Here is a 71,056-nt window from a genome sequence, read left to right on the forward strand (position 1 = left end):
ATTATGGGGCTCCACCCAGACTCACTGAATCAGAATCTCCAGGGTGGAGCCCAGCCATCTCTTGTACTAAGACCTCCAGGTGATTCTGATGCACACTCACGTTTGAGAAACGTTTGCTTTGCACCACAACTGTCTCTTTGGTGAATGGTCCAAAGTCGCCCTGCCCAGTGAGCCAGGGGTCTCCATCAAGAACCGAGGGCTCTTTCTAATACAGAAAACTGAGACTAAACCAAAAAAAAGAGAATATGGACCCCGGACCATAAAGATAAAAGCGAAGATCACAACTGTTGTCCTAAGACTATATAATCGTGACGCATACACTGTACTCTTGAGAGAAGATTGTCCTTCAACCCTGAAGAAAATATCTTAGTATCAATAAGCAGAGGCAGTATTATTATGCACCTCACATAGTAGACTAACAGAACTTAAGAATCCCAACTAGTGGAACGGCCAACAATATATACCCACCCAAAAGAGTTGAACATTCTTCAGAAACAGATCCATAATTTGGTGCGGAGAAGAGATAATAAGTACGGATAACTTACTATGCACCAGCCATTTACAAATGTGATGTCATCTAAGCTCAAACAATCCTTCCTGGTAGGTATAATCCTGCCACGTTATCTTTAAAGAACCTGGGGCTCAGAAAGCTTAAATAACTCGCCCGAGATTCACTCGGTTAATGAGTGGTGAAATCACTATTCAAATAAAGGTCTGGTTTTCGCCAAATTCGGAATTCTTTTGGCTGCTTCACTTTGTTATTGATTGTGCTACATCTGGGAGAAAACCTTTCAAAGCAACTCACACCCAACACCAATGTCTCGTCTGCAAACTTAAGGTTGGCTAGGTCCCCACTGAGGATCCTCTAAGCCCTCTTTGCTTCCACGTGCCCACTCCCACAACTCTCCACCTTGTGCCCCTGCCTCCCGTCCCAGGGGTCAGGGACTGCATCATGACCGTTTCTGTAACCCTCACAGTGATTCCTTCAATGATTCCTTAAAGTACTTTTAGACACTGATATTGGGGGAAGGCCCTGCTCCTTGGGGGATGCTGGCATTAAAAGGAACAATGTCCTCCCAGCGTGACCCCCGTGCCTCTGGCCACTGCCGGACAAATGAACCCATGATCTGAGCCAGAGTGAACATTCTTTGAGTTCCTGTGTGGTTGGCTTGTATCAGCCAAGTACCTCCTGTAAGCCACAGGGTGGTTGCTCAAGAGATATTGTTGACAGATTGATTTACTGACTAATTTATACGACATATTTATCCAATGACATAGGGATCTTGGAGGGAGTTCAGAGGAAAATAACCAATATGATTAAAGGATTGGAAAATGTGCTTTACAGGGAAAGGTTATAGGAACTGGGGTTATTTAACTTGGAGCTGAGAAGCTGCTGAGCGCTGCATGCACACACCATCTTGCTGGAAAGAAGCGACGGCTGGTCACGTCTAACCAAGTCTTTTCCCACCTGGGAACCAGGGCCCAGAGATCAGGGGTACCACGCGGCCAACCAGAGCAGGGCTGGGCATCGTCGTTGCTGGTAGCAACGATCTCTCCCCGACGCCAGGTCTCCCCAGCAGCACACGCACACATGCACAAACACAAGGACTCCCGTGCACATACACGCACGTGCAGGCTCACATATCCCCCCCCCGCCCCCCCCCCCCCTACACACACATGCATTTAAGCACCGAGGTGCTGAAAATAGCAACAAGCTCTTCTTTTCCCCCAAGGTTGGCCGAGGCAAGCAGGCCCGTCCCAGGTCTCCGTAACTGATAAGAGGAATTCGGGATGATGTCGACACATCTAAGAGGGCACACAGAGGACAACATGGGTGGCACTTCTCTGGAGGCTGCCCCAAGCGGGGGTGTTTGCACTGTCTGAGGGGCCCTTCTGGATGAAGGAAGGACCTGATGCCCTCCCAGGGCCCCCTCCACGGTCACACCGCAGAGAGACAGTGGCTTTTGCCCTTCCCCGTCGCCACGGAGCGGATTCCTGCTCTCTGGAGGGAGCCGTCAGCAGGGGCGTGGGGAAGGTGCAGACCCGAGGCACAGGGACAGTTCGTGGCAGTCATGCTGGGCTTGGCCCTCACTGGTCGAGAGCCCTCTGCCAATCACCCTACTCCCCTGGCCTTGGTCTCTTTGTTGGCACACCCAGGACAGGAGGATGGCACTTGCCTCGCCCAGGGATGAACGTGGAAAGAGCAACGAGGAGGAAAGTGGGTAGAGGCAGACCCGGGTCTGGCTTTGTGGCCTTTACGTAACTTGAGCTCTCTGCGCCTCCCTACCTTCTTCTGTGGAAGTGGGCGCAGTCATGCTAGCCTTGAGGTCAGAAAATTCAAAGAAGCAATGCCTGGGGACCCTGACCCACGCCTTCCACTCTCTCTGTCGCCCGGGCTCCTGATCCTCTGAGAAGCAAACGTGCCCTGACTCCCACATGGGGGTTCTCCCCCTGCAGGGGTTGAGGGGCAGCCGCGCTTCTCCAGGAGCCCGAGGAGGGTCCTCGGGAGGGATTTCTCCCTCTCTGGCTCCAGCGACTGCATTGTTCCCCCTCCAGGTCCAGGTGCAAGAACTAGACAGGCTATGATAGTAACATCCCGTAAATCAACATGCAGGAACCTGCATCTCAGCAGCGCCGTGTTTCAACATGACCTGCCAGCACACAGCCCAGCAGGCGGGGGAAGAGACCCAGCCTTGCGTCACACGAGCAGCCCACTCAGGACGTCTGTCCCGGAGACTCAGGCAGAAGCGCCTCCCTATTGGCTGTGACTTCCCAGACCCCAGATACTCTGCCCCTCGGGTGACCGACCCTATGGGACACCAACGGCTACCTACTCACCATCCTCCGGGGGGCACAAGGGCACGGCCGGCTCCCCTGAGTCCTCTGAGCCCCGGGGAAACGTCCAGCGGAGGGAAGTCAGGCCAGTGTGGGTGCCTCCCCTCTTCCGGCCCTGGTTCAGCCTCCTGGGGCCATGGGGCTGGTGGCCCTCCTCTGGACCATCCTCACGGCCGCTCTCCTTGACCCGAGAGCCCAGAGCCCCAGCCCCACAGAGCAGGCGTCCTGCCTACTCTGAGGCCAGACACCCGGCAGCTCTCCCCAGAAGAGAGCTGGATTATGACAAACCCAGAGAGGATTAGGGGGAAGCCATCTGCAGAGAGAATAATTAGCTTAGTGGGCTACACAGATTTATCCTGGCCCTCTGCCCAAGGGGGCCACACTCTTCAATACAGTTAAACGCAGCCCGTGGGTTTGCAGAGGAGCCCTCCACGCACCAGGGTGTACCAGGGTCTCCCACTCCCTGATTCCAGCTGCCCGCGTGGGCCACTAGCAGCCTGTGCTGGCAGGGGACACTGGGGTACCCCACGGAAACACCAGTGCTGAGTAGAGGACACTAGGGGACAAAGATAACTGGCTGCTTGCCATAACCCTGAATAAGGCAGAAAAGGAAATATGATGCTGTTGCATGAGACAGGAATTAGGTGCATGGAGGCCTGAAAGAACCAGCTGACAATTAAACCCATCCATCAGCTGTCTTCTCTACCAATGCTGAGTAACCAGTTTCCCCTGGGAGGACCGTCCTTACTAATTTAGACTAAATTGATCATTTTGGCTTTATGTTGGCAACGCTTTGGGGGAAGCCTGGAATTTTCAAATCCATTCTCTCTGAGGCCAGAAAATGATTCTTTCCTAGGATATCGTGTTTAGGTGGTGCAGGGTTGCCTATAGGCAGGGATGAACTATGTGATCTGAAGCCTGGGAGTTTCCTCACTGGAAGTTAATCAGGTTAATGAGCCACCTGTGGAAACTATTGGGCCTGAGAGTCCTGGGCCACCAAGAGGCAAAGACTTAGCCACTGTACGATCACCATCAATATGCCTAACAAATTCTGCAAACAGAATCATTCAAGGCTTGCTTCTGGCTGACGGATACAGCAATTCAGTCCAAACCACCACATATGAGTGGATGTGGGTTACAGGATGATGGAGATCACTCCCTGAGAAACAGAACCAGCAAGATACATATAGACATGCAGAAAGACACACAGAAAGAGGGTTATAAGGGAGGGTTGGCTCATGCACCTATGGAGGCTGAGAAGTCCCATGATCTGCTGTCTGCCAGCAGGAGAACTGATGGTATAGTTTCAGTCTAAGCCTGAAGACCTGAGAACGAGGAGAGCTGACAGAGTAAGTCTTGGTCTGAGACTGAAGACCCAAGAACCGGAAGCACCAATGTCCAAGATGGATGTCTCAGCTCAAACAGAGAGAACACATTCACCTTTCCTCCGCCAGTCTGTTGGGGCCCTCAGCAGACTGGACGGTGCCCACTGCATTGGTGAGGTCAATCTGCTGTCCTCAGTGTACCGATTCAAATGCTAATCTTTTCCAGAAACACCCTCAGAGACACACCCAGAAATGATGTTTTACCAGCTATCTGGGCATCTCTTACCCAGTCAAGGTGACACATAAAATTAGCCAACACACTGCACTTTCCCAAGTAATTTTAATAAGTTAAAACAAACACAAGAGTCATTGGCTGAGTTCCAGATTTTTCATGCAAAGTGCAGAATATGGGTGGCACAAAGAAATTTCAGGTGGTGTGTGTTGGCTCACGTTTATTGAACACCTGAGAAGTGTACAACATTCATTGGTATTCAATAACTGTCAATTCATCTGAACATATGAATAAACACATAAGGATAATCAAACCATTCACTGGCTTTTTTTTTCCCCCCAGAGGAATGTGGGAAATCATTGCAAGTAAAAGGAAAATATAATCTGTTCAATGTCCACATTTGGTTCACATACGTGAACCAAGTGACCTCTAAGTGGAGTGACCATATAGTTTATCAGCCAAACCAAGACACTTTGGGGATGGAAAGAGGAAATTATCAATTACTTTGGGACAACAGGAGTAAACAAAGACTGTCCCAGGCAATTTGGACCTAGGGCTACTATACCTAAAAGAACAACATTGTGTAAATATCTATGATTCCATGAGTTGTGTGGTCAAATAGATTTTGTCCTACAGAGAACCGATTTATATTCCTCAAAGCTGTAAAAAGGTAACTAGAACTTTTGTGCCTGACCCTCAGAAGCCTTTGTATCAATCAAAGCCTTGATATAGTCGTAAGGGATTCACGACTATATAGGTTTCTAAGATACTTACTATATTCCTACTGCCTCTTTAGCCACTATTTAAGGGGCAAAGAAATCTTAGATAAGCTCACATCAAATTGTAGAGACAAGAGATAAGCAAGCAAAAGCTAAACTATCAATCCCAGCGTTTGACAACAATTTGGCCCAAAGCAGAGCATGCCAAGTGAGTATTAGACACAGAAAGTGCTAGAAAGACTACCGTGATTGGAAAGGTTTCACAAAGGAGGATGCCATTCTTGAAACATACAAAAGAGAGGAAATTCTGATCCAGATAAAGCAGTATATGCATGCATGAATTCACGTGCTCCCCTCCAAGTTCATAGCCATGAGAGATAAAACGAAAAAAAAGGAAAACCAAAAAGGTATAGCTGGGCTACAGAAAAAAAAAAAAAGGACAAACATTTCTTTTGCCCCAAATTAGAAGAAAAACATGAAAGAGTGATTATGCCTGAAACCATAGGTTGGCTGGGCTCACCCACTCTTCCTAGGAAAACAGAGCTATAAAAGGTAATGCTGAGCCCCAGGGTCAGGGTATGACTTTATGACAGTGGATCTCAACTCATAAAACAGGGGCTGCCCCCAGGGGACATGTGGCAATGGTTAGAGACATTCTTGCTGTCACAACTGGAGGGGAGGTAGCTACTGGCATCTAGTGGGTTAGGCCAGGATGCTGCCAAACATCCTACAATGTACAGAATAGTCCCCCATGACAAAGAATTACCCAGCCCAAAATGTCAGTAGTGCTGGAGTTGAGAAGTGATTGGCCTAATAAGTGGAGAGGGGAGGGGCCTCCTTACTGGTGACTGGGTCTGGGATATCGCCAATGTCATTGTAGAACAAGAACTCTAAAAATGTCATGACTGGTTCCGACTGGAGACCAAGAAGCCCATGAAGACAGCCATAAAACTACTACATGGGGAGGGGCAGCAGCGAGAGAGGGAGAGAAAACAAAGCAAAAACAAACCTCCCACCCAAGGTAAACCTGCAAACCAAAATTTAAAAGCATAAGACAAATACAGTGTGAAGAAAGACACAGATGACAAAATCAGCAATTAGAACATGAATTCACTCCAGATGAAACTAATTCCATGAGACAGTCTGACAAAGACTTTAAAATAGACATTATCTGGGCTTCCCGGGTGGCGCAGTGCTTAAGAATCCACCTGCCAATGCAGGGGAGCCTTGGTCAAGGAAGACCCCACATGCCGTGGAGCAATTAAGCCTGTGCACCACAACTGCTGAGCCTGCGCTCTAGAGCCGGCATGCCACAGCTACTGAAGCCCGCGTGCCACAACTACTGAAGTCCATGCGCCTACAGCCCGTGCTCTGCAACAAGAGAAACCACCGCAATGAGAAGCCCGCGCACCGCAAGGAAGAGTAGCCCCTGCTCGCCGCAACTAGAGAAAGCCCACGTGCAGCAACAAAGAACCAACGCAGCCAAAAATAAATAAAATAAAATAAACAAATTTTTTTAAAAAGCTTAAAAAAAATAGGCATTATCTGGAGCTAAAGCAGTTGATGAGAGAGCTCCAAAGAAGACAGGCTTTGTAATTACTGTATAGCAGACACTGATCCTGAAAAGTTAACTAACTTTGCCAAGGTCATTTGGCTGGTATGCGGCAGAGCCAGAATTTGGATCCAGGCAGTTTGGCATCAGCCTCCCTGGGTCTCACCCCTGTGCTCTGCCTTCTGTAGAGAGAGCAGCATATGCCCAAGGAAGGAATGATCTTCTTACAGGAGCAGGAAAGAGAGTGAAGTGTCTAAAGGGAACGAGGAGGGAGGAGTGAAGAAGCAGCAGAGTCCAGCATTATGAGAACCAAGAAAAGCACGTTTCAGATGTGAAGGAACAGTAATCCAGTGAAGGCAGTCGAGACGTCAAGGAGAAGAAAGGTGGGGGGACGAGCAACCCTGGTTGCGGGCAGGCAGCGCAGAAAGCCTCGGCGAACCTCACGAGAGACACCGCGGGTGAGAACGAGGTGGGAAAATAGAGGCTGGGGCTACAGAGGGTTTCTATTAGGGAGTTTGCCAGTGAAAGGCAGGAAAGGAGATGGTGGCCAGAGGGGACAGCCTGAAGGCAGAAGGCACCAGCCAATGAAGGGGAAAGACCGAGGATGCAGGAGGGAGGGGACAGTGAGAGGAGGGGTCACCGCTCGCCAGTGGGACCTGGAACCGGCATGTGAATTCCGCTACAGACCATTCAGACACGCGGGAGACACCTCAGCGGGTTTCTGTGTCCCCAGAACTGGGACTGCTGCAGCCTCCTGACTGCCATTCCTCCTGTGTGCCCGTCCCCGTCATGCCAGCACCAGACCAAGCTCGGGGCTCTCTGGGCCACCCTCCTTCCCTCATGGGCATTGCACACGCTGCCTCACGTGGCCCTTGAGCTCATTCTTCTTTGCACAGAGGATGCTGCCCTGCCCCATGCATGGTGTTCTCTGAGATCGACAGCTCTGCATCACCCACCTTTTCGTGGAGTGAACCCTCCACTTCCTCGCTGTCACTGCAGCCCTGCTCTCCTAATGTCCTCAAGGGATGCCGTGTCACCCCCCTCACCCTCCCAGGGACGGGGCTGGTCTTCCACAAAACTGTGGCCTCCAGACCACATTTCTCACCATGGTGCAAAGTCCCTTGTCCCTTTGCGGGGCTCACCACCTGTCCTGTCTGGCCTCGTGCCCTGTCTTCCTCAGTCCCCTTAGGCACCTTTGGTGGAGACTCTCCCTTCCGTTCCAGTCTAGCCACCGTGCCCAGAGACTGGGTTGTCTGTGTGGCACCCAGCCCACAACCTGGCCTCAAATCCCCTTGACTCGATCCCCTGTGTCTACACCCCACCTCACCAGCTCACTGCCCAGGCCTAGTCCCTCATTCCAGGCTCAGCTCCGGAAGACTCAGTGCTGTGGGGTGAGGCTTGGCCCCGGCCACCTGGCTCTGGCTCTCCCTCTCTCCCTCCCACCGCCTCTGCTCTTCTCCACCCTCCGCAGACCTTAGCCACCCTCCCCGAGCCGGTCACCCCTTCCCACCTCCAGATTGCTTTGCACGCACCCAGCGTCCACGGGGCACGGCTTCAGCCACTCTCTTGTTGATCAGCCCAGCCACCTCCTTCCTCTTTTTTTCCACCTCCAGGGGCTGGAAGCTTCTGGAGGAATTCACTCTTTCCTATGGATGACTCCAGACCCAAATCACTGTCTCCACTGACCTCTGACCAGGGCAACAGGATCTGGGCTCTTCGTTCACAGGGTTAGCATTACTCCTCTTGCTGCCTGCCCCTCCCACCAGCATCTCAGCCTCTGCCCTCCCCCCCACCCCCACCCCCTGCCACAGTCTCCTCTCCAAAAGAGGCCCTCAGGGAAGCTTCAGACCCCGACTAGGCGCATTCACCCGGAGTGGTAAAGGCTTTGACTGAATTACATTTTCCTCAGTGTGGGCTCCAGGGATGCAGGGTTACCCTCGCCTCCATCACTGTCCTGCTCTCTACAGCCGTTCTCCCAGACTTCTGCTTATCCCACCAGCTGAACCCCCTCCCTGCCCCCTCCCCCTCGGTGATGACATCATCTGCGCCCCATTACTGTAACGTGAAAACCAGACTGGGGTCACTCTCTTCTCAGAGAAGACGTTAAACAAGCTCCAAGCCCATCTCACGTAGATGGGAAACTCAGCGCCTCTCCCCACATCTCTGGAGGGATTTGGGGGCTAGATCTTTCATCTCGTTGCGCCTGAGTCTCATTTACTGTGGCTGAATTCCCAATATTGCTGAGTGGCTTTTGAGTTGCTACCTGTCTCTATCCCAGGTTGATCTTGATTTTTCCACAGCCAGCTCGTCATGCATAATAGGTGTCTGTGGCCTTGGAAAAGGTAAGGAAAGGCAGTCGGGTTCCTCGCAGCCCAACAAGGGAGGCCATTCTGAAGTGGCTCTGACACACCCCTTGGTCCTCACTGCCCCCCATCACTGAGGACCTTCCTTGATGACCTCTCCCCAGACCCCAGCTTCCTCCATCGTGTCCTCTGCCCCAACCTCCTGGACTGCCCCCCAGATCCCTCACCTCTCCTGCCTCTGAGGTCCTGCCACTCCTTTTTTTTCCAGCCAATGTGCCCTCATCCCAGGCAGAAAGGTTTTGTTGCTGTGGCAGGAGGGATTGATTGCCCACTCTCTTCCTTGCCAACAGAACCCCACTCTTTGAGATTGAATATTGAGAGTCCAGCCACTTTCCATGCAGAGCCATCTAGCGATCATGTAGCCTCTGTCCTCAGCTCCAGTATTGCCCAGGGCCATCTTTCCACAACCAAAGAGGCTCATTAAAAGCTATTTTTAAAAAATCCCTCCCCAAGAGGTTACCCCTGGCTCTAAGACTAACTTCCACATTTCTCTTTCCCACATTGAAATTAGGGCTGTGTGGTGTGATGTGGTGTGAAATTAAGGTCTCAGCCTTCTGTCAGGACCCCACACGTCACCATTTTCTATCTCATCATCCCCCCACTTCCCCGGGCTTAGGAGAAGAAGGGCTCTCCCAACCTCCCCTGCCCAGCTAACCTACCAGACCCCTCCTCTCTCTGCACCGAGCTGCAGTTCCCTATTATTCCCACTCTGTCTCTGGCAGAGCCATTTCCTCCAGGAAGCTGTTCCCATCTGGACTGGGGTCCCCTCCTCTCTTCCCTCACAGCCCCCTGAGTGCCCTGTCATCCCATTGAGATGACACTGCTTGTGACTTGGTCTGCTCCTGCCTGAGACTGGGAGCATCTGAGGGCAAGGCGTGTGTCCATCCATTCAACAAATACATATGGAGTGTCTGCCACATGCCAGACACTGTTCTAGGCACAGGGTCCCCATGGTGAGCAGAGCAAAGACCCTGCTGTCATGGAGATTACGTTCTTGTGGGAGAAGACAAACACATAGTAACTGATACGTGCCAGGAGGTCATTAAGTGCTGTGAAGGAAAAAGCAGAACCAGAGGCTAGAGAGAGAAGGAGGGGCGGCCCTTGGAGAGGCAGAGTGAGGGGAAGCATCTCTGAGGATGTGACCTGTGGTCAAGGCTGGAGTGAAGTGAGCTGGCCAAGCAGGCATCTGGAGGAGAGCCTCTGGGACAGAGGCAAGAAAAAGTCTAAAGACCCTGAGAACGAGCGTGCCCCGAGGCTTAGAGGGTCCAGCAGTGCGGATAAAGCAAAGGAGAGTGAGTGCGATGGGCTGGGTGAGGGAGTCAGGGCCCGTGTCAGAGCAGACATTGGAGGCTGTCTCTGCATCATTTCACACTTTTAGCAGGGTGGCTACTCTCCTGTGCTCCATTAACATTCTTTGAGTGAATGAATGAACGAACGCTTAGAATCATGCTGAGGTCTACTAACATGCTGAGGTGTCCTGAAAATGACCTGTGTCCACTGTGTATCTGCCCATCCCTCTAGGGGTCCTTCCCCGGGAAACAAAATTCCCACCTGTCAAAGGGCTGCACACTCACAAAGGCTAAATCTGCCTTCCGAGAAGTGTCCACAGTAGGGTAGACTCTTGTTTCATCAGGATCATTTGTCCTCAGTGGGGCTCCTTTTATGTTAATGAGCAGACTTTCCGTCCTCCCCAGCCCTGGAAAAATCTCCCAAGATGACTGCCTGACTGTCCCTTTCTCAGGGCCCTGCCAGGAAGTCAGACGTGCAGCTCACACTGGTGACCAGGGGACATATCCTGCAACCTAAACGCCTCCACTTCCTGGTTCTGGCAAATCACTTTACTTCTGTGAACAAGAATACTTCACTGCCTGGTCCATCTCATGACCTGATTTGACCCAACTAGAGGTTCAGAAATTAGTCTCCATACACTGAGAGATTGAGTGTAGCCACACGTAACTCTAAGCATAAATAACAGTGGCTTAAACAAGATGGGGGTGGTTTTTCCTTTCACATCACAAAAAGTCCTGAGGTCAGTATTCAGCGGCTGGTGCAGCCGACCTTGGCTATCATCAGGGCCCCAGGATGGGATTCCCATTCATATGCTTGCAACATGACTGCTGGTGCTCCAGCAATCATCTCTGCATTCCCAACTGGAAGAAAGAAAGGGGCAAAGGGCAAAAGGGCTTTTCAAAGCCTGGAAAACATATGCAGGAGCTGCATCACATGGCCACTCCAATTTGCAAGGTAGGCAGGGAAATGTTTTTCAGCTGTGTACATTGCTGTCCCTGGGAAAATTGGGCCCCTATTGGTAAGGCTAGGGGAGAATAAATATCAGACAGACCACAAAGATTATCTGCCAGGATCCACCTCTTGAGCCACCCATCAACCATAAATACCCTTCTTCACATTCATATTCATGTCCACTAAGGGCAATGTCCTCCTTTCCATCATGTATAGATGTGGTCCCTGTGGCCCAAAGTTCTAAGAACTAAAAGTCAGAGTCTGCCCTAGCACAGAAGGTAACTGTCGTAAAAGCTCCCATCAAGTACAGAGAATAATGGGAAGCCCACAGCAGTCATTGGTCCATGGCAATTATGGGAAACTCTGGAACAGAACCAGTGAGGTCTCTTGGCCTTGGCCATGGTCTTTTGTCCTTGGTTAACCAGCCTAGCCAGTTGCTTCACCCTCTCCCTCTGGGAGAATCTCCCTTAAACATTTTCCCCATTGTTCTCCCCTCTGGAAGGCTCTTCCTCGTCCATTTTTCCCCCCAGCTGCATCTCAGAACAGTGTTTGGGAGGATAACTTTCCATAGAAATTCACAGCCCTCAAATCCCACCTCTTGTTTGGGTTTGGATGCTCAGGAATAGTTTTAGGGATTTAAGAATCATAGGATGTTGCAGGTCAGGTTGGGCTTCCGATGGCAAATATCTCTCTCAAAACTTAGTTGACTTCGGTTTTAATTGCTTCCAGTCGATTCCATGTGTAAGTAACCACATGGAACCAAAAATCCTATCAAAACATAATTTTTAGGGCTAAAGCTGCTTGCCTTTTTTTTTTTTTTTTTAAGATTTATTTTATTGATTGATTGATTGCTATGTTGGGTCTTCGTGTCTGTGGTAGGGCCCTCTCTAGTTGCGGCAAGCGGGGGCCACTCTTCATCGCGGTGCGCGGGCCTCTCACTATCGCGGCCTCTCTTGTTGCGGAGCACAGGCTCCAGACGCGCAGGCTCAGTAGTTGTGGCTCACGGGCCTAGTTGCTCCACGGCATGTGGGATCTTCCCGGACCAGGGCTCGAACCCGTGTCCCCTGCATTGGAAGGCAGATTCTCAACCACTGCGCCACCAGAGAAGCCCTGCTTGCCTTTTTTTAATTGGCCACTGTGTAATCCCTTAGCCCTTAAAATATGGCTACTGACTTGAGGTAATTTCTAACAATAAACTCCAGCTGGAAGGTTTAATCCTATCTTTACTACGAGATCACTGCCTTTGCCTGACCGGATAATAGTCTTATCCCACTGTGGCTGCCATTTTGAATTCGCCACTTATAAATTGTTCGGTTTGAAGTATAGAAGCAGTTGGGTACTTCTTTTTTTGATCCTGCAAGACTCTAAACTGCAGTGCTCTCATTTGTACACTCATGTTCATAGCAGCATTAGCCTCAAAAGCTAAAAGGTGGAAGCAAGCCATGTCCATTGATAGATGAATGCCAAATATGGTATATACATACACTGGAATATTATTCTGTCTTAAAAAGGAATGAAATTCTGACACAGGCCACAACATGGCTGAACCTTGAGGATATTATACTAAATGAAATAAGCCAGTCACAAAAGGACAGATACTACAGGATTCCAATGATTTATGAGGTACCTAGAGTAGTCAAAATCATAGAGACAGAAAGTAAAATGGGGGTTTCCAGGGGCTGGGGAGAGGAGAGGTGAGAATGGGAAGTTATTGTTTAACGGGTACATAGTTTCATTTGGGGAAAATGAAAAGTTCTGGAGATGGATGGTGGTGATGGTTGTAGAGAAATGTGAATGTACTTCACGCCACTGAACTGTACACTTAAACATGGTTAAAATGGTAAAATTTATGCTGTATGTATTTTGCCACAATTTAAACAAAATCATCTTAAATAAATACATGAACAAAAATGTGCAGTGCTCACAGCTAACACAGATTATAGATCACAGGCAGAAGGTATATTTCTTAGGAAAGCAGTATTTCCATCCATCTCTGCTTGCAGACTGTCTCGTTCTAATCTGAATTCACCTCTTTCCCTGAACTTTGCTGCCAGCATCTGAATTCTTCTTCCCAAATTCCCTGATGCTACAGCTTGGATGGCAGGTGGTATACATTCCAAGGTATAACAGGAAACAGTGTTAACAAATGTTTTCAAATGCATCACAAGATCCCCAGCTTTTAGTCTGTAAGATCTGATATATTAATATCTCCCCACCTACTTTATTCATTCAGTCTTGTTCAAATATTAGGTTCTGTTACTTATAGTACTGCACTCCTGGTACGATAGTCTGCAGTTAGGAATTGTGACAGCTGTGAGTACCAGAGACCCAGTTATGGTGGCTTAAACATAAAGGGCTTAATTTTGTTATCTAATGAATAGTCCAGAAGTAGGTAACCGATGATGTCGGTTCAGTGTGTCAAGGTCAAGACCTCTCTGATTCAATTGGCCTTTTAGTCATGGTCCAAGATGCTTCTGAGGTCTCAGCCATGACCTCCAAGTAGGAAGAAAGAAGGAGAAAAAAAAGGCAGAAAATGTGTGTTCCAGCTGGGTACCCAGCTCCTCCTAAAACCCTTCTCTGATGTTCCAGCTAGAAACTTCTGCTTATACCTTATTGGGAAAAACTTCATCATATGTCCAGTCCTAGCTGAATCAGAAGCTGAGTAATGTAGCTTTCAGCTGAATGCATTGTTGCCCCTTCCCCTGAAACACAAGGGTTCTGATAACAAGGCAAAGGGGAAGAATAAATATTGGCTAATGATCAGCATCTCGGAAACTCTACTGAAGAAACTCAAGTTCTCTCAATACCACAAGGCACCATCTCCCAGACAATCTGTCAACTGTTCTATTAGACTGCGTTCACCTTTTCCTTGGGCATTCTTAGTAGGTATAAAGTGGGTTTTTTAGGTAGTTTTGTTATTTTGTGTATTTACTCTAAATCTATATATGCTGTATATATGTGAACAAAAAGCTATGTGTGCCATGTAAGTCCCTGTAGGACAGTGTTATTAGTCAGGGGTCTCCAGAGAAACAGAACCAAGTTGATAGATAGATAGATAGATAGATAGATAGATAGATAGATAGATGATAGATGAGCGATAGATAGATAAAGAATAGGTAGATAGATAGATGATAGGTAGGTGGATAGATAATAGATTGATAGATGATTGATAGATAAATTGATAGATGATTGACAGATAATAGCTAAATAGATAATTAAGTAGATGGATGATAGATAGATAGATAGATAGATAGATAGACAGACAGATAGATATGAAGAGATTTGTTTTTAGGAATCGGCTTATGTGATTACCAGGGCTAGTAAGTCCAAAATCTGTAGGACAGGCTGGCAGCCTAGAAACTCAGGCAGGAGTGGACGATGCAGTCTTGAGGCACAATTTCTTCATTTTCAGCAAACTTTGGTTTTTCTCTTAAGACCTTCAACAACACTTAGATTAACGTTTGATTAAAGAACTGGGTACTGCAGCCCAGCCAAGTCAACACATAAAGCTCACCATCACAGGCAGGTAACATGATGTAGATGAAACGGCACTAATATGTGGTCAGAGGCTTGAGTTCCAACCCAGAGTCTGGTATCTAACTAGTGATGCCCCCTTTGCTCAAGGTCTCATTCCATTATCTGGAACGTTTAGGGTTTGGACAAAAATACCTCTGTGTTCCCTTCCAGATGGAGTATTTTTAGATAATGTGACCTTACCATGTACCTTCATATATTTCTAGCATCCAAACTCATGTCTTAATAGGGGTTCAATTCTGATGATGAAGATGATAAAAAATGTTGATGATGAGAATCAGCATCATGGGGTATGGAGATTCCTCCAAAAATTAAAAATGAAACTACCGTATGATCCAGCAATCTCACTTCTGGGTCTGTATCCAGAGGAAATGAAAACAGGATCTTGAAGAGATATCTGCACCGCTATGTTCATTGCAGCATTATTCACGACAGCCAAGATACGGAAACAAACTAAGTGTCCATCAATGGTATGTATATATTGATACAATAGAATATTATTCAGCCATTAGGAAGAAGAAAATCCTGCCATTTGACAACACGGATAGACCTTGAGGACGTTGTGCTGAGTGAGACAAGGCAGCCAGAGAAAGACAAATACTGCATAGTATTTACTTATATGTGGAATCTAAAAAGAAAGTCAAACTCATAGAAACAGAGAGTAGAAAAGTAGTTGCCAGGGACTGGGGAGTGGGAGAAATAGGGAGAGGTTGGTAAAAGGGTACAAACTTTCAGCTAAATGATGATCAAGGGGACTTCCCTGGTGGTCCAGTGGTTAAGACTGCTTCCAATGCAGTGGGGCATGGGTTTGATCCCCGGTTGGGGAACTAAGATTCCACATGCCATGTGGTGCAACCAAAAAAAAAAGATGATTAAGGTCTGAGAATCTAATGGTGACTATAAAAAAAAAAAACAAAACCAAAAACCAATGTCAATGATGATGATGATAAAGGATAAAAAGAAAAAATAATGGGGGCTTCCCTGGTGGCGCAGTGGGTTGAGAATCTGCCTGCCAATGCAGGGGACACGGGTTCGATCCCTGGTCTGGGAAGATCCCACATGCCGCGGAGCAACTGGGCCCGTGAGCCACAATTACTGAGCCTGCGCGTCTAGAGCCTGTGCTCTGCAACAAGAGAGGCCGCGATGTGAGAGGTCCGCGCACCGCGATGAAGAGTGGCCCCCGCTTGCCACAACTAGAGAAAGCCCTTGCACAGAAACGAAGACCCAACACAGCCATAAATAAATAAATAAAATTAAAAAAAAATAATAATAATGGCCAAATCTGTCCTGAATCATTCAAGGATATACAAAATCTCTCTGTTATCATGTATATTGTAGCCTGAAGCAAGCAGTTAAGTCAGCTCTACTTGGGTGTTAACTAGAGTCTCTGAAGCCTGAATGTCCTGGACTTATCTAGAAAACTCTTGAGTTCTGCAGTAGCAATTAGTATGGCCAATTGTTAAGACCGGGGTTTCAGCACTAGTTTTGTGATCTTGTGCAAGATACATAATCACTCTAGGCCTCAGTCTCCTCATAGGTCAACTGGGAACGATTATCATTATATTGATCTCATGGAATTCTTGCAAGCATTGAAAGAGATAATATATTTAAAGCTCCTGGAATATAACTCCCATTATTTACTAACTAAAAACACTCTTTAGCATTGTTCGGTAATTATATGAGGTTTTTGTTTTGTTTTGTTTCTATAACTAAACAGGCCTTTAAGATAGGTAAGCTGAGATACACATATTCAGTCCACAAATGGTAAATAGGAAAGGTCATCAAGTTCAAAGCCAAACTATGTGGCTTTTATATGGATCTCAAGGGAGATTTGAGAATGTCCCTTTTGATGAAAGAACATTGGGTGTGGCCAAAATGAGTCAAGTGCCTAGGAAAGTTCTGTCCATAGCCTGTTTCCATTCTGTCAGTATCACTTCATGATGTTTCCAATCATTCAACTGGCAAACATCTACTGAGTGCCGGCCACCATGCAGGCCATACACCAACCCCCGGGGCCCCAGGGGAGAAGAAGACATTGCCCACGCCTTCACGTGATAAGCAGGCTGGACGGGGAGGCAACTGTTCAGTAGAAAGGTGAAAAGCCACATCATAGGGTCATGACAAAGATAGTCACAGCCATTCAACAGGCCGTGGAGCATGCTGTGGCACACAGAGTGATGAGCAAAAGTCATCAATGAGAGGAAATGCCCTCACGTCTCACAACCTAGAGGAAACAGGCACCAAAACAAATCATCAGAGTGGTTAAGTGAACACTTACAACGTGCAAAGTGCTGCCGGTAACGCGTTCGGGGCTACCAGACTTGTCACAGGGACCCGGGAGAGGTTTCCCTGGGAAAGAGACGATTAAGCTGATACCCGAGGCACCAGAAGGATGTAGGCAGAGACAGAGTAGAGGAGCTTCCAGGAAGAGAAGCAGCATATGCAAAGTTCTGGAAGGAGGAGAAGAAAGAAAGACTCCGATCACAGAGGGCCTTGTAAGCCCCATGAAGTCTTCGGGGGCTACTCTACAAGCAACCATGGAGGGTTTTGAAGCAAGAAATTGACATAGTCCATTTTTAAGTATCTATGTATCTGTGTGTGCAGAGAGAGGGAACAATATAACCTATATAAAATAAAATTCAGAGATCTTAAGCAAGTCGGTTATACCAGAATAACCAACGCCCCAGACAAGATGCAGAACATTATGATCACCCTAGCAAGCTCCCCCTTGCCAATTTCCAGTCCATAAGCAGAGTTTTGTTTGTTTTTGTTTTCGTTTACTCTGGTGAGAGTGTGGAGGATAGTTGTTTGGGGTCTGGGTATGATAGTACCTAGGCAAGAAACGATGGAGGACTATCCTTGGGTCATAGTGATGGGGGTGGAGAGACGAGAAGGGACCCGAAAATATTTAGGAGGTAAAGTCGGTAGAACTTGGAGTGACTGGGAAGGAGGAGGAGGGGGAGGAGCAGGTAAGATGACTCGCAGGTTGCTGGTTTGGGCAGCTGGAGGAACACTGAATCAGCCTGGGGGAGAAGAGGGTCCAGAAGACTTTCTAGAAGTGCTGACACACAAGTGGAGCTTTGCAGAATCAGTAAGAGTTAACTAGGTGATCGGGGGTTAGAAGTGCATTTCAGGAAGGGGGCTGGTAAAGGAAAAGCTCAGGGACAATCCTGGGAATGAACACAAATTTGAGCACCTGGGTCTAGCCTCGCCTGAAGCACACGCTGAGACATTTTGGTTCTGTGAAACAATGGATTCTCACTTGGTCTAAGCCAGTTTGAGTTTCTGATGCAACAAAGAGAATTGTGACTTACAGACCACAAGGAGAACATTGAAAGGGATGGGAAAGGAAATGAGAACGGGCTCTAGGTCTGGGACATCAAGCCCCATCCCAGCTCTGGGACCCCAGACTTAGGAGAGAACTCAAGTAAGGGGCATCACCTGAGAGTCCAGGCATGGCGGCCATCCTGTAGGCCCTACCCCAGCATTGCAGGCTGTGCCAGCTCCTGCTGGGCAGGCCTGGACTTGGAGACTCACCCCCTTGGACCACTGCATGAAGACTCCCTCTGGCAACACACCCCAACACGCATCAGCCCCGGGGACCCCTGAAAACCTATCAAGCAGCATAGCTTCTCAATCATCCATTTCTGGGGAAAGACATCAGCATACCCCAAGCTGAGACAGAGGATAGTGAACACTTCCATTACCTAAATCTGGAAGAAATACATCGTTTCTATGGACAGACATCAATGTCATGCACTGTATAAAATCTCTCAAGAATATGTGGCCTGTGAACCTTGAGGGCATTATGTTAAGTGAAAGAAACTGGTCACACAAGGGCAAACACTGTATGTTCCACTTACATGAGGTCTTAGAGGACTCAGATTCATAGAGACGGGAAGCAGAATGGGATTGTCAGGGGCTGGGGGAGAGGAAAGGGAAAGGTAGTGTTTAATGGTGACAGAGTTTCAGTTTGGGGAGTTGGGAAACTTCTGGAGATGGATGGGGGTGATGGTTGCACAGAAATGTCAACGTACTTAATGTCACTGAACTTACACTTAAAAATGGTTTAAAAAAAAGTAAATTTTATGTTATGTATATTTTACCCCAATAAAAGAATTAAATTTTAAAAATAAGAAGAGAGTACATGGGATGACTCTTGAAGACGTTATGCTAAGCAAAATAAGCCAGTCATAGAGCACAAATACTGCGTGATTCTATTTATATGAGGTATCTGAAATAGTCAAATCATAGAATCAGAGCATAGGACGGTGGTTGTTAGGGGCTGACGGGAGGAGAGGCGGATGGGAAGTTGCTGATCAATGGGCATAAAGTATCAGGTGTGCAGGATGAATAAGTTCTAGAAATCTGCGGTATAGTAGACTGCCTGTAGCTCTATTGTACACTTAAAATGTTTTGAGGGTAGATCTCATGTTGTGTTCTCACCATTAGAATTTTTTAAAAGGATACGTGGCCTAGAAAGACAGGAGGTTGTGGACAGAACCCTGGATCATGGCAACATGTAAGGGACCAACGGAGGCAAGGAAGTCTTCACAGAAGGCAGAGAAGGAATGTGTGGAGAGGCATAAGATCATTCAGGAGAGAGTGGCTCGTTAGAAGCCAAGAAATAAACAATTGTTCAACAGAAGCATCAGCCAAGGATGGCAAGGACAGAAAGGGACAGTGGCATAGCAACTACACATTGCAAAGGGGCACACTTGGTCCATTCGTTCCCTCCATGAGATAAACAAGAGTGTAAATGTTGCTGAGGAGGGAATGGGTAAGTTTTCATGAGGAGCCCTAGGGATCCCCTCCCCCTCCCCTTGTCCCTAGTAATCTGCCGGAGTGGAACAAAGTGACCCTAACCCAGGTCTTCCCAGTGGCAGGAGAGGCAGCGAGGGCCCTGAAGTAATGTGACCACGAGGACAAGGAAGGTGGAGTCACGTGTCCGACGGGAATGATGGCTCTGAGTGGTTGAGGTGGCAGATGCTGGGACCTTCGTGAGCTCTCACTCACGGCCAGGACCCCCCTGGCCAGGCCCGACACCAAAGAGCCTGGGCAGGTACCAGTGGAGGCAACCCCAGGACCAGACAGCTCAGCCACCAACTCCCCCAGAGTCCCGGGCTTTCCCCCCTGAGGCTCCTGGGCACGGAGTTGGGGCTTATGGGCAGGGAGGCAGGGGGGGAGCAGGGCTCGCCCCTCAGGTCCCCAGCTGGGCTTCTGGGACAGAGGAGGGCAAGGCTAAGCAGGAGAGCGAGACCAGCTCCCCACAGATCTTGGCATGCGGGTGTTTGGCCACTGCACGGGGACACCCCCCAGAGCTGTTTTCTGCACCCAGCACAAAACAGGGATGCATGCAGCAGGAAGTCGTGATGCCACTGGCCAGTGCAGAAGTGGGTGGAAACCAGATCCTGGTGGGATGAGGAGTCGGTGAGGAGGTGAGGCTGGCAAAAGGAGGCCAGTCTTTCCACAGAGACAGATCCCTACTGTGGGAGGAAGCAGAGAAGCGGGGCTTGGGTTAGAAGGAGAGGGGTGGGACTTGGGTTGGTAAGGTGTGGAGCATGGGGGACCGTTTGTGTGTGTGTGTGTGTGTGTGTGTGTGTGTGTGTGTGTGTGTACAGGAAAGCCTGAGAAGGCTCACTGCCTGAAGGAGAACAGTTTGTGAGGGGGAGGCTGGAGATAGGAAAGGGTTCCAGGTCGCTGAGCAGGTGTGGAGAGCTGAGACCCAGAGCCAGCTGGAGAGCAGGGGCCAGAGGAAGGAGCCTGGGAGAGCCACCTCAAAGTGGGTCTTCGTGACCTCACAATGCAGGCACCCTCGGCCCAGCATTCCTGAAGCTCTGAGTCAGTCCTGGCTAGGTCTCCTAGCAACTGGATGTAGAGGCCATGGCACTCCTGACACCCCAGGGAGTGAAAAAAGTCTTCCAATTTCAGGTGAAGAGAACACGTGCCTTTTCAAAGGAAGTGTGCTCAGATTGCTCTAAGAGTGAGGTGTGTCCTCCGAGGGACCCCTGGACAGCTCTCCCATCCCAGCACGCCAGCTCTGAGGCCCGCCCGCCACGGGTGTGTGCACGGGGGATGCCAGGCCAAAGTCTTCCCAGCCCTTGGAGCTTGGGGCTATTTTCCGGGCCTGCAGTGACAGTCCCTGATGCAGCAGAGCCCTCGTGGAGGGACAGAGGAGGTGGGCATGGAGGCACTGTGCCCACCCGCACTCCAAGGAGGGCCCGGGAGGCCCCAGGGGCTGGTCACAGGGGTGCCACCTTCACCAGGAGCCCCAGGGCCCTGTGAGCCCTCTGGGATTGTACGCCAACGTGTGGAGGGAGTGTGTGTGTGATTGTGTGTGTGGTAGAGGGTGGGGTCTGTGTCTCTAGGGCAAAGAAGGGGGCAGATTTTGATGGTTTCTCAGAACCATTTCTGAGGCCAGAAGACATGAGCAAGGTGGGCACCTGCGGAGTGAAGAGAATCCAGCCTGCAGGGCCCGGGCCTCCGAGCTGTCCACAGAGGGGTGCCTGGGCTCTGCTGCAGACCTCAGGCAAGAAGACCCCAGGCCAGCTATGTGCACAGGTCAGCCTCTGACCGGCAGCCTCTGACCGGCAGCCTCAAACTGTTGGGGAAGCCCCCGGCCCGGGACCTGTGATTTCACCACCTTCCCTGGATCTTCCAGCCAGCTGTCCCATCAGGTGCCAACCTAGGGATCTAAAAGGGCTGCAGGGGAGGGGAGAGGAGTGACCAGGGGCTGAGACAAGGCTCTGGGCCTTACTCGGGCACCGTCTTCCATCAGTTCTCCCTCCCCTCACCCCAGGGGAGCTCCTATGTTTGGTGGTTGCCCACTTCATGCCACACCTTTTCTTACCCCTTCCTTGAAAGGCACTTGATTCTCCTACATGTGTTGGTGATCTCTAAGAACCTTTCTGGAAGGGCCAGGCGAACTCTCAAGTAAAATGAATCCTAACCTATAGAGGGGAATAAGAGGTACCCTGACCAGTCTCTATCGCCTAGCTTCGCCAAGAAAGACACATTTCTCTGCTAAAGCATTGCATCTCCAAACCTCTTCTTGGCCAGTCATTTACACTTTAGTATGAATTTCATGATCGGATCGTCATCTCTGGAGCAGTTAGTTGGGAGTCGTCTCAGAGGAATGTCAAATTTTGTTTGAGGGAAGGGGAAGCAAGGATCATAATAATTCAGGACTTGAGGCCTGCTGGAGGTGTAGAAACCTGGAACTGCAGCAGCTAGCATGAGAACACCCAGAGGAAGGAGCAGTGCTAGAAAGGTGAGGGAAACCTGACCAGAAATGAAAGATGAACCCTGCCCAAGCATACCCCCATTCTGGGTCACTCTTCAGGATGCTGGGGAGCCTATGCTGGGCCCCCAGTAGTGTTCTGCCCAGTGACGATGGCATCCTGATTCCTCAGTCTCATCCTCCACCCCTCATATATCATGCCCTGCAGAAACCAGAAGGTCGGGAGCACCTACGGAGACTGCTGAACTGGGAAGAGTTTGACGAGCTCAGAGACTCCCGCAGAAGCATTCTGCTGGACGCCCTCTATGAAAGTATCATCTTCGCTGTGGGCAAAGGCTTCCCCTGGGTAGAGGTGGCCCAGGTGGTCAAGTTCACAGAAGAGCTGCTCAAGGAAACCAAAGGTACGGGGCATCCAGGGCAGGAGTCAGTGAGGCTTGGGGAGGGCACACAACCCCAGGAGCTCTCCGAGAAGGCTGGAGCCCCTTCCTTTTTTTCCCTGGCATTTAGCCTCCTCGTATGCTCACAAAGAGGGTCCCTGTCCAGATTTTCTGGAAAGTGGAGCAAACAGAATGTCCTTGCTGAGTCTTATCCCTGATCTCCCTGGTGGAAACTCTTGCACCACGCCAAGCTGTTCACAAAGCAGCCAGGGGTGTCTGCTTTTCAGTCAGTCATTTACACTCTAGTATAAACTTCATCATTAGACCCATACCTCTGGGGCAGCTAGTTGAGAGCAGGCTCAGAGGGAAGTTAATTTTTGTTTTAGAAAAGAGAGAAGGAGGGACCATAATTTAGAATTTTTGTTTTGTTTCTGCTTAACATAAATGTGTCACTATTCTGCTTCAAGCCCTTCATTGACTTTTCACTGTACTCCTGAGAGACTGCAAATTGTTCCCAGCATCAGTTTTTGCTCTGCTGAGTGTCTTGAGGGAATCCTCTACAGGCGTCAGCTTGCTGGCAGGGATGGGGGAACCACAGTCAGGTTATGGAGGGAGCAGCTCTCCCACCCCTACCCTGCGTTGGGCTTCAGGAGAAGAGGGTAAGCATCTCTCCCCGTGATCCATGGCACAAGGGGATGTGGTCACATCTGTCCACCCCTTAGGCTCTGAGATGCCGATTCATCCATTAAGCAAATCCGTGGCCACCATCATAGTAATACTCAGCCAAGAATCGTCAGGAGGTGCTAAAACCAGTGGGTGAATGCTTGATGGGAAACGGGATATTCACTCACTTCCCAAGAACCTCCCCACAACAACCTCACTGACTGCAAAGGGGAAAAGAACGCTTTTACAGTGAGGTAGCCTGGCAGACACCTCCTTAATCAAATGATCCATCCGTAAGAGGACACAGAATACTCTGCTGCTTGACGGGATGCAAAAGAATTAGCCAGCCTCCTTCTGTGATGGTTCTAGCAAAGACTCAGAACATGATGTCGTAAAAAAAAAAACAAAACACTCCCAATTAGGGGCACTGCACAAAGTCCCTCTCCTGTAAGCTTCAAAGCATTAAGGTCTTGAGAACCAAGGAAAGATAGAGGAACTGTTCCAAACTGAAAGACACTGAGGCGACGTGGCCGCTAAACACAAGAGGTGGTCCCAATTTGGGTCCTTTCGCTGTAAAGAATGTTATTGGGACAGCTGGAGAAACTTGGGTCGGGTCTGGGGATTGTGCACTAGTGATGTGTCGAGAGTGCATGCCGGATTCTGGTGGTTGTGGTTATGAGTGTGCTCATGTCAGGAAATGCACACAAAAGGATCCTGGAGGGTGGGGCATTAGGTGGATCACTTATTCTTTAAGTAGTTTGGGAAATTTTTCTTTGTACTATTTTTTTCTAGCTTCACTGAGATATAATTGACACACAATACTGTATAAGTTTAAGGTATGCAACATGACTTGATATATGAATATATTGCGAAATAATTACCACAATAAGTTTAACGAGCATCACCTCACCTACTTACAATTTTTTTTCTTGTGATGAGAACTTTTAAGGCCTACTCTCTTGGCAACTTTCAAATATACAATACGGAATTGTTAATTATAATCACCATGCTGTACATCATATCCCCAGGACTTAATTATCTTATAACTGGAAGTTCGTACCTTTGGCCACCTTCACCCATTTTGCCCACATCCCAACCCATGCTTCTGGCAACCACCTATCTCTTCTCTATTTCCATGAGTTCAGTTTTTTTAGATTCCACATATAAGTGAGATCATACAATAGTTGTCTTTCTCTGACTTTTCTCCCATACCATAATGCCCTCAAAGTTCATCATGTTGTCACAAATGGTAGGATTTCCTTCCTTTATGGCTGAATAATATTCCTGTGTGTGTGTACACACATATACATATATATATACACACACATATACAGTATATATTCACATTTTCTTTATCCATTCGTCTGTCAATGGATCCATGGGTTGTTTCCATACCTTGGCTATTGTGAATAATGCTGCAATGAACATGGGGGTCAGATATCTCTTCAAGAGTGATTTCATTTCCTTTGAATATATACCCAGAAGTGGGTTTGCTGTATCATGTGGTAGTTCTACTTTTAGTTTTTAAGGAACCTCCATACTGTTCTCCATAGTGGCTGTATCAATTTACATTCCCACCAACAGTGCACAAGGACGCCCTTTTTCCCACATCCTCTCCAGGACTTGTTATCTCTTGTTTTTTTGAGGATAACCATTCTAATAGGTATGAAGTGAGATCTCATTGTGGTTTTGATTTGCATTCCCTTACGATTAGTGATGTCGAGCACCTTTTCATGTACCTGCTGGCCATCTGTATGTCTTCTATGGGAAAATGCGTATTCAGATACTTTCCCCATTTTTATTATTTTATTTTTAATATTTTACTCTTCGGGTGTTTGCTGCTGAGTTGTATGAGTTCTTGACATATTTTGGATACTAACCCCTTATCAGACATATGGTTCGCAAATATTTCTTCACATTCTGTAAGATGCCTTTTAATTTTGTTGATCATTTCTTTTGCTGTGCAGAAGCTTTAATTTGATGTAGTCCCACCTGTTGATTTTTGCTTTTGTTGCCTTTACTTTTGGTGTCATACCCCCCCAAAAATCATTGTTAAGATCAACGTCAAGGAGATTTCACTGTTTTCTTCTAGGAGTTTTATGGTTTCAGGCTGTACTGTTTTTTTAACAGATTTTATTTTTTATGGCAGTTTTAAGTTCACAGCAAACTAGAGCAGAAGGTACAGAGATTTCTCACAGAAACCCTGTCTCCACACACTCACAGCCTCCCCCGTCGTCAACATCCCCCTCCACAGAGTGGGTGCATCTGTTACAGTCCGTGAACCTACGCTGATACACGATTATCACTCAAAGTCCATAGTCTACATTAAGGTTCCTGCGTGGTGTTATGCATTCTAAGGGTTTTGACAAATGTATCATGGTGTGTATCCACCATTAAAATATACAGAATGGTTTCACTACCCTAGAAATTCTCTGTGTTCCACCTCTTCATCCTTCCCTCCCCCTCAATGAGCAGAAAGTAGATCTTTCTACTGTCTCTGTAGTATTGCCTTTCCAGGATGTCATATAGTTGGAATCATACAGTCTGTAGCCTTTTCAGACTGACTTCTTTCACAAGTAATATGCATTTTAGTTTCCTACATGTCTTTACAAGGCTTGATAGCTACTTTCTTTTAAGGGCTGAATAATATTCCAATGTCTGGATATAAGGGCTGAATAATATTCCATTGTCTAGATATATCACAGTTCATGTATCCATTCATCTACTGAAGGATATCTTGGTTACTTCCAACTTTTGGCACTTATGAATAAAGCTGCAAGAAATATCTGTAAGTTTTTGTGTGGACGTAAGTTTTCAACTCCTTAGGTAAATAGCAAGGAGGGTAATTGCTGGATCATATGGTAAGAGTATGTTTAGTTTTGTAAGAAAGCACCAAACTGTCTTCCCACGTGGCTGCACCATTTTGCACCCCCACCAGCCATGAATGAGAGTTCCTGTTGCTGTACGTCCTTGCCAGGTTTTGGTGTTGTCAGTGTTCTGGATTCTGGCCATTCCAATAGGCATGTTGTGGTCTCTCATTGTTTTACTTTACATTTCTCTGGTGACATATGATGTGAAGCTTCTTTTCATAAGCTTATTTGCCATCTGTATATCTTCTTCTGTGAGATGTCTGTTAAGATTTTTCCCCTTTTTTTCAGTCAGGTTTTTTTCTTATTGTCGAATTTTAAGTGTTCTTTGTATATTTTGCATAAGAGTCCTTGATTAGGTGTGTCTTTTGCAAGTATTTTCTCCCAGTCTGTGGCTTGTCTTCTCATTCTCTTGACACTGTCTTTTCCCGAGTGGAACTTCTTAATTTTCATGAAGTCCAGATTATCAATTCTTCTTTCATGTATCATGCTTTGGGTGTTGTATATGAAAAGTCATTGCCAGACCCAAGGTCATCTAGATTTCCTCCTGTTATCTTCTAGAAGTTTAATAGTTTTGTATTTTACATTTAGATCTGTGATCCGTTTTGAGTGAATGATTATGAAGGGTGTAAGGTCTGTGTCAATTCTTTTGTTGTTGTTTGTTTACATGTGGATGTCCACTTGCTCCAGCACCATTTGTTGAAGATTGTCTTTACGCCACTGTACTGCCTTCGCTCCTTTGTCAAAGATCAGTCACCTATACTTGCACGGGTCTATTTCTGGGCTCTATTCTGCTCCATTGGTCTATTTGTCTATTGTTTTGCCAATATCACACTGCCTTATGTACTTTTGGGGAAACTTTTCTTTATTTTGAAAAATTTTTTTAGTATGAAAGTTTTGTAATCTGTAATTTGAGGTCCTCCACTGGCCTTCTGACCAAGATAGTAAACAGCTGCCAAGCAAACAGGACTCACAATGCCTTGTCCCAGATGCACCCAGAGCTCACCCACCTGTCCTATCAGCAGCACCCGAACGTCCATTCTCCCCACTTTTCACCACCTCCTCATCCACCACCCTTTCTAACCCACCACCATCTCTTAACCAGTCCACTGCTTTCACATCTTGTATTTCTGCACCCATTCACCAAACTGCATCATGATTTTTTTCAGACACAAATAAAATCCCATCACTCCTCTGCTTCAAGCCACTCAGTGTTCCTACCACACATATTATGTGCACTTGCATCAGCCTTTTTTTATTTCTTGAGCTGCCCGGGTGCCCTTCCATTTCTCTCCTCCAGGCCAGCGTTCCAACCCAGTGGTCCCAGCCTGAAGGCTTAAGCAAGACATGGCAATGCTCATGGGCTGGTTTCAGAGATCCTTGGGAAATTTCATCCCACCCCAGACACCCCCTGCCCCCTCGGGGCCTTCTTGGCATCCCTCCGGGTCCCGCTCCCCACTGCTCACAGCAACGCCTGGGTACCAGCGTTCAGCCCTGTTGTTTGAGCTCTGCAGTGGCTCGTGGCCAGAACAAACACTGACGAGCAGGAGAAGAATGTCAGCCCCAAGCAGGTGGGAACTCGGACTCTTTCAAGTTTCCATCAGAGCCTTCCACAGGCTGAGCCCTTGAAAAACAGTTGATGATGATGCAAACCCAACTTCAAACTGAGGAGATTAGATTGCACTGGCGCTTTCAGTATTTCTGGCTATCACATACCTTACCAGTACAGTCTATCTATGCCTGGTAGACTTAAACCTTAGAGTTGCTAGGAGACTTGGTGATTAGAAAACTTAATTCCCTTTACTGCAGGGACACCTCTCAACCAGCCAGCGAGGTTTTCCCAGCCTTTGCTGGCACTCCAAGCGATGAGGAGCTCCCTCTTTCTGAGGCAATTCATTCCTTTATACAACCACTCTCATTATTAGGAATTCCTCCTTATATCTAGTTACACCCGTCTTCCGCACCTTCTACGCACATGCCCAAAGTCTGTCCTCTAGAAGCAGTGGGCTGGCCCTGCAGATACTGAATGGGCTTCATATACTCTGACCATTATATCTTCACATGTCGACTGGACATCCCCAAGTGCCTTTTATCATTTTTTTTTTAAAGAGAAAGAAGGTTTATTCACAGAGAAACACACTCCAGAGACAGAGTGTGGGCCATCTCGGAAGGTGAGAGAAGGCCCAAAGCACATTAGCTTTTGATTGAAGACACTGGGCAACCTCCCTTGCTCAGAATCTTCCCCTGGACTATTTCCTGTCTTTGTCATTCTTAACACTGCATCATTTCCATAGACCCCTCCACCCCACCTCCCCACCCCGTCCCCCCTCTCTTTCTGCCCTTCCCTGGGCATCCTTGTGTTTGTCAATATCATTCTTAAAATATGGCATCCAGATCCAACACAATACCACCTGCGATTTGTTCAATGAAGTGATCCGGGATTTTATCATCACCCTTGTCCTGGTGAGATGCTCCTATTCATATAGCCCATGGGTATATTTTCTTCAACAGCATCAACGTCACAATCATATTGGGCAGGCAGTGCCCCATCCCTAGCCATTTTCCCAATCCTGCCCTTGCACATGGCAATGTTGAATGCACATGCAGGACTTTACAATCATCCCCACTGATTCCGTCTTGTCAGTGTTGGCCCATTGTTGGCTTGTGAGATCTTAGTTCCCCAACCAGGAATTGAACCCGAGCCCTTGGCAGTGAGAGCACAGAATCTTAACCAGCGGACCACCAGGGAATTCCCCTTCTGGCATCTTTTAACTCTTGATCCTGGGACATCCAGCTTACAAGATTTTCCCCTTACTTTTAAACCAGCTCCAAATTTGTGAAACATGGCTGGTACAAACATCAAGTAGGAAGAAGCTCTTGGGTGGGCTCCCAATGCCTGAAATTGGACTCGCTGAAGATAGCATCCATCTGGAGCCTCCAAACCTGGAGAGAAGACTCAAATCCTAGTTCAGTCCCTCGCAGGACATGAGGTCCTGGGCAGCCACACCACCTCCGAGCCTCTAATTACACATCGAGAGAAGGAGAAAAACAAGAGCGCCCACTTCATAGGACTGAAGTTATGACGATGAAGCCCACAGCACAGCGCTTGGTGCCTAGTCAGCGCTCAGTGAGGACTGGCCCTTAGTTTCAGGAGGGACCACAGGGACAAAGACCCGGAGATGCGAGGGGGGGTGATGTGATTCCGAGGTGGCCTGATCGATCAGGTGTGGCTGGCCGTGCTTTGTGCAGATCCTGCTTCACATCAGCCTCCAAACGTCCAGGAGTCACCTCAGCCCCTTCTCAAGAGCAGCAGAGATGGTCCCGAGGCCCTTTTTCCTCAGATGCGTCGCAGGGAGCGGGGCAGGACAACGGGCAGGGAGCAGGGGGCCTGGAGGTAAAGCAAACTGCAGACTCGTCCCCGAAGTGGGGCTGCAAGAAAAGAGGCAGATAAGACGGTCCCGGCTCCACCCCCGGCTAACGGATCCGCTGTGAGTGCCGACTCCAGCTGACTCTGGGCTTGGAGGGTGCAGAGTGTGGGTGCAGCAGGGGAGAGCCACCCGAGAACCCGGCCTCCTGAGCTAGGCCCACGCACCTCAGGCCCCGCCACGGTGCCATCAGGATGACGCCTGCTGCTGTAGGAAGCGGCCAGACTGGCCCGACGTCGCCCCGCAGAGCCACGCCCACACTGCCTCCCACTCACAAGAGCGTGAACAAGCGCATCAATCCTCAGAGGCGGGGGTGGAATTTCAGCGGGCACCTCCTTTCTCCCCCAGACGCTCCTCCTCACCGTGCATCAGCTCGAGGCCCAGGCTGGGCCAGGCTAAAGGCCGCATACGCGAGCAATCAGGCACCAAACTCTGCAGTCAGTAGACCTGGATTCAAGTCTGCCTCCAACACATTGCTGTGCAACCTTGAGAGCAGTACTTTACCTCTCTGTGCCTTCCGCTCCTTACCTCTGAAATAGGGCCATGATAGTTCCAACTCACAGGGCGGTTGGAAAAACTAAAGAGACAGGGCCTGCAGAGTGTAATAGAGTGGGAGGCATGTAGGAAATGCTCGGCAAAGGTTAGCTCCCACCAGGCATGGAGGTGAGGCAGGCCGCACAGCAGAGGCTGGTGGTCCAGCACCAGAGGCTGCTGCACGCCGCCCCCCGGGGTCTTGCTGTCTGGGCCGTTTCTCGTCTCTCCCTCCCCCTGCAGGCAGGACTGCAGATGGCTTCAAGTCATGGGCCTGTAGAATGGAGGTCCAGACTGGCCCCTAATGCAGCTGCCCCGCCCTCGGGCACACTGGTGAGGAGGGGCCAGTGCCCACCAGCATGAGGAGATGGTGTCTCTTCATTCCCCCTGTTAGGGGACCCCGGCCGTCAGGGGCAGGAAGGTCAGATCCCAGATGAGCTCTGGTTCTTCTCATCTCGTGTCCCGCCTGCCCCTTCCCCCAGGCACATCCCACCCATCACAGGTCGTGGGCCGTGGGATGCAGACAGCCGGGGGTCACACTGGCCGGCCAGCTCACCTTCCAGCTTCTGTTTCGGCTAAAGTCCACAGTGGGCTGTCCCTCTTCTTGGAAGGTAGCTTCTCCAGGGATGAATTTTTTTTTTGGGGGGGGTGGTTAATCTAGGGCTAGTGATAGTTGAGTTCTGTTTGCATACTAGGTAACAAAGTTGGCAGACAGCCTTTAAGGAGGGTCATGTTTGCACAACAATGATTCAGAGCTCTGCCAGGACGGCCGCCAGCTCGTCTTATCTCCCGGCCCAATCGAGTCTCAGAACTGGGAGGGAAAGCGTGGCCCATTATTCAAAAGCATAAGCTGATTCCGTGCTGGCAAATGGCTCACCAGAACGTTCTGGTCTCAGTCCTTTAGTCGGCACCTCCTCTGCCAGCCTCCGGGAAGCCCCGGGCAGATCCCATCCTGCTGCGTCCTTGGGGCCCAGGGTGAAGTCACCAGTCTGGACACAGAGGGACAGAAGGCTGCCAGCTCCATCCCGGTGGGAGGAAATCACAGGAAGCGGCAGATCTTGCATACCCTGCCTCGGGTCCCGGAGAGGAGAGGAGAGAGATGCTGGGGCATCTGGGGACCTCGGGGAGCTGCAGAGATTCAGGGTGCCCGGGGAAGCCCCATGACTCTTATCTCCGACGGGCACATTGCAGCAGGAGAAGGCGGTGGGGAGCAGCCTTCCCCCGCCTCAGGCTTCACTCAAGGCTGGAGGCACCCGAGCCAGCGCAGATGCTCCCCCGGGGCCTGTGACCACCTGCCCACCATCACTTCAGCCACTTTGCAGCTTCTGTTTCTTGTCATCGACATCTGGCAGGCACTGGCTTCTCTCTGGTGCTCCACCTGGACATCTGGGCTAGGAAGAACCCCTTTCCTGCTGGCCTGGCCCCCAAATCCTGAGTCTGGGAGGAAGTGGGCCTCAATGACCGGCCGGTGGAGGCACGAGGCGGCCAGGCGAGTGTCCGGTGAAGTGCGTCACGGCACTGGCATCTGCATTCCTACCCACGACCGCTCCTGATTCTCCCGGAAATGTCATCCAGGCAGCTGTAGGATGGAAGGCAGCCACCCCAGCTGGCCCCGACAGCCCGGGGCTGAAGGGAGGCAATGACTCCCCCAAGCTCCCTGCACAACCTCTCCCTGCCAGCGCACTCACGGCCATGCCCGGGGCCACCCCGCCAACCCCCAAGCATCTGCCCACGCTGGCGAACCTCCAGCCATTCAGGAGCGGCCCCGCAGAGAGCAGGGGCCCTTCCATCTTCCGGAAAGGCTGCCTGTCCAGCGGCTTTCTCCTGGGCAGCCCGAACCCCACGCCTCTCAGACCAGACCTGGAGGAGGGGCCTTTGGAGGCAACTTTGCTGATGGAGAGTGGAAGTTTCCACAGAAGCCGCTGACTGAGATCTTAGAGCATCTCTTGGGGCAAAGGTACAGCTCTCATTCCAGAGATCCCTCCCTGAGCGTATTCGTTTGCTCAGGCTACCATAACCAAGTTCCCCAGACTGAGTGGTTTCAACTACAGAAATGTGTTTTCTCATCGTTCTGGAGGTGGGAAGTCCAAGATTAAGGTGTGAGCAAGGTTGCTCTCTTCCAAGGCCTCTCTCCTTGGCTTGTGGATGGCTGTCTCCTCATTCTGTACTTCACATGGCCTTTCTTCTGTGTCTTGTCCTAATCTCTTTTTATAAACGCGTCAGTCATATTGGATTAGGGCCACCCACATGACCTCATTTAACCTTAATCCCCTCTGTAAAGATGCTATCTCCAAGTTCAGTCACATGCTGAGGGGCTGGGGCTTAGGATTTCAGCATATGAATTGGGCGGAGGCGAGGGGGAGTGGGGGGCCCTGTGTTAACACAGCCCCTGACACCGAGCGGGGTCACAGCCCACCAGGTGAGAATAAGCCCGTCAATCGGCCAGAAATCAAAACCGTGCCGTGGAACCTTCCCCAGCCTTCCCCAAGGATCTATCCCTGCTGCGTAGGGGGGCACAGAGATCCTGGCATTTCCCTATGTAGCATCTGTAAGCCCCACTGCGACCTTGCATCATGGGCATTATTTTAAAGATGAAGGAACTGAGGCCCAGAGAGTTTAACTAGCTTGCCCCAGGTCAAAGTGGAGTCAGGATTTGAACCCAAGTCTGTCTGACAGCAGAGCACACCCCTACCCTGCCCTCCCGCCTCCAGCCCTGGCCACGCGACCTTCCATCTTAACCTGAGGGATCTGTGCACAGGGCATGTAAGACCCTGAGGAGCCCCCAGCCCTGCGGTGAGTGGAACGAGGCTGCTGGCACGCGGGGGAGCTGAGCACCTGGAAAGCCAGGCGGCACACCTGGGGACTGGGCTCCTAACTTGGTTGCCTGGAGCTACTCCCAGCACGAGCCTGGGATCCTGGCGCCCAGCAGGACGGCTCCGTTGTGGCGGGTGGCGTAAGCCCAGCCCAGAGAGGGAGCTGTGCCCGTCGGCTAATGTGTTCTTGCGTGGATGTGCCCGAGTGTGGGTAGATGGTACTGGTGCCCTGGGGACCAGACCTCTGGCCCCTTGGAATGACTCCCTGCCCTCCCTCTAACTTCCCACGTTCTTCCTCGGTCGGCTGGACGTGTTGGTCGGTCTCTGAGTTCCCCAGCAGCAGAGGGGACAAGGGACGGGTAAGAAGTAGCCAAATTTTAGTCTCAGTACAGTGCCCTGTCCCTGAGACGGTGGGATTACGTGGTCATTTTCATCTCGGGGATGATGACGATGAGGATGATGATGAAATCCAAAGTCAGAGGCCCCTCACCAAACTTGAGATGGCTGCAGAGGGCACCCACGATGCCCTAGATGTGGCTACAGGGGACTGTCCGCTCAGTGGAAATCACCATGGCTTCTTAGAGTCAAAAGGACCCGAGAGGTCACCTGATCCAAGGCCCCTCCCACCACACACACACACATTATTCAGGATTTCTCTCCCCAGCTAAATGCCTCCTCACTCCTCCGCTGATAAAGCTCTTGCTTCTAGAAATTTCTTCCTGCTTCTGAACTGAAATCTGTCTTTTTGAGCCTTCCGCCTGATGGCTCCCGTTCTGACCTCCGAACCCTCCCAAATCAGCTTAATCCTGCTCCACTCACTCAGCCATTCTCCAGCAAGCATTGCCAGAGCACCGCGCCGGGGCGTGGAGAAGAGCGGACATCCACTCAGCAGTCCTGACGTACAAGCCCTCCACGTGGATCATCTCATTTAATGTTCACACCAAGCTCTGTTGGGTGGGTACTACTGTCCCCATTTCGTGATGATGCAACTGAGGTTCAGAGAGGTTAGGTAACTTGCAAATCGTCACACAGTAAAAAACAAAACCAGCATTAACCTTGAGATCATCTGACCCCAGAGTTTTGGCAGTCCTTCTTGCCAAAGCTCTTTAGCATTAGCCAACTTCTTGAGGAATGGGGGTGAGGGGTGCATTTGCTAAGCAGACAAGGCAGGGGACCACTATGGACAAAGAGAAGAACTTGGGCAAAAGCCCATGACAGTCTCTAAAATACCCGACCCTGTGTTTGCCCTTTGAGTCCCAGGAAAGTGAACAGAGAGGAAATCTCTAAAAGGACAACAAAGTCTTTCTAAATCTTAATGTGTGGGTAGATTTTTCCTTTAATGTGACTATTGGTTTATCTTTAAAACAAACACAAAAAACCTAGTGAATGGGAAAACAGCAGGGTACTTGCTCAAAAAATTAAACATACACTTACCCTATGATCCAGCAATTCCACTTCTGGGTATATACCTGAAAAAAGTGAAAGCGGGGACTGGAACAGATATTTGTACACCCTTGTTCATGGCAGCATTACTCACAATAGCCAAACAGTAGAAGCAACCCATCAACAGATGAATGGATAACCAAAACATGGTCTGTACATACAATGGAATATTATTCAGCCTTCAAAAGGAAGGAAATTCTGACACATGCTACAACATGGATGAACCTTGAGGACGTTCTGCTGAAGGAAAGAAGCCAGTCACAAAAAGATAAATACTGCGTGATTCCATTTATATGAGGTACCTAGGGTGATCATATTTGTAGAGACAATGTAGAACAAGAGTTGTCAGGGGCTGGGAGGAGAAGGTAAACGGGGAGTTAGTGTTTAATGGGGAGAGAGTTTCAGTTTTGCAAGATGAAAAAAGTCCTGGAGATGGATGGTGGTGATGGCTGCACAACAGTGCAAATGGACTTAATGCCACTGACCTGTGCACTTAAAAATGGTAAAAATGGTAAATTTTATGTCGTGTATATTTTACCACAATAAAAATAAAATTAAGATTAAAAAGCCCTAGTGGAAGTACTGTAGTTCTGTATATTCTATACCGTCTGTTCACTCCTCAAAAATACTTCAGTAGCTGAGGTATACTCGCCTTGGAGTTGGGGAATCTGGGTTTGAGTCCTGATTTTGCATAGGTCCACTAAGCGTCAGTTTCCTCATCTGTTAAATGGCAGCAATTACCTCTATTATAAGTTGATTATGACCAATTCAATAAATTGATGGATAATTAAATGCTTTAAAACTGTAAAGTAGCATGCCAGGGTAAGCTGGTTGTATTATTATTTTCTGAGAGCTGAACACTGGGCAACAACTACACGTCCAGAGTTTTTTGGAAAGATCCTCTGGAATTGGGAAATCTGGTCCATTTGGGCAGGTTCCTGCCACCGAGGAGCTCACAGTAGCAGGGAGAGAGAGAAGAGAATGCTCCAGAGTTGTTGGGGAGAGCTATGAACTACTGGGTGACTCAGTACATGGTCTCACCAGAAGAGTTGCCCCTTCCTCTACCCTCTGAACCCCCTAACTGGGGACAGCCAACTCCCAGACATCCTTTGACCTCAGCAGCCAGTGTGGCCAGGAGAAAAAGCACATCAGCATCCCATGACCCACCGCCAGCAAGGTAGAGAGAGCTTCCAGGTGAGGACCTAGGAGGGAGTGGATTGAGGGAAAACCAAGCTCTAGGAACGCATTGCCCTCGGAGCATGCGGGCTCCTCTGGAAAGCCAGATTTATCCCAGAATACCTCACAGTCCCCCGGGAGCTGGACGCCATGCCTAGAATCTTCACGATGACGGTGATGACAACCACGTGATGTACTGAGTGCCCCTGTGTACCTGGCGCTTCGGAAAGCTCTGTCACATATGCCCACATCTAACCCTACGAGGTAGATGTTTTTATTGCCTCCATTTCACAGATGAGAACACTGATGCCCAGAGAGGCAAAATAACTCGCGCAAGTGATTAAGAAGCAGAAGCAAGTGTGAGCCCACAGCTGTCTGAATCCCCAGGCTGTGCTCTTAAAACCACACCAAGCTCTAAGGGACGGCCCCAGCGTCAAGGCCATCTTCAGGCCAGGGGCTGCCCTGGGCTCAGTGGGGGCCTCCCCGTGACTGTGAATGGTGCCTGAAAACAGAGCCCGTGGCTGGCAAGGTGCAATATGACCAGATCCTTGGTACTGTGGTCAGAGGGCTGATCAGTCAACATCCAGGCAAGACCCTCCACCAGCAAAAAGATTACAACTCGCTGAAGGTTCAGATGATGGTTAGCATTTTTTAGAAATAAAATATTTGCTAATTAAGGTATGCACATTGTTTTTTAGACATAGGGCTATTGCACACGTAAGAGACTACAGTATAGTGTAAATATAACTTTCATACGCACTGGGAAACCAAAAAATTGGGGTGACTCGCTTTATTGCAATATTCGCTTCATTGCAGTGGTCTGCAACTGAACCCGAAATATCTCCAAGGTCTGTCTGTATTTGCCTCAACTAAATCTAAGAAACATTGCATAGGCTCAACCCTTTTTGGCCATTTGCTGAGCCTATTAGCATATTTTGCTGAGCTCATTAGCATATTAAGGACATCTGTTTAATTTGCCTGGATCCAACATGTGTTCAAGGCCATGCATTTTCACGTAACACCTGTTGCAAAACAACCTTTGGAAAACTGTCACCGAGAGGGTTGGGGGGCCCTTCCAGTGTCCATCTTCAGAGTCTACAAAGCAAGCCCAAGCCTCTTGGATCTGGATGCTGAAAGGGGCCTTGCCTGGTCAGGCTGGGGTTGGAATTCTGGCTCTGCCACTCACCAGCTGTATGCCCTGCAGCAAATCCCTTGACCTCTTGGAGCCTCAGTTTCTCTCACAGGTAAAGTGGGCATGGTGGCTACATCTGCTCACCTTGCTGGGAGGAGTTGGGCGGAGCCTGAGATGACCCAGGGCGTGCGGGCCACAGAGGGAGCTCCCTGAACAAGAGTCCTCTCCCCCCCAAAGAAAACACACCCTTTCTGCTGAGCTGGCACCGGCGCCGAAGGGTGGATGAGTTTGGCAGAACCTTTTCAAGAGCAGAAAGGGGGGCAGGGAGCAGCATTCAGGACCCCGGATGGGGGTGAAGTGGAGGGTGAAGTGGTGGGCTTTCCTTTCCCACCATCCCGGGCTGCCCTGATAGGTGCTCGGGTATTGGGAAGGGTAAGCCGGGCCAGACTGCAGCCTCACTGGGTTCCTCCCCTCACAACCAAGGCAGGGGCAAACAAACTGGTTTGTCACGGGGCACCAGTGGCAGCGGGATCCTCCCCCTCACCCACCCCGAAGGAACAGCCCCTCATCTCCTTTCCCAACCCCCCAGGATGCACCCCTGTGCTCGCCCTCGCCCAGCCCCAGACCCAGCCCGTGAGGGATGGGAGGGAGGGAGCCCAGAGCACCCGGTCCAGGCCCAGTGCCTTTTTGCCCTGATTCTGGAGCAACTGGGCTATTCCACCCACGCTCTGGCCCCGCGCTCTCCTCCTCCCCTCCGCTGTGCTCGGTGCAGGTGCTGGCCTCCAGGCCCTTGGGGACCGTCTTCAGGAAGTTCCTAGCAGCCAATGCAAATGAAGGCCACTCCCTGTAATTGAAGAGCAACTTGCAAGGACAGATCTGTCCTCCCGAAGCCAGAGGCTTCTCCCTGAGACTTAATCCTTGGCTTTCTGAGTCATCAGGGGCTTCACCCGTGACAAACAGAAGGTGGTCTGGGGGCCAAGTGTGTCTCTCGAGCCAGCTTGGGACAATTTTTGCTGAAAACCAGAACTGGTCCAAAGAGTGTCTTGGGGCTGAAAGTTAGAATTCAGCCCAGGGGTCCTTCCCTGTTGACCCGGGACAAGGCCCACACTTGTGTTCTATGGCTGAGGCCATGGCCAAGCCCGTAGGAGGGCATCTGCCAGGATGACAGGCAGCTGGGATACCTGTGGGTGTTAGCGCGACGGGGCTCACGCACTTCTTGATTCAAACCTGGACTCCGTGCATGGCTGCCAGGGCTGAGTGGAGAAGACCAGGGCTGGCCTAGCCGAACGAGGCAGCCGGGGCTGCCCATATCTGGAGGGTGCAGGTGACCCCAGCCCCACGTGCTGCCTGGCCAGGTGGGAAGAGGAGCAGGGTGCCTTCCCGCAAATTCAGTTCCTCAGAGCCCAGAGAAGTTTCCATGGTTCACCTCACCAAGTTCACACAAAGATGCCTCCATACAGGCCTCAAGTCCAGCTTTGATTATCAGAAACCGATGACCTCACACTGCTGCCTGCCCTCTGGGACACCTTCACTGGCCGTCCCCACTGTCCTCCACTTACTATCCTACGGAAATACCTGCCTGACGTCTCGCTTCTCAGCTTAATGCCTCTGAGTGGTCCGCAGCTCTGAGCTGAGATTCTTAACCTTTCCTTTAGGAATTTGATGATTCTTTCTAATGTGCACTCTCCCCGGAAAACATGTGCATGCAAAAGTCTAGATGCAATTCCGGGGTCCCGATCAGTCCTGAAGCCCTTCCTTGGATGTCCTTGCGTTTTGTGAATTCCGGTTCAAAAGCCCAGCTTCTGTGATGAAGTCCAGCTCTCTCATGCGACCTACACAGCTTGCCCTCTGCAGACTGAAGACCTCAAGCCGTCTGTCCCCCAGCCCAGTCCCCCAGACTTCAGAATTACCTCCCAGAAACTCTGAACCAGGTGTGGATCCCTGTACCTGCCCCTCTGCTTCTACGAGTTCCACTTTTTCAGATTCCACATACAAGTAGAATCACACAGTATTTATCTTTCTGTGTCTTGCTTATTTCAATCAGCATAATCTCCTTCAGGTCCATCCATGTTGTTGCCAATGACAGGATTTCCTTCTTTTTTTAAGGCTGAATATTGTATTCCATTGTGTGTGTGTGTGTGTGTGTGTGTATCACAATTTCTTTAACCATTCATTCGTCTACAGACATGGCAGACACTTAGGCTGTTTCCATATCTTGGTTCTTGTAAATAATGCCATGAACATGGGGGTGCAGATATCTCTTCAAGATGCTGATTTCATTTCTTTGGGCATATACTTAGAAGTGGGATTGCTGGATCCTTTTGAGAAGCCATTTTAGATGTTTTTCCCTAACTGCCCACTGCTATCAAATTTTAATATCCTAGGTATTCTGTATGCCTGATTATATACTATATGTATATCTGCTTTATACATATAAAGTTTACTCTTTGTATTCGATGCAAGGTTAAAGATGACTAAATAACATTTTAAAGTTAGATTAAAAACTGAAAAGCTGTCAACGTTGAACTTAACTATACTTTCTGAGTAAATTTTAATGTGACTTATTTACGTACGTAAATTGTCAAATTACATATGCAAAGAAGAATTTATACAAATATATAATGATGAGAGCAATGCAATCAAATCTTAAAATGTCATTCAAAACTGTTATTTTTCTGGCAAAACAATGGACAAAATTAATTTCTTAAAAACTATTTTCAGTAAATTTAACTTTGAACTTTTGCTTAATACAGCAAGGTAACCAGTTGATAAGGGTGTGGTGTGGGGTGGAGTGGTCCGGGAGGCCCCTGTGAGAACCAGTGGGACCCACCGAATGCTCTCTAGCCTGCCAACCTCCCAACCTCCAGCCTTTCATTTCCTCAAATGGGCCAAGCTTTATCCAACCACAGGGCCTTTGCACAGGCTGTTTCCCCTGCCTGCTTTCATTCTTTTCCACCTCTCTTTGCCCAGTAACTCCTCTGACACTCCCCATCTCAGCTCCTTCACCACTTCCTCAGGGAACTGCTCCCCGATTTCCCTGAGAAAGTCACTTCTTTCTACTGTGCAACTGCCCAGCCCTACGTAGCCCTGAGCAGGGTTATACTATCTGTGTGTTTCCCCTCAGCCTTTCACCACCTTCCTGGACCATAAATGGGCTCTTGACACATGGAAGGAAGGCCCCTAATGAATATTTGTTGAAGGGATAAATGAACAGCTCCTTCATCACACTTCACATGTCAGAAATTGTTCATTTGCTCACTGGATACCTATCGGCCCCTACTGAGCACAGAGCCCTGAGCTGGGGGCTGAGAACAAAGAGCGGATGTCATCTGTTCAACAGTCTCCTCTTCCACAGACTGGAAGGTCTCTGAGGACAGGGGTCACGACAGAGGTAAATGTCCCACGCTTATCATATTCTCTTGGTGTCCCCCACCCCTGCTCCCCAAGGGTCCCCAGGAAGAGCCTGGGAGTCGGGCAGGCCTCTATCCCCCTCCACATCTGGCCATCAGTCCTGCCACTCAAATCTGCCCCTTCTGCCCACGCCTGCTGGCCTGGCACTCCAGTCCGGACTGGGCCGCGGTCTGCCCACAGGCCACCACGTAAGCGGAGTCTCCCTGGGCAAGCCCTGCGCTGCCTGCAGTGCAAAGCCCTGGCTTCTGAACACAGCACTCAAGGCCCTCCCGTGTGCTTTCCTCCCACCTCTCCACTCAACGCTTGCCGTTTTCTGCCTCTACATTTAGGTGCCAACAACAACAAACTCGGTCTTGTTCCCCCCCCGTGCCATGTGGTTGCTTGCCCCTCTGATCTCGCTCATGCTGTACCCATGCCATGCCTCCCCCACCGTCTTTGCTGGCTCAGTCCTACTCAGCCTCTGAGATGTCGCTCATGCATCATATCCTCCAGGAGGCCCCCATCCTCGACTGAGCCCTCCTCGTCACCTGATTCTGTTCCTCTTTACACGTGTATTAACATTTGCTTGTGTATCTCTCCCGAGAGAAGTTTGAGGGCAAGAGTTGCCTCAAAGTCTGATAAGACACGTGATAATATTGCTAGAACCTAGCATAGGTGCCTAGTAAGTAATAGACCCTCAATAACCGTTTGACAAATTAATTGTTGATGGATGGAGAGATGGATGAATGGATGATGAGTGACTGGATGGTTGGATGGATGGAAAGATGGATGAATGGAGAGATGGATGGGTAGATGGATAATGGATGGATGGATGGATGGATAGAGAGATGGTTGGGTGGAGAAATGGATGAATGGATGATGAGTGAATGGATGGGTAGATGGAGAGATGGATGGATGAATGAACAGACCAATGGAGAGATGAAAAGATAGAAGGAAAGAAGTGGCCGGGAGAGACTTTTCTCACAGCACAGAAACAAGTGCCTCTTTTCCTACAGCAGTCATTGATTACTGCCTTGTAGTGGGTTCTGTGCAAGGCACTTGGACACGTCATCCCATTTGTTCCCCCTAACAATCCTATGAAGTAAACCTGACTATCCCCCATTTTACATGTGAGGGAATGGAGGCCCAAGAGTCACAGCTGGGAAGGGACAGAGCTGTGTCAGCCGTCCGGGCCCAGCACCCTCCCCTCCACCACCCTGAGACAGAGCACCGTCTCGGGCCTCGGAGCCTGCTGATTTGCCTTGAAAGGAAGGGAAAGCACAGCCCACGAACCTTTAGTTCTGCACGGTGGAGAGGCCTCCCTCCTTCCCTCCCCCAGGAGACTGAAGCCTAAATGCCAGTGACGCTTCCCAGCACTTGCTAACGAGGCTCAAGGCGGAGCAGTGCTCCATGTACTAATATTTCTCTAAGACCCTGATACCTCTACCCTCTCAGGACTCAGGGGAGAGTTAAGGGAAACAGGCCCACGCAGAGCCAAGAGTGAGGACAAAGTGAACACAGAATCGGCGGCAAGTGAGGAGGGTTTGAGAAGGCGCAAGGGGCACCCTGGCTGGGGCGGGGAGGCTCCACCAGGGCCCCGTGGGGGGCTCCCCCGGGGGGGGATGAGGACAGGGATCTGCGGGCGGGCTGGCCTCCACCCCGGGAGGAAAGCCAGGCTCCCCACGTGCAACGCCTGGGCTCTGCCTTCAGTAGACGGGGTTGTGGACTCCCCCAAAGCCTGTGCCCAAGCTCCTGATCGGAAGAGCTGACACTGAGTCAGGGGGCGGGAGAGACTTGGCCGAGTTCCCAGTGCGCCCCGGGGATGGCATCCGTGTGAGGACTCAGGTCTCCTCGCACTGCGGCCAGGGTCATTCTCTGTCCCTTGTCCTGCCCTCTCCCTGCCTGCGGTCTGTTCGCAGGACACGCACCTCATTTAGCCGCGACCCTTTAATGAACCATCCCTGTCTTAAGACGCAATCATATGCTGGAGAGAGTCCTGCCCCAGCTCCAACCACACCCCTACCCCGGGCTTCTGACGGGCTTGTGAGCAAGAGGCGTGAAAGGGAGGACATGGGAGAAGGCGGTTTACCCTCCAAGGAGTGTTGCCCAGTGCTACCCTCAGAGCTGATTGATCTTTGCGCGGTCTAAACAACACTTGCCTAACTCTGTGACCCAAGTCGCCAATACAATGTCTCTCATGCTCCACTCGATTCAGAATCCTTTTTTATACCCTCATCTCCTTCCCAAAGGGTCTGAAGTGGAAACAACATAAAGCACAGCTGAAATAAGTCTTTAAAACAAGAGTTATGTGTCAAAATATAGGTAAGGTGTGAGATAACCGTATCAGAAAAAATGGGATAAATGTAAGCTACTGCATAAAATTGCCTCTGAGCATCCCAGAAGCCCAGGTAAAAGAGGAAACATGATGCACTCCATGGCTTTCAAGACCTCATAAAGGGTGACATAGAATAGCTGGTAGGACGTGGATGCTGGGGTCCAAGTCTGTATCAATCAGCCGTCAATGCAGCTTCAGCCCCATTTACACTCGATGCCCGGCCCCTCTGCGCCCACAGGCTGCTCCATCACTGAGGCTGTGACGATCCTGGGGAACAAGCTCAGAGATTACCAGGGGCAGTTGAACACCACCCACCTGCTGGCCCAGTGCGACTACTTCCACAACACGTTCATCCGCCACTACAAACTCTACCAGTACGTCCTGGGCCAGGACCAGGACGTCAAACTGACCGTCACTCACCTGGAGGTGTGTGTGCCGCCCCAGCCCCTCCCGCTGGCTGCGGGCAAGGACCAGGCCGTCTGGAAGCACCAGCAGCAGGTGGTGGGGCTCAGCGCGGCCGAGGTGCAGATGCGGGCCTATGTGCTGCAGCTGAAGGAGGCCCTGCAACTAGAGCAGCAGCATCTGTTGCAGGAGATGCTCCCGGAGCTGCCCGGGTGGCAGCACCAGGCCCTGAAGAGAGAGGTGAGGTGGGGTCCTCGGGGCGGGAGGAGGCTCGCCTGCCCCCCACCAACGTCCCTTCCCACCAAGAGGACGTCCGGGCTGGACCCTGAGGTCCGCAATAGGTCCACACACCCAGGAGGGGGCAGAAGGGGACAGGCTTTGCGTGCACGTTGCATGAAACATCCCTGAGATGTATAATTCATGGCCCCATTTTAGTGATGCGACCACTGAGGCTCGGAGACTTTAATCGCCTGGCCCAAGGTCCCCGAGCTAGCCTGTGGTAGAGTTTACATTTGGACTGAGGTCTGGCTGACCCCAAAGTCCAAGTCCTTTCCACTGCAGATTCTGCCAAAAGAGCCCCCAGGCTGCGAACCACCATAGATTTCCTCAGTGCCCTTCGTCTGCTGCAGAGCCAGCATCCATGGATGATGCCTGGGCGGGGCGGGGGGGATGAAGGAAGGGCCGTAGGGGACAGACAGCTCAGGGCAGTGATGTGATGAGGTGGGGGAGGGGTGGAGCCAGTGGCCCAGGGGTGTGTGTGGAGCTAGGAAACTGGCTGCCCTCTTGGCAGGTCTTAAGGCCCACTGGGGCTCCAGGAGCCAGAGTCCCTGACGACCAGCTCTTCAATAAATGGCGACTAGCTTGGTCCCAGGGCAGCCAACTCCTTGAGGGCCTGGCCGAGTCTAAATTCATTTTTTAACTATATGTAGGCACTGATAGCATCACTGTTGCTTGTTTTTGAACACAGAGACAAGTATGTGCGTGTGTGTATATATGTGTGCGTGTGTTGGGGAGGTTTGAGCTGGGGTGGGGACGGGGAGTCTCAGGGACTCTGTGTTCCAAAAGCGTTCTGGTTCTGAATTGTCAGCCAAAGAGTGGGTGGCTTTGGGAAGCATTCCTTTAAAGATGCATAAAACATTGGGGAAATCTCTAAACAACAATGAATACAATGGAACTAATGATACTCTCCTAAGTTTAAGTCTTCCCAGTAAATAGCGCATCGGCTGCCCTTCATGCATTGAGCGGGGACGCAACAGAACACAAGCAACGGCTTGTCTCCACCTCCTTCCAGGGACCTTCCAAGATACGTGGGCGAGGCCGCGGGTGGAAGGGGCCGCCTCCCCTCCTGCTCCTGCCCCCCCCAGCTCCCCTGCAGGCCTCCCTTGCGTGGCTGCTGGTCCCTGCCAGGTGGAGCTTGAAGGCCAGAGTCCCCTCCGCTCTGTGCCCCTGAGCTGGGGACGCTCAGCACTGCAGGAGAAACATAGTGCATCTTCTTGGAGCCCAATCGTCCCCGATGCCCTAGGGGAAGAACACTATTTTTCTAGGGCAAATGTGAGCTTTTGCATGGGATTCTAAGTTAAAATATGAGATCTCAAAACAATGACTTGTAGGTAACCAGATACTCAAGGTATGTCCCCTGACACTCCCAGGACAAGCATGACCTCTCCGCTACTGATCGGTTGCTTGGGCAGGGAACTTGGAGAAACACAGTTACACGGTCCCTGTCGCCAGGATTTTATGATGCCATGATCCTGATTGCGATAACAGACAGGGTCTCCTGTTTAACCTGGCGCGTGGTGGCTGAGTTTTCATTCTTCCCCAGTCTGGCTAGTTGGGGGACACACCCACTCTCTGAGCAATTTCCCCTGACCCCTCCGATGAAGCCTGCAACTGCAGCTTTGAGATGTGAGAATGAGATGAGGGCAGAAGAGGAAGGAAGGGGGCTGGCATCCAAATGGAGCTTAACCAGGGACTTCCCTGGCGGTCCAGTAGTTATGACTCTGAGCTTCCACTGCAGGGGGTGCCGTTTCAATCCCCGGTCGGGGACCTAAGATCCCGCATGCCATGCTGCAGGGTCCAAAGAAAATAAAAACTGGAACTTAACCAGAAAGTAGGGGATATGGGGCTGGCCTCCGAGCCCAGAAAAGTGTGAACAATAAATGACACACTCAAATGGGGTGACTGCCACAGTACGCCTGAAGGAAAGAGGGAAGAAGCAAAAAGAGAGCTGTAGGAGAGGGCCACAGGGAGGGAACCACAGCTGCAGGTAGAGGACCATGGCCATGTCCAACCCCAGCTGGCTGGCAGGAAGGTGAGAGACTTCATCCTCTCCCCACCCTCAGATCTCCTGCCAGGGTCTCCCATTGGCTGAACTCAGCCAGCAGCCAAAGGTCAAGGAGAGCTGGTTGATGCAGACCTTAAAAGTCAGCCTCCCAGGGCACAGAGTGGGGTGGAGACAGATGGAGAGTAGGTCTGGGGGGGAATGGAAGGTCCCAGCACACTGAGAAAGGAGGCGGCTGTGTTGAGAAGTGGCAACTGCGGTAGGACTCTGTCTGCAGACGGCCTGAGCCTTCCCCAGGCTCTGTTCACCAGCCACATTCCGTTTCTTTCAGGAGCTAGAAAATCTCATCAACGAGGCCATTCACATCCAGATTGAATGCCTGAAGGAGCTGCTGCAGTATGAGATACAGATAACCTTTGATATTTTGGACCTGAAACTACAGAAGAAGACTCTAAACCTCAACGCTCCCACCCCTTCCCCGCTCCCCATCATGGGCCAGTCAGGCCAAGATGAAGCTCTTAAGTTGTACAAAGCAAACAAAGGAAGGAAAGCAAAAGCAAAGAAGAAGTAGAAGGCCCCGGTGACCACGGTCTGAAGACTCTGATTGAGGAAGAGCCACTGACAGATAGAAAAGGATTATGTGGTGTGCTCAGCGCCCAATAGATCAGAGGTTTCTAGCAATTAAAAGAAACAAAACAACACTCCATATTTTCTCTATCTTCTTGCTGGAAACCATCTTATACCACCTGAAAGTCCAACCCAAATGGATTTTCCTTGCGTGGAGGAGAGGGCTGTCCTGTAAGCGCAGGCAAACATCATTGACTAAGCCTGAGCTCAGACACGGACGACAGAACAGCCCCCAGAGGGTTTCAGCAGGTAAGACGGAGGGCAACACCGGATGCCAGGGAGGTCCTGCGGCCAGCACAGTGGGTGGAAACAGGTGCTGGGACTCCTCCCTCTCTGAGGTTTGTACAAGGCGATCCATCGCGTGCAGCCTGCCCTGCCTGCCGGGTCTCCTGCTGGAGGATGCAGAGCCCACGCCTCTGCAATACTCTTCCTTCTGTGTGAATCCACAGCGTTTAGCCGGAAAAAGAGGAACAGGTGCCATCCTAGATGTCAGAGACCTGGCGTTGAACCCAGCTCTGCCGCCGGTTGGCTGCGTGACCTTGCTCGTGTCCCTTCATCTCTGAGCCCAGGTCTCTCTCCTGTCAAGTGGGAGACCTGCTGGCTAGTGTGGAAGGCCCCTCTCCCACGTTAACATCCTAAGGGAGAGACGAAGCACGGTCGGCTCTTCTCGGTTTTCAAGGGGTTCAAGGTTCGAGGGGGCTGAGTACCTCCTCAAAGCTGTAGAGTGAGGCAGTGAAAGCATCAGGACTGGAGCGCAGGCCGTGGGACCCTTATCTGTGCTTCTTCCCCTGCAGCACTGGGCCTCGTGCAAAGAGCCTCACAAACCCTGTGGTTGTTGGCTTAGTAATGCAGCTATATAGCTGACAGGTGACTGTGGCCCCCGAGATCAGGGCAGAAAGGACGGTACCACTCGCTGCCTCTCGCCGAGCCAGAGACCCGCTCTGTCTCCCCGGCCGTCTGCTGCCCGTGGTCCTTGCTCACGCCGGGCCAGGCCACTGTGCAGGACTCCCATCCCACACACCCAGCTCCCCAGGGCCACCGCTGCTCCCTGGGTCTTGCCCCTAAGGTGTGCCTGGGTTCACATGTTTCCAGGCAGAGCTGGTCTGCTTTCGGAGGCCAGGCTGGATATAGGTCGAGGGAGCCCTGGAGCGGGCATGTCGGGAGCCCTGGAGCCTCCGAAAGAAGTCCAGGAGACAGGGGACCCCCGGCTGGGAAGGGGACCCCCAGCTGGGAAGGGACCCCCCTCTGGGAGGGCTAATGCAGACTCTCCTGCCCATCTTACCTTGCTGCTGCAGAGAGTGTGTTCCATACCTGAGAAGTGGGCTAAGCTTCCCCATGCCTCTTTGGACAGAGGAAGCAGGACCCAGGTTTTCCTTAAATGTTTTTATTCATTCATTCATTCATTCATGGATTCATCCTTCACTCCACAAACATTTTTCAACATCCATGTCTACTGTGTGGCTGAAACCACTACGGCCCCGATGGAAGTGTGAGAGCTGCCATCCTATCCGGTCCAGGCCTGACCAGGATACCAGCCTGTGTGGGTGGTCTGTGTGTGTGTGTGTGTGTGTGTGTGTGTGTGTAAGAGGTGGAGGGGGAAAGTGGGGTGGGTACCCCTCCAGCCCAGGCCATGTGCTGGAGGACCCCCATCTAGAGCAGGAGAGACTTGGGCGCCCTGGCCAGCCTGGGAACCAGCTCTAGTGCCCAGAAGCCACTGGAAGTCCTGGCTGACGCTGGGCTGGGTCACTGACATGCAAAGGGCTCGATAGCTCCCTCCTGCCCCGTCCTTCCCCCAGGTTGCGGGAGGCTCAACTATCCTGTCTGCAGCCTCGTCCACACCCGTGTCCCAGCCTTGCCCTGCCGGTGCCCAGAGAGAACCCTGAGGCTCTGGGCACTTTCAGACTCAGGCCATTAGGAGCCTGAGCTGTGGGCCGTGGACCAGGGGTGCTGTCCTCCCCACTGGACCTGGACCTTCCCCGGGAGGACTCCTGCCATGGGAGCCCCGGGTCGCTACCCCATGGTGGACCGCCGGCCTGGCCAGGATCCTCCTCCTAGGACCAGCCCAGCTGCCAGCAGTGGGGTGGGCGCTGCGGGGGCTGAGAGGAGGAAGGGGGCTCCTGCAGCCTCGTGCCCACGCTGCTTGCACCCCGGACCCTGCCTTCACCCTCAGGGGCAGCGCTGCCCCTCCCCCTGGAAGGGTTGGCTGGGGTCGGAGTGAGGGTTTCAGCCTCACAGTACGTGCAGAGGTTACAAAGTGTTTGGGGGAGGAAAGAAAGAAAGAAAGAGAGAGAGAGAAAGAGAGAAAGAAAGGAAAGAAAGAAAGAAAGGAAGGAAAGAAGGAAGGAAGGAAGGAAGGAAGGAAGGAAGGAAGGAAGGAAGGAAGGAAGGAAGGAAGGATGGAGGGAGGAAAGAAAGAGAGAGAGGGAGGGAGGGAGGAAGAGTGAATGAATAAAAAATTTAAGAAAACCCTGAGCCTCCCTCCTCTGTCCACAGGGGTGTTGGGAAGCTTATCAAACTTCTCAGGTGTAAAGCACCCTCCCTCGTGCCAGGGCCTAGAGCAGAGTTGCAGGCTCTACCGTGTGATGGAAGAGGGAGACCCTCCCGTCCTGCCCTTCCCCGTGGAACCCTCCAGGGGCTCAGCCCGGCCCTGTGCTGGAAGCCTCTGCCCGCGAGAAGATTGCCCCACTTAGCAAGAGAGACAAACGCCCCCCATACCCGGCTGGCTGCCACAGTCATTTGGTGTCATCTGCTCAAGGACAAGCAGAGGAGGCTGGGGCCGGGCATCTGAGAGAAAGACACCCCACAGAACCCCAAGGCCCTTCCAAGCCAAGGGCAGACTAAGTGCCTTTGGAAATGCTGGCTTTCAGGCATGGGGCCCGAGCAGGCTTGGGAAGCTGCCCTCCTCCAGCTCCTTCTCAAACACGTAAATGTCCTGGCTACAGTACTTGTTAAATATCTATTTCATGTGTAGCTGAGTTACATTAGTGAAGGAGGGGGGGACAGAGAGGTCACAATGGGCCAGAGATGAGGAGGAAAGTCACAGCGGTGAGTGGATTCCAAGGTCTCCTCGGGGACGGGAGTGGAGACCTCGGGAGCTAGAGCCGGGATTTCTACATCAAGGTAAGGCCACAGAATGGGTGGTCCCACTGGGAAAACCCTCCCTCTCACTCCCCTGAGGAAACATGAGTGAGCAGCCTCTTGCAGTAACTCGTGGAGGAGCCCAAGTCTGCTGTTCCCACCCGTGCCGCACGCTCGTGCAAGGCCTGGACGCGCACACCACCCCTAACTCCGGCCTGAGGCTGGAACATCCCCTAGAGCCCGAGGATAAAGCCCCATAAGTGAGGCGACCACACGCTCTGGTTTGTCCGGGACAGTCCTGGTGGACCTCTTTTGTCCTGGAGTCCTGCCTGGTTTGTCATTGTTTAATGGAGTGTTAATAAGAATTGCTCTAAAAGAAGCCAGGATACGACTGGTACTCCTCCACTTGGACTTCCAGCTCCTGCCAGCTTCTTTTATTTTTTTTTAACATCTTTATTAAAGTATAATTGCTTTATATTGTTGTGTTAGTTTCTGCTGTATAACAAAGTGAATCAGCTGTATGTATACATGTATCCCCATAGCCCCTCCCTCTTGCGTCTTCCTCCCACCCTGCCTATCCCACCCCTCTAGGTGGTCACAAAGCACCGAGCTGATCTCCCTGTGCTATGCGGCTGCTTCCCACTAGCTATCTATTTTACATTTGGTAGTGTATATATGTCCATGCCACTCTCTCACTTCGTCCCAGCTTACCCTTCCCCCTCCCCGTGTCCTCAAGTCCATTCTCTACGTCTGCGTCTTTATTCCTGTCCTGCCCCTAGTTTCTTCAGAAACTCTTTTTTTTTTTAGATTCCATATATATGTGTTAGCATACGGTATTTGTTTTTCTCTTTCTGACTTACTTCACTCTGTATGACAGGCTCTAGGTCCATCCACCTCACTACAAATAACTCAATTTTGTTTCTTTTTATGGCTGAGTAATATTCCATTGTGTATATGTGCCACATCTTCTTTATCCATTCATCTGTCGATGGACACTTAGGTTGCTTCCATGTCCTGGCTATTGTAAATAGAGATGCAATGAACATTGTGGTACATGACTCTTTTTGAATTATGGTTTTCTCAGGGTATATGCCCAGTAGTGGGATTGCTGGGTCATATGATAGTTTTATTTTTAGTTTTTTAAGGAACCTCCATACTGTTCTCCATAGTGGCTGTATCCATTTACATTCCCCTGCCAGCTTCTTGGTGTGTGAGTCATGTGTGCAGTGAGCAAGTTTTCAGTAAACTTGAGGCTAAATCCGGAAGATGACGAGGGCTGACCTGCCTCTCCTTCCCAGGCCTTTCCTGTCTCAGGGTAACCCTCTCAAGGACAGGGTTTGCGGCTCTCCCGGGGATGCTGAAGTGCTCGCGGACACAAGCAACTCAGGAACGCTGACTCCCCCCGCTGGGGCGGTGCAAAGGGACGGACTCAGTGTTGCTGATCCAGCCGGGGATGCTGTGGCCTGCAAGAGGCGTAAGGCCACGAGGCCACTGGAGGGCCAGTGGGGGAGTGGCAGTGACAGGCGAAGGGCACATTCGCGACATGCAGGACCTCAAAGGCAGGAGTCTTGCTGAAGGGCTCATAGGCAGTAGTCGGAGCAGCTTTGCTGCAGCAACTTTGCCACTTACTGGATGGTGTAAACCTACAGTTATTTATCTTAGTGTTTGCAATTGCATTGTCACTTTTCAATAACCCTTAGAAGCAATGAGTCTGACAAAAAATGAAAGTGCATAAGTAATGAAAATGTAAAGATCTTGACTTTTTCTTTTTCAAGAAAGTTAATGATGAAATGGTAACATGCGCAAATGCTTCTCCGCATTTACCATCCACCCTGAGAACCATAGTGGTGTTACTGACTATACAAAAAACAAGACATGAATCCACTCCAGAATCATCAGCGTCTAACTCAAAGGTCAGCATTAACTTTAAAAAGACTGTCTAAAATCCTGGTCAAACCTTATGCTGTGTGTTTCTGTGAGGGTGTTTTGCATGAGGTTAACATTTGAATCTGTAGACTGAGTAAAGCAGGCTGCCTTCCCTAATCTCCACAGCATGTGGCCTCGTCCCATCAGTTGAAGGCTTTAATACAACAAAACCCTGACCTTTTGAGTAAGAGCAAAAGGATTGGAGGGATATAGAGGCTGGAAGAAGGGAGACCAGGAAGGAGGCTCTTAAAATAATTCAAGCCAAGTATAAGATTAACTGTCAGGTATACAGTACACAAATATTTAGTACTACTGTGTGCTAGCAACTCTTCAGAGCCTTGAGAATACTGCACCCAGCTGTAAAAAATCCCTGCTCATGAAATTTATAATCTGGTGGGGAGAGAGAAAGTCAATGAGGTAACAAACAAATATTTGATGTGACACATGGCAACAAGTTATATGAGTTGGACACATGCTGTGTGCTTACACTTGTAGGCACTTGATATGTAGTAACATGTTATTTTCATGACAACCCTGTGAAGTGTGTACTATTATTATCATCACCATTTTATAGATGAGAAAACTGACGGGCAGGGGCTGGATAACACCAGGCAGTCCAGACAGAGCTCATACTCTTCGCCTCCCCATGTTACTGCCTTTCAAGTATTGGTGGCCTGGCAATGGCAGGGAGTGGGGAGAAGTCCACAAGCAGGGGCCATCCTCTCCCCAGACCAGGCATTCGGAGCCCCTCAGCCTCCCCCCTCTCTCCTCCACGCTGACAGCTCCTGAGCATTCATCCCTTTTTGTCAGCTGTCCCCCTGCCAGCCTGCAACTCCTTTGAGAGCCAGGAGCCATTGTACCTCTGTTGTGTCTTCTTAGACTTTCACATGGTGTCAGGCACATTGTATGCGTGTAGACCAGAGAGCATTGCCAAAGACCACCTGTTCAGCAAAGAGTGGCTGCGTGGATGGAGTAGAAAAGGAGAACCATGATGGGAGAAGCACTTTAAGGGCACTCATGCTGTGCACGCTGTGTTCTCTGGTTTTTGGGGGTGTTCATTGCTGCGCGCGGGCTTTCTCTAGACATGGCAAGCAGGGGCTACTCTTCGTTGGGATGCGCGAGCTTCTCATTGCGGTGGCTTCTCTTGTTGTGGAGCACGGGCTCTAGGCGCGCGGGCTTCAGTAGCTGTGGCTCGCGGGCTCTAGAGCACAGGCTCAGTAGTTGTGGCGCATGGGCTTAGTTGCTCCACAGCATGTGTGATCTTCCCGGACCAGGGCTCGGACCCGTGTCCCCTGCATTGGCAGGCGGATTCTTAACCACTGCACCACCAGGGAAGTCCCATGTGTTCTCTGTTTTAAAGGGGAGAACTGTTTTATCTATAAGACATTGGAATTTTCAATAACAGGTGAGAAATCAAGTCCCCAACCTTCTTGGCCAGGATACTCAGAGTGGAGTGGGCTCCCAGCCCCTGGTCCTCCTCACAGAAACTCAGGTACAGGGCTAACAACAGAGATATTGACGTCACCTTACAGGCACCTGGCGCCTATAGGCTCACAAAGTAGCCCTCCGCTTCAGTGGACATTTACAGTTTTGACTGCCCAGATCAACAGCTCCTTCTCTGAAAACCTGTCCTCCACCTCCTGTACCAACCAGGTGGTTCTGATGGAGGCTCCCAGCCGTAGTGCCTCCTTCCCTGGCCAAAGGATGAGCATGTTCCCCAGTGGACCAATCCTAGTACTCCATTGCCCTTGGCCACAGTGATTGGGCCAGGCATGGGCACATGACCCAAGCTAGACCAATCAAAATATGCCATAGTCACCTCACCCACCACACCCCCAGCCATGGTGATTGATTCAGGTGTTTTTCTACCTAGAGCTGGCAGGGTTCCCTCCCTCTAGGTGTGAGGCTGTAAGGATTCAAGGAGGCTGATATTCTAGTAGCTGAGATTCCTGGCCGAGAGAAGGAAGACACCATGCAAAGGGAAGCAGAAAAGAAAGAGGAGAGATTGATTGAGAGATTGCTCCTTAATCCAATCACCTGGAGGCAGCTCCGCCCTGTCAGTGGTTTGAGCCAATGTGCACACACCCATTATCTGACTGAGGTCAGCAAGCAGGCAAGGCAGGGAATGTTTCTCCCATGACAGATAAGGAAACTGAGGCTCACACAGGTGAAACGATTACTCAAGGTCACTTGACTAACAGGGGGCGAAGCCGCAACAGATGCAGCCAGAACTCCAACCTCGAGATGAGAGCTTTTGTCTCATCTACTGCCTCAAAAGGCACGGTTCCTGTAGCCAAGACCACTGCCCTGCCCACATGTGTAATGGCTCTTGGGTATAAGTCACACTTTTTGCTCTGGACTCTTGAGCCAGAACACAGTATCTACTCTTAGATGGAAGACTATTCAGGGCCCACGGGATTGAACCTCTTCTATGGGAACTTGGACCCTCAAAGTCCAATGGAGGATTTGAGCAGCAATGAACTGAATTTACCCATCGTTATTATTCTCTCTTCAGGAAACATCCACCCCAACAGCAATGTCATCATACCCTACTTGTTCAACAGGGTCTCAGCCATAAAATGCATTAAGTCCAAACTTCCGTCAACCATTCATGTTTTGTTATTATAACTCTTTACAGTGGTACTTTGAAAATGTCCTCCAAAGAACCCAAAGGGCTTTCTGACATTTTCTGTAAAGTTCTTTTACACCTACTCCAAAGCTTGAGAAACCAGAGGCCATTCCCAGTGCCCACATTTTTGAAATGAGGGGCAAGGTAACCCTTGTAACCTTTCTGAGCCCCCTGCCTACTCCAACCTTCTGAGAACATGGCAACGTGATTCCCAGCCTAGGTTCCAAGGCACCTGGGCCTGAGTGAGAGCAGGAACATACTTTTCTGAACTTGCTATGATAAGACTGTATTCTCCAGGCCCCATCATCCCAGAAGAGTTTCTTAGGAGGCTGTCCTTCCTGTGGGTTTCAGATTTCCAGCAGAATCTGGAAGTGCCACTTCCATGACCTCTGAGCAGAGGAAGTGGCACAGCTAGAAAGAGCCTCTCAGGTAAACCGGCCTTAGGTGTTTTCTTCTGGAGGACTCCAAGTACCTCTAAAGTTTTTGTGAATAATTTAGGCCAGACAGGTGGACAAAGGCTTTGGAACTTTTCTAGCAAAAGGGTAGAGCTGTTGGTGAAAGGTGGGCAGCGCTGCTCAAGATTCTTTGTAAGAAGCACTAATCTGGCCCGGTGGCTACCGTCTCCAGGACAATGCCAGTTGGAAATCTTAGCGTCCAGAGGAGACTCGCTTTCAAACTGAACCAGGAGGTTGCTGGTGATTGGGACTCAAAGCCCAGAATTAACACCAGCCTGCAGGTGCAGCTGAGAGAGCCTGACAGCTTCATGGAGTAGCCACTGCCCACGTGCTGAGAAGGGCACTAGACGGTCAGCCTCTCAAAGGGCCGTGTCATTCTGGACATCTCTTGTGGGCCACCTCCCATTCTCACGGCCTCATCTCTGATTCCAGCTGAGGCTACAGCAATGGTTCCATGCCAATTTTGTCCACGTCGTGCTGACAGCACCTAACTCCAACATATGCCAATGTCCCCTGCTTCCTGCCCCGGGACTTCCCTCGTGTCACAGCCTGAGGCATTGTCAGAAACACTCACGTCCTGGAAGTGTGGGGGGACTGAACATCCCATGGAACCCTCCAGCCAATAGGAGGGGGGAGCCCATGGCTAAATGCTTCTCCCTTTCATCCCTCAGGCAGACGATTCTGAGACACAATCTTTGGGGCTCCTCAGACGGTCCCAGTGGGATCAAGTACTAGTCACCCACTGTGGTGGACAACTCAGGGACACACCTAAATATTGGCTTTCCTTCCTCTGTCTTCCTCCCTTGGTCTTCATTTCTGCTCTCTGAGGTCACTTCTCAAAGAAACTGTATACTGCGAGCAAACCTTTGTCTTAGGTTCTGTTTTTGAGAGGAACATAGGCTAAGACACGTCGTTATCTTTGCGTTCCCATAGACCAGCACTAGCTCTGAAGTTGCAGTGATGATTGCTGTGCAACAAACTATCCCCAGACTTCGTGGCTTAAAATAACAACCATCAGGATTTGGCTACTGGGGCGGGGTTCACGTGGACTGCTTACTTGTCTCTGTCCCACGTGGCATCAGCTAGAACAGTTCAACTGGGGCTGAAGGAGCCACTTCCAAGATGCTGCACCTCCATGGCTGGCAGGTTGGTGCTGGTTGTTGGCTGGGAGCTCAGCTGAGACTATTGACTCAGAGCCCTAATCCTTCTCCACATGGGCCTCTCCATGTGGCTGCTTGGGCTTCCTCACAAGCTGGGTTCCAAGAAGGAGGAAGTGGAAGGTGACAGTCGTCTTAAAGCAGAGCATCACTTCTACTGTATTCTATGGGTTAAAGCAGTGTTCGATCCAGCTCAGAATCAAGGGAGTGGGGAAATAGACATGCCTTTCAGGGAAAGGAGTGACAAAGCATTCTTAGCCAACTTTGATCTGCCACATTGGCACAGAACACTAGATAAATGAAGAGTTAAATAAATGGTTAATTACAGAAGCAAATTCATTAATTAATGCTACCAGCCATTATTCAACAATTACTATTCCCCCCCACCCACCCATATAGCCACGGTCACTCTATCTGAAATTTGAGAATAAAATATCACCTTTATTTATTTGAGACCAGGAGGCTTTTTGACCTCAGAGTCACAGAACAGCAGAGCTGAAGGGATCCTAGAGGTACCTACTTCAGCCACCTCACAGTACAGCTGAGGACAATAAGTCCCCGGGAGAGAAAGGGATTTGCCCAAGGTCACCATCATGGTCATTGGTGATGATACCAACCCAGGGCTCAAGTTTCCAGCCCAGACCTTCCCACCACACCGGAATGCTGGGCGGAAGGGTGCAGGAAGGGCTGCCTTCTCCCTGCCTTTGTGTCTTTGTCCCCGGAAATGCCACAGTCCAATCTACTGTGAGCAGCTACTGAGCACAAGAGTGAGCCTGTGAGAGGGCTGAGGTGTCAACACGGAGGAGGAGCTCAGACTGGAACCAATAAGACCTCCAGGTGCAGCTTGGCCTGCTCTACATTTGCGCCCATCACGGCCACGTGGCCCAGCCAAGCACGCTGGCTACTGCCCCATTTCAGGAGCGTTTGTGGAACCCCTGGAATGTGCGAGACACAGAGGAGACTGTGTCTTCAATAGCACCATGAAGGTCATCTCTAACTTAATACCGAGTACCTACCAGGTGCCAAGCACCTTACTGCATTGTCCTCATTTTACAGATGAGAACACAGGTTCAGAGGAGTCGGAGAATTTACCTGTTGTTCCCGAGCTAGTAAGTGGCCTGCTGGGGTTCAAACCCAGGCCCCTCACACCTAAACCTAAACGTCTATCTTTCTCCCTAAATCAGCCATCACACTGAGGTGACCCCTCCCCTCTAGGAGGCTGCATCTAGAGGTAAGCCCGAAAGAGCTGGTACCCAGTCCGTAGGGCACTGCGTGACCAAGGGCAATGGCCCACAGGCATGCAGGTCATGGAAGAGGCAGGATTCGGGCAGGAGGGACCTCGGGACCCTGGAGGGCACAGGAGGGCAGCCCTCAGGGACAGGAGGCACCTGAGCCAGGGCTCCTGCTGGGAGGAGGGTGATGGTTAGAGTGGGCAGCGGTGTTGGAGGGCAGGCTGGCTGGTGGAATCCGGGGCTTGGAATGTCTGTGTATGTTGGGGGAGAGGCCTGGGGGGCTCCTGGACTCCAGGTTCAAAGGGGAATGAGGGAGTCTGTCTTGAAGCTGCGTTTGCACAACGACCCTACTGTTTTTTAATTGCTTGTGCACCAGGGCGCCCTCCAATAACCCAGTCTGGTGCAGACCAGGGTTGGGAGGGGAATATGGAAATGGGCCCTCGGTGTGAGGCTGGGACTTTTGAGCCTGGGACTTTTGAGCCGTGTTCCCAGGAGGGAACCACCGTGATTCTCAGATGGGCAGTGACAGGATGAAGCCAAAAGAAAAGTGCACATTTATTAAGTGCCGCCTTTGAGTCATTTGATGACAGCCTGGAATTTTGACCCACCCATCCACCCCGTGTGTTGGGGGGCTCTCAGGATTCCCGTTCTTCCAGCTGAGGATACTGAGGCTCAAGGAAGTGGAGTGACTCACCCTGGGCCTCACAGGCAGCAAGTAGGGGAGCTGAGAGCTGGCCCGAGGCCCTGCCCTCTGCGCACACTTTCTCCCCCCAGGCAGCAAGGGACAGGAAGACCGTGTCCTGCACAGTCACAGTAAGGCTGGGCCGAGGGACACACACAGGAAAAGGCCACCCCAAAGCCGCTGGGCCTTTTCTGGCAGAGCAGGCGCCCCAGGACTGGGGCACCCCTGGGTCTTTGCCCTACCTCGCAGGAAGAGAGGTTTCCACCCTGAGCAGGACGGTGCATGTTAGAGGCCGGGCGGCAGCCCCGGGCCCGGGCCGGTTCCCAGAAGTCAGGGAGGCTGGGCAAAGCTGCTGAGTCACGGCACAGCCTCGGACAAGTCACTTCCCCCGCGCCCCGGGCACCCGGCCTGGCATTGCAAGTGGGAATCCTGGTGGCCTGCACCTGGGTCCCAGGGGCCTTCCCACCAGAGCCGGCTGGCAGCTGGTCCAGTGGGGAGGGGTTGGATGACGCAGGGGAGCAGGGAACATGTCGTTTGAGAACTGACGTTCAGTGGCAAGTAGAACCCACATGTAGAAAGTAAACATGTGGCTCCTGATCTTCGTGGCAAAAAAGCCCCACACACCCTCGGGCGATGGGAACATGCCCGGGAGAGAGTCCTGGGGTGACGAGGCTTCTGAAAACGGGCACAGCTGAGAGCCAAGACACCCCAAAGGTGGAGGTTGTACACCTCACTCCGCAGTGTAAGGAGCCCGTGAACTGCTCTCCAGTTGGGGGGGGGGGGTCCTCATTTAGGGCACCTCAGGCTTGCTCAGCAAACTGCGGGGCATCCGTGGGGTCTGGTAACATGGGGCACAGAAACGTGGCTTCTAGAAGCGCCCGCAACAGAGTTCATCACCCGTTCAGAGGCACGCACTGCTGCGGAAATGTATTCAGGCTACAATGTTCACTTTTTTAAAAAGCGAGTTTACAAAATGATGTAATCCCGATATTCTAAAATGAAGCTTAAAAATGTGTGTGTGAGCACACACAAAAACCTAGGAAAAAAAAAGAAAAGCCTAGAAAGAATAGAACAAAAAATAATAAAAGGTTTTTAAATTAGACCTGGAAAAGATAACTTACCAAAGGGCTAAATTTACTTCCAAAGAGAACTTAGCATCCTTATTACAATAGAATTAGCTGCCAACTCCTTACTTTGATAAAGCCTAACACTGATCATTAGTGTCAGCCCCCTAGATCTGTCCCCTTGGGGCGAGAGAAGAAGCTATCCCAAAGTCTTTTATATCAGGCCTTGGAAAGTCATGACGTGTGTGTATATGTGTGTAATACGTATTCCTGTATATATGAGTGTGTGCAATATATGTGTGTAATATATGTGTATGTAATATATATGTAGGTGTAATATATTTGTACGTGTAATATATACATGTGTATATGTGTGTGTAATATATACATGTGTAATATATGTATGTAATACATGTGTGTGTGTGTGTGTATGTGTTATCAATCAGCTCCCCACATGCAGCACCAATTTTCTTCCTGATCTGCTGTGGTGGGGACAATATTACAAATAGTTTTCATTCCTGACAGATGGCCAAGGGTGGGGTATGGACACAGGCTAAAAGGTGGCAGACAGCCAGTGGAGAATTAAATTTTTCCAGCAATCATCAAAAGGTGACTGAATTAGAAATTTCTCCCTCACCATTGAGCATCTCCTGAGCTCCTATTTATTACCGTAATCTGAAAGCTCTTGACATACGCTAGTACCAATTTACAGGTAGAAAAACTGAGTCCCACAGAAATGAAGCGACTTGTCTAAGATCAAACACTGAGCAGAGGGTGGACCAGGCAGTGATCGAGCCCTGAGTAGACTCTGTCGTCTAGCAGATACTGACGGGGCACCTACTGTGTGCCTGGCACGAAGTAGGCCCCATGGAATCAAAGATAAATAAGATGCCTTTCCCAGATAAATTCGTTCCCAGACTAGCGGGAGGATAGAGGCTCGAAAGCAGAGATTGCATTGTCACACCCTCGGTACTGTGTGAGAGGGCTGTGGTAATATTCACACACCCTCTGGGGCTGAGGGCCGGGGGAAGGTGGGTCGGATGGGTGGAGGATGTGTGGAAGAGGCTATCTGAGAGGGGGAACATTCAAGCTGGGTCTTGAGACATGAGTAGCAGTCCACAGAGTGAAGATGCTGGGAAGGGCATTCCAGCCCGAGGGAACAGCCTATGCAAAGGCACTGGGGGATGAGGAAACAAATCCTATTTGGAAATCTGCTGTGCCCAGAACACAGGGTGTGCTGTGGCGAATGAGTCAGGGGAGAGGTGGCTGCCAGCTGGATTGGGGCCTGAATGTCCCTCTGAGAGGTTCAAGCTTCGCTTTGCTGGCATTACCAGGCAGGCAGAAGCTGGCCCCAAAGGGTGACATTTGCAGACCTTATGGGCCCTCCAGCTGGACTGGAGGAGGAGAGGCTCAGGGCGAGAGCCAAGTGACTGTGGTGAGGCCCGGGAGCGGACAGTCGTTGTGGGGCGGGGAGGATGGAGTCTGGGAGTCCCCCTTGGCCACAGAGGGCCCAGCCTCCCTTGGGAGACCAGCTGCAGTCTGCACACCTGGTCCTGCCTGACGGGAGGGGTGCTCCTGGGTGTCAGGGTTACGTGAGGACCTGCCAGGCTACGCTCAGACAACAGAGGCCTCTTGCCTCCCCCTGTGCGGCCCAGCAGCCTGTGTGGAGAGGTAGAGAGATCAGGTGATGTGGGCAAGGTGAAGCAGAGTTCCAAGGGGGCGGGGCCAGGGCCTGGTGACACATGGAAATGGGGCCGGGCCAGATGTCTGGGGGCCTTATGCCGCAGCCTGGTGACAAGGCTGGGCAACAGCCCAGGGCAGCTGAAGCGAGAAGGGATGATGAGGAGGGACGTGCTCAGGGCCTGGGTGTGGGAGCCACACCCCCAGCACAGATGTGTGCCGTTCAGGGGAACCCCGCCCTGGGACCCCCACCACTGCCACCTCCTTAGAGACCACTCCCATGCTGAGGCCAGGAGCAGAGAGGAGGGGAACTCTCCTCTTTTCCTTGCTCCTTTTCAGAGGCTCAGAGAACCAGGGTATTCTAGCCCCTAGAAACTCTCAAGTCTGGACTCCTAATTTACAGAGGCCCAGAGAGGGAAAGTGACTTGCCCGAGGTCACACAGCAGACAAGTGGCTGGGCCAGCCCTGCAGAGCATAAAACGGAAAGGCCTAGACCCCAATCTTCCTTCCTTCACCCACCTCTCCTATCTGCAGGCCTCCCATGACCAGGCGACCCCAGATCAGAGGACGGCACAGCCCAGGCAGCTCGGGCGGCCCTGTGCCATCAGCCAGGCTGCGAGCGGTCTCGCTGCCCAGGGAATCCCCCCACCTTCCTCTCCGTCGCCCACTAGCTGTTCAGGCTCAGCTGTGGTGGGTGGATGCTCACGCCAGGCGCAGCCGAGAGACAGCCCATCCTCCTGGGCAGGAACTCGGGGGGGCAAGTTTGTCTCCTGCTCCATTGGCGGGATCCCCATCTCTGCTTTCCAGCGACGGGACCTTAGCCCCTCTTTGCCCCACCTGAGCATCAGCTCCACCTGTGAAAGGGCATAATCATGCCTACATCGGGATGGCTGCAATGGTCACACGAAACACCAAATGCAGAAGGGCTTTGTAAATAACGGTGCCCCCAAATGTGAAGGACGGAGTGCTGCCCGCACGTCCTGTGTGCCCACTCTGGGATCTGTCAACACCTACGCACACGTTTTCTCCAAGGTGAGCACATGTTCGCCTGTGCTGGGCCTGAGATGCTCCCTTTGGGCGCTTTTATTCACTGAGGACCAGCTTCCCGATGAGGGTGGAGGGGGCGCCTTTACCAGGGGCCTGGGAAGCAGGTCTGGGCGTGAGTAAGGAGGTGCATCCCCAGTTTGGGGCCGGAGTGCCCGGGGCAGGGGGTCTGTGGGAGAGCCGGCTATCATGGGGGGCGGGGATGTGCCTGGATGGCGGTGGCCGGCAGTCCTGCTGGGGCCCCCGTTGATGACCGTGTGTCTGAGCAGCCCCTCTGCCCTCTCCAGGACTTAGTTCTCTGAGAAGCCCCTCTCCCAGACCTTGGGGTCCTACGCATAATCCTTGCCCCCAGCCTGGAGTCCCGGGGATCCTGGCTCCCAGGGAGGAGCCTGGCCCCAGGGGCAGGATGGTGGGAGGGAAACCAGAGAGGACGGACGTTCTCTACGGGAGAGGAGAGCTGAGCAGGGGCAGGGGCAGCTCCTGGTGGCGCTGATGAGTGGGTGCTGTCCCTCCAGGCCCCCCCTCCCTCCCTCGGTGCGGATGGGCTGCGCTCGGCGTGCCAGCCTTCCCCGGGGGCGGCCACTGCCCCTGCTGCTCCCCGAGTCCTCCATCGATCACGACTCCCGGGAGGGAGGCCCTCAGCTCCCCTGTGGCTCCCCTGTGGCTCCCCCGTCCAATTCAGAAAGGGTCAGGGACTCACCCTGGACACACAGCCCGTCAGGGCAGAACAGGGCAGCAGCTGGGTCCTGGGCCAGCCCCTGCCCCTCCCTCTGGGCCAGCCTGGCGTCTTACTTCCCAAGCCCACCGCCCTCCGCCCTCTGCCCTCGGACAGTGGCCAGGTGAGAGGGGGCTGGTGCGTGGACTGACCGTGAAGAAACTGACCAGCTTGTAGGCCCGAACTCCAGGCATGAGATCTGACAAACACATAAAAAGGTTTGCAGTCACTGCCCTCCTTGGACGTGGTTGACTTTGGAGCAGGAAGGCTTCCGCTCTCAGGGGACTTGGCCGCTGAGGCCCCAAGACAGGCCGGAGTCCCTGAGCCTGGAGCCTGAGTGCTCTGAAGGTGGGGACCTCTGGGCGTGCTGGGCCCCGGCCCCGTTTCCTGTGGCTGCAGAACGGGGCGGGGGAGGAACGCTCGGCCTGGGCGAGCTAATCTGGAGAAGTGATTTTCCTCCTCAGCCAGCCCCTCCCGGGCAGGGCTCTGGGCCCGAAGGTAGCCCGGCCAGGGCTCCCAGGGAGGGGCCGGCTTATCAGGCAGGAAACACTGGGCTCGGGCCACATCCTCCTCCTCCTGGTCACAGCAGCTCCCATGGGCAGGAAAATGCTCCGCAGCCAGGCTGCGCCTCCACCCTCTCCAGGCCCCTCCTGCCTGCCTTCGTCCCCCAGCGGCTGGGGAAGCAGAGTATGGCGGGCTGTGGTGGCCACCTCGGAGTTCTGCCGGCAGCCCTGGCCTCCCAGCCCCTCTGCTGCCCCTGGACCACCTGCTGCCTTTCTGGGCAGCCTGGTCACAGAGAGGGTAGACGAGTATGGCAGGAACACAACAAAGGGGCACTGGCTCCCAGAGACGTCCGGCTCCCTCCGAGCCACCCCCTGTTCCCAGAAGTGTCTGGGACCCTAGGGCCATGGGCCTGCCCCTACCAGAGCGTACCGGGGCTCTCCATCCCCGGGACGCTCATCCCCAGCCTCCCTCTCCTGGGCCAGCACCACCCAGACCAGCCAGGCTGCAAGAATCCAGGAAGAAACTTCTAGGGAAGTCTCCTGGAGGCATGCCCACCCACAGGCTCCTGTGTCCCCTCCCATCTGCATTCCCAGGAACCCTTCTTCCCATCACCCGCGTCCCTGCACTTGTGCCACTAGCCCCCGGGGTGGTGGTGGGGATCTCCCTCAGCCCTGTCTCAGCCGCCCTCCTTGGCCAGCGCTGCTGAGGATGACTGACCCTCTGGGCCCGAGGGGAGGGGTCTCACCCGGCCCCTCCCCCCTGCAGCTCTGCACTCAAGGCCCTTCACCAGCTTCTGCTCTGAGCTGCTCCCTCTCAGGCGAATCCCCTGACCTCTCTAGGCCTCCAGTTCCTTTTTCATCAAATCTAGGGATTGACAACACGATAACAATTCCTTCCAGCTCTGACCTCCGCGATTTTTTTTCAAGGTCACAGAGCTGGGAGGAGAATTCTTTCCAGTAAAAATGTAACTGCTCTGTTTACATGAGGACACCTCGATTGATTGATGGTCCTCATCGGAACAAATCGCTTTATCTTATTATACCCTGTCTTGCAGATTTTAAAGGATTTTACGCGCTTTCCTGGACCTTCACAGCACCCTGAGACGTGGGAGTTGGTGCTCCTATTTTTCAGGGAAGGGAATAAAGAAAAAGAAAGTTTTGACACTTGTCGTAATTGGAGTGGAGGAGCTACAAAGCTCTCTTGGATTCTCTGACATGAGAAGGACAAACCGGCATGCAGAGACACACGTGGAGCACGTGGACGCCTTTGGGTCCCTGCCCTGGTGGCAGGACCCCACCCGTGGAAGTCGACCACACCTCTCAGGTCCTGCCATCAGAACCTCTAAGGTACAATAGCCAGCTCCCTGAGGCCCCTGGAGGCTGCAAAGACATTTCAGTCGTCAGAATCCACTGATATTTTCCAGAATCCAGTGGAATATTTTTCTTGTTTTAAGGTCCCCCCACTTGTCCCAGACCTGTGCCTCCTCCCCGCCCCTCGGATGGAAGGAAGGTGAGTGACCAGTGAAAGAACAGTCAGCAGAGCTAGGGGACCCGCCTTTTGGCCCAGGTGTGGCCCTCTGAGAGATGTCTACACCCCATGCCTAAAGGCAGACCATTCCAGAAGTGCCCACAGAGACCCCTCTCCCAGTCCCGGGTGATCCCCCGCTTTCCTCAATCACGGTTTGTATAATGGAACCTTCCTCATCCCTCCCCCTCCCATGTCCCTACAACCTTCAGCCTCCGGCTCAGGGGAAAACAGCCCTGATCTGGAGGAAAACTCAACCCACACCGGGGCCTCAACATGGTCCCATAACCAGGAGGAAAGGAGTGTGACCACCAGCCTTCAGGGGGAGGACCACCTGGGGACAAATCCCGTAAATCTCCTCACATGACATCAAGCAGATGTGGATTTAGACTGAGCAGGAGGGATTTAGGTGAGGTACAAGAAAGAACTTTTTGATGATGGAACTCGTTAGACGAACTTACAGAGAGAAAACCCATTTCTCTAGAGGACTCCAATCAAATAGAAACCCGTCTGCCGAGAATGGCTAAGACGCAGTCCTCAATAGAGACAGGGGAGTGGACTCAATGACCCAAACGGTCTCTGTCAACCCCAGCTCAGTGCCAAACAAGGAAACGGATGGATCCTCTACAAGCCCCTCTCATGAGGTCCGTTCCCTTATTTCTCCTGCACAATCAGTCTCAGTGTGGTAACTGCTGAACACGTGACTCTGGGTTTTTTAAACTAGTACCAGCCTCCAGGCCTAAAAGAAATCTAAATTGTTTAAAGAGATCTGAAATAGACAATAGCTATTCTGTACATGTGTATAAAGCCTTACAATTTCTCAAGTGCCCACAAATTCGCAAACTACCTGTCCTGGATGAGAGAACAGGTCCAGAGGTTTACCCCCAGTCCAATCAGAGTCCAGTGATGGGGTGAGGTCACACCCCTGCCCTGAGTTCCGGCTCTTTCCAGATGCTTTCCCGCTACCTGGAGCTCCGCGCGCCCTGTGAATGCAGCCAGCTGCTCTGCGCTCCAGGGGGCGCCGGGGACCAAGCCGGTTCCCGTGCTGACCAACAGAGGAAGCCTGTCCCCCATAGAGTAAGCTGATGTAGATGGAAGGGTGTGCCATCTACCATGGCACTTGAGGAAAGGAACACCTCCAATGTGCCAGTGAAGCCAGCAGCAAGCACATAACTGGTCCTCAGGAAGACAAGCCACCATGACAGGGGAAGCCCACTGAGCATAGTCAGATTCGAGTTAGTTATAAACAGTCTTCAGGAGTTTTCCTTCTTCCTGGTAGGAATGAGTTCATTCTGGGAATTGCATGGAGTCATCTTGTGCCTCGACAGCCAGCTGAGATGTGCTGGGAGGGCCAACAAACAAGCAGTCTGATCAAAAACTGTAAACTTGTTCATCATAGCTTAGACCTGTGATACCCCACTGGGAATCTAGCCAAGGACAGAAACAAGTAAATGTTCACTGCAGTGCTATTTATAATGGCGAAAATGAAAATGCAACAACTTAGTTATCTGATAGCAAGGGGATGGTCAAATAAATTAAACCACATTCATGCACTGAAGTACTGTGCTACCATCAAAAATGATAAATATGAAGACAGATATCAATGTGGCAAAACTTCTATAATAGGATGATGAAAGGATAAAGCCAAAAACCAATGGTATCTGTGTCTTGAACACATGAATACAGGACTGGGGAGTTCAGTATACAAAAATGAGTATGTTGAAAATAGTTATGTTGGGAATTACCTGGTGGTCCAGTGGTTAGGACTCCGCCATTTAACTGCCAAGGACATGGGTTTGATCCCTTGTTGGGGAACTAAGATCCTGCAAGCCACACAGCACAGCCAAAAAAAAATTCTTTTTAATTTAAAAAAAAGAAAATAGTTATGTCAAGGTCATGGAGTGGGTAATTTTTCTCTTTTTCTGAAATTTTTTCTTATTGATTTTTCAACCGCAAAGAAAACACCTTTTGCAGAAAAAGTTTAAGAACATAGAAAAATGTTTATTTAATATTAATGAATAAAAATGTCTATTATCAAAGACATGTGTATATGTAGAGCTATAGACAGACAAACAAAAAAGACTTGGTGGATATGTGTAAAAAAATTACCAGTAATGTCTCTCTAGGTTGTTGACAATAGATGATTTATTTTTTTCTCTATGATGTTTTTTTTTCCTAAACTTTCTACAAAGACTGTGTCTCTTTTGAGAATTAAAATATCAATAGATGATATAGATAGATAATTGACAGATGGATAAGTGGGTGGGTGGATGGATGGAAAGATGATAGAGAGATGGGTAGGTGAAGTGGGTGGATGGGTGAATGGATGGATGGATAGATGGATGGATGGATAGATGATCTGGATAAGTGCCAGATGTGCTCAAGTCCTGTGGGAGCTCAGGGAGGAGAGTGACCCGCCCCTCTGCCTGCACAGGTAGGGATGTCTGATCTGGATCTGGAATGTGGGTGGGATGTCATCAGACAGGTGATGGGAGTGAGGGTCTCCCTGGTCGGGGAATAGCGCTGGGAAAGGCATGGAAGCATGGGAAAAGAGAGCATTTTCAGAGAACAATAGGCCTTCCGTGCAGTAGGTACACTGTGGGGGAGGGGCGGGGGGCTGGCCATGTGAACACAGCACCCTCCCAGCACCCAGGAACCTCGCTGGTTCCCTGTGGACCCACCACTGCACTCACCCTGTGTGCCGTGGGTGACACACAGGCACTGAAGGGTCTTAAGGAAAAGCGTGACGTGGTAACATCTATGTTTTAGAAAAACAACTCATAACTGTGCACACCCATCAATTCCCATCAGCCAAAGCCAAAAGTGCTTTTGTCACCGGGGACGGGGTGGGGGTGGAGGGGGGTGGGAGTTGGGTCCCCGGGATGGGCAGCTAAAACTCTGAAATACCCCCGGCTTCCGGGCATGACTGTTTCACTCATAGCTGAGCAAAAGTGAGAGAGCACCCTGCCGCCTGCCAGTTTCCTGCCCTCCCAGAGGCAGGGACAACGCCCCCACCCTGCACAGTGTGGCCTGGAATGAAACACGCCCATCTGGCAGCGTCCAGGGCCGGACGCTGACACACAGACAAGGCCAGCAGACGCCGCATGACAAGCCCTCCCGCCAGCTGATGACCCCGCAGACGGCCACTGTCAGCGGCCATGCTGGTGGGCCTGAGCAGCAAGGAATTCGGGGGTCATCTAACACCGGCCCTGCCATTTCCTCTTTGTCCATCCTCTTTCCCTGGGCTGTGAGAGGTACGAATGGGCCGTATGTAATCCCATGCCTGGTGAAGCTCTATAAAAGGAGCTGGGAGACTCAGCTGGGAGACTGTTCCACCGCCAGCAGATGCATCTGACAAAGTGCTGAAACCTCAGTCTCCGCTGGTAGGGTGACTCCAGGGTGTTACCTCCCACCCTGGGCCTCAGTGTTCCTGACTCTGCGATGGGGTGGGGTGATGACGGGCCCCACCTGGGGCTGGGGATGAGAAACAGACCATAAAACTTGCTGTAAAACTCCCTACATCTATAAAGTGCTATTAAAGTAATGACGAGAGATTACGATCAAATTTGCAGGATGAACGTCTGCCTGTGCGGACCCTCCCAAGACCTACTCCTTGGCCCAGAGGCCCTGGAAGAACACAAGGCTACTACTGACATAAACAAGTTACAACGGCTTCCCTGCAGAGAAGAGCCAGACACGGTGACCTGCCTGGGGACTGAGGGATCATCAGGTTTTTTCCAGGCACTTTTTGGCTGGGATTTTCATCCTAAACCTCACAAGATGCTATATCCTTTAATTAAATTACACAAACTTGTGCTCCCCTGTCTTCTCCACAACACTCCACGGAGCTTTGAGAGCACACGATTCTTGTAATACCACATCTATAAATGCATAGTAAAGAGGGCAATCTAAATATTCTTCAAAGGATGATTTCAAAAAGAAGGGGAAAATGTGGTAGCCTTAAGGAAGCAAATAATTGGGCACTACCTCCCATCCTGAGACAGCCTGACAGCCACCTCATTCCACTTTACAAGTGTGAAGTCATCCCTCCCGAGGAGAAAACTGTTTTGCAAGTAGGCTATGAATCCATCTTTTCTTTCAATATCAATGCCAACAACAGTGTTTCTAAGGTGTAAAATTAGGCTTTATCTCTTTACCATAACTCATAAAATAAAACCAACCACTCCTACAAGATAACTTTTTAAAATAAAAAAGTTGAGGGAGAAAACATTTTGACCAATACTGGAAGGCGCACTGGGCATAATACCTACGCCTCCCTTGAAAACTTTTTCTTTTTGCAAAACTGTATTTCGAATGATAGAATGGTCACGGTACAAAAACGTTTATTTAAATTAAATATTTTAGACAAATCAATATCTACAACCATTCCAAAGCATGTGTAGTTCTTACAGAAAATGGAACAGTTTAGCTTAATGTCTGTGATAATGTTTTATAAGATTATTAACATACATTCTGGACTGCACCAATCATATTGTCCATGATTTACTATTTATTACCAAATGTCATATACAGTAATAGCATAAAGATTAATCACATAAGAGATTTTACAAGAGGACTCCTTGGAAGGAAAAAAAAAAAAGGATCTTTCAACAATATGAAATATAAGGTGAAACTAATAGGAGAATATATAAAACACTTACATATTTCATACAGGCAATAATATGCTGAAATCAAAAGACAAACAACTGTCTTTTAGCACAGTGATAGGTATGTTCCTTCAAAGGAGGCTTGGGGGAAGGATGGAAATGCTTTGGGGATGGGGTCAGGGCTCAGAAATATTTTCTGAATCACAGTGCATTTCTGTTCTTTGGGAAGTAAGTATAATAAAGGGAAGCTCCTTTGATGTGTGGGCTGAAGATGTTACCCAAAGAACCAGCTGGCTGGTGAGGAGAACAAATTCCCATTTCTGCCATAGGAATCATGCCTGCAATTTTAAGTCAAGGGATCTTTGAACTAGTGGCCAATTCAGGGGTGGAGAACGAGCAGAAAGGAAGAGAAAAAAGAAATTCCAGGAAAGGGAGATGGAGACAGCAGGAAGGAAGATCCTTTTGCATCTGCAGAAGGGAGAGCGTGATGAAATTTTGCTCAAGAAATCAACACATTCAGATTGGAAGAAAGTGATGCTACTGTGCTGAAATTCTTTTCCAGTTCCCTGCTCTTTGGGTTGTTAGGAACAGAGGGTTGACGAGAAGCTGCCAAGGACAGCAAAGAGTGTCTGATTCAGGCTGTGCGTGGAGATGTGTGTGCTGTGTGTGTCTCACACACACTGTATATATTCAGGCTGTGTATATTCTCTTGAAATGTGTGTGTAATAAAAAAAGAACTTGTCTAAAAAAAATGTTTGCTTTTTTTTTTTTTTTAAATCTTGAATTCAATCTCATTTTCAGTGATGCAGTTAACCCCAGGGGTTAATTTCCCAAATCAAGGTGAGTGTTCTTTCTCAAAGCGTCCTTTTGGAAGACTATGATCATATTGGAAGACTGTGACCAAGTGCAGCAGCCTGGTGTCCTTGGGCTGTGCATGGAATCGTCACCAGGTTGCACGTGAATGAGCTCACTGAGGCCAACTTCATCTTCCTGTGTTAGCCTCGAGAGAATCCTAAATCAGAAAACCCTGGAGCAGAGGGGACCTTAGATGCGGAGTCCGTCCCTCACTCTACAGATGGGGGGGATGGGCTGGAAGGGGAGGGGAGGGGAGTCGGGTTTCACCAGCCCCCTGAGGCAGAATTGGGATTGGATCCCGGGTCCCCTGAATCTTAGCCCAGGGCTCTCCTCACCTGGACGACCAAAGGTCAGGACGGCTGTACCCCTGCGGCTGTGTCAGAAGCAGGAGAGATGCGAATGCTTCTGGGCTTTTCCCGAATTTGTTTCCGGGACTGGGAGGAGAGGTCAGTGAAAATTCTCCCGGGAAACAGCGTCTTTCAGCCACGACCGGGCCTGATTCCCAGGGTGTGGCCAATGAAAACTCATTTGAAGGAATATACTCAAAACGCAGGCTGCAGGGGGCGGGGCGGGGCGGGGCGGGGCGGGGCGGGGCGGGGCGGGGTGGGGCGGGCGGGGAAGGGGGCGGGCGGAGGGGCCCTGGATCCGCAGAGCCGGTCGGCAGCGCAGACCTGCCCACCCCGGGGCGCTGCGCATCAGCTCCGCTCCGCGCGGGAAGGAGAAGCTGCGACCAGGCCGGGCCGGCCGGGCTGCCCCGGGCTCTATGACACGCTGTAGCTGTTGTAATACGTGGCCGTGGCATCAGCCAGCACGGAGATGAGGCTGGTCTCCGTGGGGCCCGTCGGTGTCACCTGCGAGACCGGGCCCTGCCCGCTGAGGGCCCCGGCCCCGGCGGCAGAGTCTGGGTGGCCAGGAGTGTTCAAGTACTGGTCGAACTCATTGCGATCCATGTCCCCCAGGAGTTCCACCTGGCTCAGCTGATCCAGGGCGTCGAAGCCGGGGTGCTCGGGAGGCGGGGAGAGCTGGCCCAGGTGGGCGTGGAGGTTGGAGTGGAGAGGCGGGTAGGCGGCTGGTGAGTAATAGGCAGGAGACGGGGGGCAGCCGGGCACGGTGGGCATCATAGAGACGCCCGAGGACTGGCCGAGGGCCAGGGAGCCCAGGGGATGGCCGCAGTGGAGAGGGCTGGGGGCGTACTCCGGAGAGTAGGGGGGTCCGGGCAGGTGGGGGATGCGGCGGGAGTGCGCATGCTCCTCCTGGCAGGGGGAGGAGAAGAAGCTCTGCTCCGGCTCCAGCACGTCCAGGGGCGACATCTCCGGCGGGGTGGGCAGCCCGTAGGGATAGGCGTCCACGCTGCCCGGGGTGCCGCCGCCGCCGCCGCCGGCCGGGCCCTCGTGGAAGCAGCCCCGCAGGCCGGGCAGCGCGGAGCCCGGGGAGTACTCACCCCTGTCCTCCTTCTCCCCCGGCGCCCCCCGGCCGCCGCCCCGCTTCTCGGGCAGGGCGTTCTGGTCGCGGGAGAGCGAGCTGAGCAGGAAGCCGGGGTCCACGCGCTTGCACAGGCGCTTGGCCTGCTTCTTCCTGCGCGGCCGGTACTTGTAGTTGGGATAGTCCTGCATGTGCTGCAGGCGCAGCCGCTCGGCCTCGTCCACGTAGGGCCTCTTCTGGGACAGTGTCAGCGCCTTCCACGACTTTCCTGCTCACACAAGTCAGAGAAGGCCGCGTTCAGCCTCTGCGCGGCTCGGGGCGGCCCGTGCACCTGTCTCCGGCTCGGGCCTCGGAGCATCGCACATGCACACGCCGGCCGCCTCGGTCCCCAGTCTCCCACCTCGCGGTCCCCCCTCCGCACAGGACGCACCGCACTCCTCGCATCCTCTTCCCAGCCCACGTCCTGCACGCACAGTGAGGCCAGACCAACCTCTCCCGCTTGCACGCCCCAAGGCGCTCGTACCAACTAGGCACACAGTCACTGGCACCTCTCCTGTCAAAGCCACCAGATAACGCGAACGTATCAACAGTGTGGGATTCTCGGTGAAAGGCCCACCTGACCCAACGTCACCGACAGGACAAAAACATGTCACGACTACAACATTGATTTGGGCTGCCTTTACCCTTTGAGGGTCAGTGCTAATCATTTGTGCATTTTAGTGAAAACTCTGTCTTCCTCGACTATCGCTGCCCCATCAGGAAGTGATACTATAATATTTATTTGTGGCATAAATCTCACAGGCCTTCTTGTCAGGGAACTCAGGCTCAGTCAATAGTTTTACAGATGGACGTAAATTACAGGATCTCACTTAGGGCATCAGAGGAGTATCCCTTACATCTGAAGGTCAAATAGGACCCTACTGCATGCAACACGCACGCACACGCACACAAGCTATGGCTTCCGGTTGTCTACTTAGGA

The 71,056-nt window shown here is 51.1% G+C and overlaps 2 protein-coding genes across 3 annotated transcripts in view; one reads left to right on the forward strand and one right to left on the reverse strand.

Annotated features, from left to right (window-relative positions):
• The first annotated feature begins 20,663 nt into the window (after positions 1-20,663).
• C9H8orf74 (chromosome 9 C8orf74 homolog) lies at positions 20,664-45,447 on the forward strand. Its single transcript, XM_061199256.1, has 4 exons — positions 20,664-20,732; positions 22,250-22,442; positions 42,432-42,835; positions 45,208-45,447. Exons 1-4 carry the CDS (start codon positions 20,685-20,687, stop codon positions 45,445-45,447), a joined length of 885 nt encoding a protein of 294 aa, XP_061055239.1. The 5' UTR covers positions 20,664-20,684.
• A 22,161-nt stretch (positions 45,448-67,608) lies between these two features.
• Positions 67,609-71,056, reverse strand: part of SOX7 (SRY-box transcription factor 7) — an 8,699-nt gene continuing 5,251 nt past the window's right edge. The window contains exons 3-4 of one of the 2 annotated variants that reach the window (XR_009702105.1): positions 68,991-70,345; positions 67,609-68,827 (exon numbers count right to left, since the gene is read on the reverse strand). Coding sequence is in view for 1 of the 2 variants with exons in the window: in XM_061200758.1 (XP_061056741.1) it covers positions 69,417-70,345 (929 nt within the window). In the remaining variant the exon portion in view is untranslated. Of the gene's footprint in view, positions 70,346-71,056 lie in introns of both variants that reach the window. The other variant, XM_061200758.1, reaches the window with a different exon arrangement.

The sequence above is a fragment of the Eubalaena glacialis genome, chromosome 9 (genome assembly GCF_028564815.1).
Source record: "Eubalaena glacialis isolate mEubGla1 chromosome 9, mEubGla1.1.hap2.+ XY, whole genome shotgun sequence".
In the NCBI taxonomy this organism is placed as follows: Eukaryota; Metazoa; Chordata; class Mammalia; order Artiodactyla; family Balaenidae; genus Eubalaena; species Eubalaena glacialis.

Coding starts and splice junctions, on each gene's coding strand:
- C9H8orf74 (XM_061199256.1), top strand. CDS start 20,685: ATGGCACTCCTGACACCCCAGGGAGTGAAAAAAGTCTTCCAATTTCAG. Junction 20,733..22,249: donor AAAAAGTCTTCCAATTTCAG/GTGAAGAGAACA, acceptor CATGCCCTGCAG/AAACCAGAAGGTCGGGAGCA. Junction 42,836..45,207: donor ACCAGGCCCTGAAGAGAGAG/GTGAGGTGGGGT, acceptor CGTTTCTTTCAG/GAGCTAGAAAATCTCATCAA.